The following is a 60,948-nucleotide window of genomic DNA, read 5'->3' as shown; positions in this document are numbered from 1 at the left end:
AATATGTTGCTGTAGATGAATGAAGACCTGAGTGCAGACCCCAGCTGTGGGACTTACCCCGGCCTTGGTCCAGGCTGAGACTGCCAGCAGGGCCAGGAGACCCAGGATGCACTTCATCGCTGCCATGGTACCGAACAACTTTGAGGCTGAAACAGAAAACAGGTCAGACTGAAACATGCAGCAGCATCAGTGCAGTGTCAGCAGCTTGTGCAGCAGACAGTAACATTCACTCACCTTTACCTCTGGACTTCAGGTAGGAAAGCAGCAAGTGTGATGCTCTGTGGAGGCACCGGTCGTCCTCTTTTATAGCAGAACATGCTGAGGATCACCTCTGTAATCCTGCAGCAAACTCTGATGTTTATTTCCTCATTCAGATCTTTGGGCTCGTCACTGACGTCCACCCTTAACACACACAGTATACGACCAAAGTAATCCATGTACACGAGGGAGGTGTTGAAGTATTGGTGTTAATACTGTGGAAACGCTGCCAAATCAGCCCCAGTCTGTCTGTCCTGTGCATTTGACCTGAATGATCCTCAGCTTAGTGAGAAAACAACAGTTCTCCTGTACAGGGTGGAGCAGGGCTGGGTCAGGAATCAGGTTCTTAACACTACTACTACTACTACTACTACTGCTCGTATTACAACAGCTACTGCTGCCACTCGTAGTTATCCCAGTTACTACTGTGTCACACTCCTGTTGTTTCTGCTCTGTAATCCTAACATTTTATATAAGAAACATTTCAGGAGATCAGATAATACAAATATAATATATAACTGGTGATAACGTCAGTACATTTTGTTGACCTTAGTTTTTAATTTTTAATTATCTTACAATTTACAGTATAGTTTAACCCTTGTTTGCTTTGAACTGTTCTTCGATGACAGTTTAAAACCAGATGAGCGGCTGGAATTTGAGCTACTTGAAGCTGTTGTAAATTTGTATCTGAGGTAAATGTAGATTTTGTTATAATTTTGCCTGTGACTCATCAATAATTCCCTAAAGGTTTAATGTGGGAAAGTTGCTGAATATGAGCTGCATGTTTTGAATAATAACAACCAATTTAGTGGTTGACATATTTGATATCAGTTTGGAAATACCAAACATGATGTTGAAGCCAAAGCCTATTTATAACCCTGCCCCTTTGTAATCACCTACACATTTGTCGTTCTAATCCTCTTTATTTGCCAGATAATAAACCGAAGTTAAGAGATATAGTTATTCTTAAGCAGTAGTCAAATAAAACCACTTTGTTGCCTGTAGATACAAAGTCAAGTTAAACTACATTCTTGTACTAATTTAACACAGTATTTTAAAAGCTCTTCTTAAACCCAGTGAGTTTTACAAGTTTTTAATTGAATATTTCTTTCAAATAATTGTTCCTAAAGTTATGATTCAGCAAATATTAAAATAAATGTTTCAAGTTTAATAGCTGGACACAAGATGTAATTACACGTTATTTTCAAGTGGTTCACTGCTTGAATCTGTACATGAATTAAACCTTTTGTATTCCTGCAGAAACTTTATTTATCAGACACACATGGAAGAATCTGGACCAGACGTGTATGTTCACGTTATCAACAGCACTTAGATTTGATCAGAGACTCACTGTGAGTGAGGCCCAGAGGAATCACTGTCCTAGTGCAGTACTGCTACTTTTCACCTCACAGTAAAATAATGTGTGTTTGCGGACAGATATTTGTCTTTGTGTGAGATACTGCTTTATTGTGGAACCAGCTTCTCTGGATTCAATCGGTTCACGTCTGGATATGACCTTTCGAACAAAAGTGATCAAAGCACAGTCTTGTGGGCGTGGCTTATTTGAACATCATAGCCATTAGAATGAAACCAATGGTGATCAACATTCTACAGCTCAGTTTAATTCACCTCACGCACACGTTCATACGTCCCTCTGGGTTCACAATATTTGGGTTTCAGAGTGGAGAACTGCTTTATACAGACAACTAGTGAATTTCTGAGCCAAGACGATCTTGGGACCACAGTCTACTACTTCACTTCTCTGTGGGACCCCGTGTTTTCACAGCCATGTTTGGAAGACAGGTGCCAACACCTCCTGAGGAGGAGGTGTGGAGTCTCAACGCTTGGCAGCATGAAGACGACCTGCAAAATCAAGTCAACATCTTGGTGCAGGAGATAGAAAAATTGAAGAGCGAAAAAACAGCGGCTTGTTATGAGGTAAAGAGAGAGAAGGACAATGCCCACAGGCTGGAAGCGGCTCTGGAGGCCAAGGACAGGGAGTTCAGTGCTGAACGTCACAGGCTAAATGAGACCATCAAGCTGCACGAGACAAACGTCTCCGACCTCAAACATCGTCTCCAGCTCGAGGAGGAAAAGGGCAAAGTGAGAGAGCGCGAGTACAAAGAAGGACTTGACAGCATTGGTAGACAGCTTATGGAAGGGCTGAATAACTGGGACATCTGGAAGGAATATCAAGCCAAGATAAAGGAGCTGGCCAAGCTGTTGGACCGGAGCGAAACTAGAAACCAGAAACTCTCTAGGCAGCTGAAGACCAAAGACGCTGAGAACAACAAGAACAAGGAAAACTGGCAGAAGACCTGTACCAGTCTGCTGGAGGAGAGAAGGAAGCTCTTAGAGAACGAGTGGACCTGTGCAAAGACAATGAATCAGATGGAAGAGGAGATGAAGACACTCCAAAAGGACAATGACAGGTTGGTTGAGGAAATGAACAAAGTGGACAAAGACAAGAACACACTGGCTGAAGAAAAGACAAACCTGGAGAAGGAGAACGCTCATCTGAAAGAGGAAAAGACAAATCTCGAGCAGGAAAATGCTCAACTCCAAAAGGAAAAGACCGACCTGCTGAAAGTGAAAAACAAACTGGAGGTGGAAAACAAAAACCTGGTGGACCACGAGAAAAACCTCCAGGAGGAAATGGCCGAACTGGCAGAGGACAAGAAGAAACGTGGGGAGTATATCACAGAACTGGAGGCTCTCTGCATGAAGATGCTGAAGAAGAGAGAAGGCCTTTTATTCCACCGTCATAATGAGGTGGACACTGTGGCTGCAGCGCTAGAAAAAGAGAGGAGTAAAAGAGAAAAGGAGATAAAACTGAAAGAGAAACAAGAGAAGGAAGTCCAGAGGAAGAACCAAAGGGAGAGGACGGGGTTCTGGCATCGGAGGCATGCAAAGGACAAATGTGACGCCGAAGAGGCCGTTCTAATGTTTTCGCCCTTTCAGTAATCTTAAATGAAGTGGCCCAAACATTAGAACCAGCTCTTCTTATAATGTACTCCAGTACGACTTCACTACCCACTTTTCACCTAAACACATCGTAGAGTTACCACCTTTCTGACAGTTTCAAATAAAACCTGAGAAATTATAACCTTTTTAAATGTAGAAATTATGACAGAGCTGCTGTCTCGGATTGCCTTAAATGCAAAGGTGGTCATAATGTTATAGGGGATATAATTTAGGTTCCTACAAATTCCACTGCACATAAAGACAAACACCAAGCTATGATGTCAGATGATCATTCTTTTTACTTCCATAGTAGCATTTAGTGGGGAGGCATCGATCAGTTAGAGGGTTTAAAACCATTTATAAAACTCAGTGTTTCCAGCTGCACAGTAGCTTCAGTTCATGTGAAACAAAACAAGTTTAAATGTGAGTCCACTCTCACTGTCCTAGCCCAGTCAAAGCTTACACAGAAACCCCTAATGAACAGCTGTGTCAGCGTAAACTGACAGGGGACAATTACATCTTCTGAGCGACCAATCCCACAGTTGCTGGTTCGACCCCTGGCTCCTCCTCAGGTCACATGTCAAAGTGTCCTAGAGCAAGACACTGGACCCCAACTCTCAGTGAGTGTTGACCAGCTCCCCCATCAGTGTGAGAGTGTGTGTGAAAGGGTGAATGAGAAGCAGTGTAAAGAGCTTTGAGTGTCAATAGGTAAAAAAGTGAAATATAAGTGCAGAACATTTATTATTTGAAAAAAACATGAAGGGGTCTGAAGACTTTCTGTAGTGACTGTAATTCAGTGCATAATTAGTGAAGGTGCTGCAGGTGAGACAGCGAGCAGGGGGGTGGCAGCATTATCTGCTCAGGTTTGCAGGTGAGCTGCAGATTCCTGTGGAAAAGAAAAGACAACAGGGACATCTAGTGAATGAAAAGTAGATTACAGGAAGCCAGGAATCAGATCTGTGACACTCACCTGACCCACGGGAGCAACTTGATTAGAGCTTTTAGATGGAAACTTGAAGAAACAGCTTTGGATATATTGACACACCACATTATTATTCTCCCTATTTAACTGGAACCTGAGAAAATGGAAACTTGCTCAAGAACAAGTCAGAAACAATTACTGAATCTAGTAGCAGGCCCATCGTCGTCGAGCAGTTTTTAGTAAACTAACAGGAAAGAATCATCTTTATAGCACTTTCAATCTTTTATTCAAGTAAACGTGCTCAGCAGATTTTCCACATTTTACTTAAAGTTTTTATTTAGCAATTAATAAAAACTAAAGGTCAAAGGTCAATGTTTGTACAGGTGGAGCTGATTTTAGCCACTTTATGTGCTGACAGGTAGTTAACCTGTAAGGACACTTCAGTATTTGTTAGTTCATCATATTTTCATAAAAACATTTTATTTGGACATTAAGGGAGATGTTCATATAGTTATATACTAATTTGTTACAATTTACCTCTTGAAACAAAAATTGGTGCATCTGAAGTAGAAGCTTCCAGTAGCTCAAGGGTGGAGCAGCTCATCTGGTCCTAAACTGTCCGTGAAGACAGCAGGTTGATGAAAAGGACCAAAGTGTTGGACAGATTGTTTTGTAATTTCTTTTGCCAAACTGAGGCACAAATACAGGTGTAGAAAAAAACTGAACTGTGAATTAACAGTGTTGTTTTTTTTTATATTGTCTGATCTCCTGAAATGTTTCTTATATAAAATGTTAGGATTACAGAGCAGAAACAACAGGAGTGTGACACAGTAGTGACTGGGATAACTACTAGTAGCAGTAGTAGGAGGAGGAGGAGGAACCTGATTCCTGACCCAGCCCTGCTCCACCCTGTACAGGAGAACTGTTGTTTTCTCACTAAGCTGAGGATCATTCAGGTCAAATGCACAGAACAGACAGACTGGGGCTGATTTGGCAGCGTTTCCACAGTATTAACACCAATACTTCAACACCTCCCTCGTGTACATGGATTACTTTGGTCGTATACTGTGTGTGTTAAGGGTGGACGTCAGTGACGAGCCCAAAGATCTGAATGAGGAAATAAACATCAGAGTTTGCTGCAGGATTACAGAGGTGATCCTCAGCATGTTCTGCTATAAAAGAGGACGACCGGTGCCTCCACAGAGCATCACACTTGCTGCTTTCCTACCTGAAGTCCAGAGGTAAAGGTGAGTGAATGTTACTGTCTGCTGCACAAGCTGCTGACACTGCACTGATGCTGCTGCATGTTTCAGTCTGACCTGTTTTCTGTTTCAGCCTCAAAGTTGTTCGGTACCATGGCAGCGATGAAGTGCATCCTGGGTCTCCTGGCCCTGCTGGCAGTCTCAGCCTGGACCGAGGCCGGGGTAAGTCCCACAGCTGGGGTCTGCACTCAGGTCTTCATTCATCTACAGCAACATATTAACATATCTTCCTCATGACATGGATTTTACCAAAGTCATTTCAGAGTCATTCACATGCACTTAAACGTTTAAAGCATTGACTACTGCTTTTTGACATTTTCAGTATCTGCCTTATAAAACGTCTCCATCAGCTTAACGAGACATTTTCTCCTCCCTGGTTGTTGGACACCAACAGAAACTCTGTCACTTGTCTGTGTGCAGGTTGTGAAGAGACAAAGCGGAGACAATGCTGAAGAAGATGAGCCCGTGCTGAGCGTCTCAGAGCAGCTGGAGAGAGCCAACAGAAATCTGAGTGAGGAACGTTCATGCATCACAGTGATTCCGATTTAAAAAGAAGTCAGAATTGTCTTCATAGATTCTGTGTATTCATACAGGCTGAAGGTTAAACATTACTGTTACAACAAAAAGATGATGATTTGACAGCAGTTGCTGGAAACCATTTAGTTGCTGTGAGCTTCACTGATAATTTGCATCCAGGACCAGTGTTTCTGTCCCGATTGACTTGGTTTCCTCTGCTGTTTCCACATTGTCTCTGCAGACCCTATGGAAGAGGGCGTCCAGTTAAAAGGGGACATCGCTCTGTCCAACCACAGGAACGCCGACCCCTGTGTCCAGAATGGATGCAAGTGGCCTAAATCCTCTGATGGCAACGTTTACATCCCCTATGTCATTGCTAACAGCTACTGTAAGAACCTCCATCCATTCCCCTGTGGACTGTGTCTGATACTGTTTACAGTGTGTCTGTCTTTACAGCCAACTGTGCTCTGGAAAATGTCTGAGACACAAACATGCTTCATTTTGTCCATTTCTTTACAATATTGTTTCAAACAAACCTCAGACTAATGAGCCACTGACACCATAAAAACAGTCTGAAAATAGTCCAAGAAATGAAGCCTCCTATTAAAACACACTGTACACTGCCCAGATAGTAGTAATAGGAACATGAAACTATCTATTAGTGCTGTTTTAGAAGATTGAGATCTTCAGTGGGACCTCATGGTGGAGCTTTAGATGGAGTGACACAGTGAGGAGTTCATAACACTTTATTTTAGTATCATCATATGGATTTAAGAAGAAAATGTAGAAAAATGTTCCTCTCAGTGTTTTTTACCTTTGTGTGTTTCCATCTTCAGCCTCTCAGCAGCTCGGTGTCATCACAAGTGCCATCAAGTCCTTCTCCACCTCCACCTGCATTCGCTTCATCCCCCGCACCACTGAGACAGCCTACGTCAACATACAGTCATACAATGGGTGTGTATCAGTGACGGCACATTATGGAGGTCATTCTACGGCTTTTCCACTGCAGGACGACTCGTAACTCAAGCGTCCTCCTTGGTTCTGCTTTTGTTTCCACTGTGAAATTTCGGCGCCTTTCAGAAAGTGGAACTAAATCAATTTCCAGGATATTGTGGGGGTTGTTATTTGTCTCAAGCATTAGCAGAAGAAACACACACACACACACACAACTGAGATAAAATCAAGCAGCTTTGCTGTGTGAGTTCAGGTTGTAGGAAGCATCAAGTTAAGTGTCAGGTTGTGCAGTCGCAGAGAGCAGCTTCTGTTGTGTCTTCCTGAAAGAAGATCTTCCTGTGTTCTCCAACATGTCTGCAGCTGCTACTCCTACGTGGGTCGCCAGGGCAACGCTCAGACCGTGTCTCTGAACAGGAACGGCTGCATTTACGTGGGAACAGTCCAACACGAGTTGATCCACGTCCTGGGCTTCAACCACGAGCAGTGCCGCTCCGACAGGGACCAGCACATCCAGGTCCTGCTGCAGAACGTCATCTCTGGTAGGATGCAGAGATCTGGGCACAGACACTGTTAATGTTTGAAACAACTGAGAACTGGGAGGAAATGTGGACGTTCAGTTTGAGGAGCAGTTTCTTTAGCTTTGTCTTATCAATGTCCACAAACAGGTATGGAATACAACTTTAACAAGATCAACACCCTGAACCAGGGAACTCCTTATGACTACAGCTCTGTCATGCACTACGGCAGGTCAGTACCACCCTGAAGTCCAGCAACGTGTTAAATCTTCCATCTTATCTGCTTATTGTCTGTGTGATCTTCAGGCTCTGTCAGAGATTATTTTGTTTGCATTAGACATTAAAACAGAGCTGGTGATTTTCTTCATGTTTGCTATTCTCAGCAAATTCTTTATCTCCAGTTATGAATTCTTTACCCTGTTTATTGCATTCTGACTCAAAGCCTGGTCCTTAATGAAGCCTCAAATCTTTAGAAGCAGCTCACAAATAGTATAAATTTGAAGAAAAGCTCAGGAAGTTTCTTGGTTGGAGGAGGTAAAGTAAAGTACAGAATAAGCACTGACTCTGTCTCCTCCCTGCAGACTGGCGTTCTCCAAGGACAACGTCAGCCCCACCATGGTGGCTGTTCCCAACCCCAAAGCTGTTTTTGGCACAGCCCAGCAGATGAGCCAGAACGACATCAACCGCATCAACCTGCTGTACTGCTCATAATTTACTGCTATTTGAGGAATTTAGGACCATTTTAATTCAGAAACATAAGTCCATTTCTGAGCAGAGTAAGACTGAGAGTAGAATTTAAATCAATCTAATCTGATATAATTTCTGACTCTGTCACCTCTTGTTCATCAACTAATAAACAGGTAATAGAAATGTTGGTTTGTCGTCTCTTTTCTAACCTGTTAAAGTAAGAGGAGGTTTTTTCTCGCAGCTGAATCCAATGAAGATAAAGTTAATCTCCACTGTTTTGAGAGCGTTGAGCTCCAGGTTGTTCATGCTGCACAATGACACCAGACGGTGTCACCTGTAGACAGACACCCACACGTAGTGTCATCTGCAAACATCAGGATCAGTTTGACAGACTAGTGACCAGATGTGCAGCTGTTGGTACACAGGGAGAATAACAGGAGAAAGGACACAGCCTTGGGGGGATCCAGTGCTAATGGTCATTGAGTCAGACTTGCTTCCTCAGCCTCACGAACTGCCGTCTGTCTGGAAGTCCTGAATCCACCTGTACATTGAGTCAGGCCCCTTCAGCTGTGAGATGCAGGGGGTCCAGAAGGGGATCTGTAATGTCCTTGAGGCACAAAAGACTTCATGACCACAGAAGTCAATGAGAGAGGTGCTTCTGATCAATGGCTGGTGGGGGCCATCAGGTTTGTCCCAGCTCCTTTTCACAGAAATAATATTTAAATGATTCTTCTTAAGCTTTCACTTGGTTTACGTCTCCATGCACAGTGTAATTGACTGGGTGTGAGCACAAACTATTAATGTTAGTAGTGTCCCTAAACAGGGAAAGAAGGTTTTGCTAGAACCTTTGCATTAAACAGGCAGAGATCACTTTCTGCAAGAAACATTTATCAGAAAGTGATATCAGGAAGGGGATTTATAGGATCCAGTAAGGAGCAGGACAAACGGAGCAGGAGGGCAGCAACAGGTTTATTAAGGATAAGTGTAACAGGTGGAGCCAATGGGGAGGAGAAACAGGGCCATCTAGAGACGGGGTCGGTGGCAGTAAAGGCAGAATATTTCTAAGGATAATAGAATGATTCCTCGTCTACGGCAGAGCCAGAGTGAGCGGGATGAATGTCAGCAGGAAACCAGAGACAGCTGGAAACACCACAAATGACAAAGTGCCACCAAACTGGAAGTAAAAATTTGAAATAGTAAAGTAGAAAACAAACAAAGTAACAACTAAAATGGCAGCAGAATCCATCAGACCTCCTGAACCAGCTGCCAGGTAGGATACAAAAAGCCAAGTACTGTCCAAGGTGAACACAGCAAACCTCGAGAGGAGGAACAAATGGAGCAGGTGAATGGGGCATATATGAAGGGAGGCAACAGGTGAACCGAGTGAAGCTGATTCAGAGACACAGACGAGAGACAAAGGAGACAGGAGGAAATCAAAGCGGGGAGGACACAGCCAGAGTCAGTGGTTATTCTGAATTGTGATGATCATACACAAACTACAGAGCTGCTAAAAACGCTACATCACATTATTTTGTCCTGAATTCAAAATATCAATATTTAAACTTTCATTACCACAAAAAGGAGCTGATGGATTTTCTATTGACCTGCTGTGGTCATAAAAAGTTCCCTGGTTCACAGTGTTGATCTCATCAAATGAGTGTCACAAATAAGTAGGATAAGTCCTCATTGTGCAGCATGGCCTCTTTCAGTGCTACTAAATGTTTGTTCCTCGTATTTTACAGACGGATGATTGGTTTGATATTTAAAGTCTGTATCTGTAAAACAGTCAGCCGACAATATTAAGAATATTTTGGTGAAGATTCATCCAGGTTTGTTATCCAAAGATTGAATCGTGTTAACTGAACTTCTAGTTGAAACTATTGATAATTCATGGTTGATAAAAGCATAATGTAATTTGAGAAATAAAGTCAATTAGTGAAGCAGCACATGAAGACTCATTACATATCTGTCTAGTGACTGACCTTCTGTAAAGGGCCTTGAGATGACTTTGTTGTGGACTGGTGCTATAAACATAAAGTTGAATTGAATGGAACTGAAGACTTTCTGTTGACTTCAACAATAGCATTTAGTGAGGAGGCATAGATCAGGTAAACTCTGAAACCATTTCTAAAGCTCTGTGCAGCACAGTGGCCTCTTTTAATGTGAAATGAAACAACTTTGGAACCATCAGCTCCCTTTCCAGACTAAATGAGTAACTGAATAGGAAAAGGCCCCGGACAGGGAGGCGACCAAGAACCAACAGAGCTTCCAAAAGTTATGCACAACAACCTTAACTGTTTTGCAAATGATGCAGAAGAATTAGAAAATGGTCAACAACATGAAACTATGTCCAAACCATTCCAAAAACATCCTGAATTAGACTAAACCAAATTATTAAATTAAAATAAAATTACCAGAATTACGGAGCTTGTGATGTCATAATCCATCCATCACTCACAGATGTACTATTTACAGTTTTCAGCGTTTTGGCTCCTCACTTCTAACTGCTCTGCTGAAGGTTTCTTTTCGTTTGCTCGTTCCTGACAGCAGAGGATCCACAGCATCACAGTTTGTTTCTTTCTTGTTCCACATTATGGGGAGTTAAGGTTTTCTGCAGCCTTACGTGGTCATTTTAGGGCTGTTGCTTATGCTAATGAGCAAATCACTGTGCAAATTCTCATGAATGTGCAGCAAGAAAAAATGTCACTTTTTAACACTCACACATGATCAGACGCAGTCTATTTGGACCTGTCCCAGATGTCTTTAAAGTATCTGCAAACTATGATTTACTTTATTTTTGTTTCCTCTCAGATGCTGAATAAATCTCCAGGTGGAGACATCTGGCCGAGACAGCGAGTCCACTGCACAAAGCCTGGAGATTCACCTGTGTCCTACCACAGATCAACGGAGATTTCTCAAAGCCTCGTCATAAAACAATATGAGCTCCATATTTTGTCCGTGTTAGATATTAATAACAATGACTAATGTGTTTATGCAGCTGTTAAACTGGACCTGTGTCCCCCAACATTAAAAGCAGTTTGACTGTTATGTGCAGAATAATTGCCGAGTTCAGTTCTGATGGCTGATACATTTGTTTGAGATGTGTCTGATTGTTTTCTAGAATCAGGGTCAGTTGAGGTGTCAGGTGACGAGCAGGTACATTTACAGGACTGTCAGCCACTTTAGGGATGAAAGGTAGAGTGGTACTGGGCGATGAATTGTAGGGTTATATATGTGTTTAGATAATATATTACTATGTATAAATCAGGGGAACTTTGCTTTCAAGTGATGAGATGATCTTTATTATGTAAAGATTTTATGTCATATATGTCATATTTAACATAATAAACGATTATCTGCAGAGTTTGAATTAATCCGAATATGCTTACACAATTTTTAACACACAAGGTCTGAAAGGTTAAAGAACATTCAGCCTGACTAGTTTGAGCAGTACAGCAGGTTGATGCGGTTGAAGCCGTCCTGGCTCATCTGCTTGGCTCCACCAAAAACGTGGTTAGGGTTGATGTTCTTGGAGAAAGGCGAGCTGCAGGGAGGAGACAGCCAGAGTCAGTGAGTGTTCTGAATCATGATGATCATGTGGTGATTGTACGTAGAATACAGGGCTGCTAAAAACACCATCTCACGGAGCTGATGGATTTTATACTGACTTGCCAAGCTGCATTAGACCCTTGTAGGCATGAATTCCCTGATTCAGAGTGTTGATATTAGCAAAGTTGTATTCCTCACCTGCAGAAGAAGAAGAACCACAACATTATTTGAATCACAATGTTCAAAGTGTTAATAATAAGGAAGTTCATTACTCATTATGCAACTTTAACTCTTTCTTTTAGAAATTTGATTCTGCTCCATTTAGGGATCATGTCAAACAAGGATCTTTAACAAGGCATCAGATTTTACAGCCTGGTGATAGATTTGGGATATAAAGGCTGGATCTGTAAAACGAGCAGCCGACACTGAGAAAATGTTCATAATTGGAAAGTTTCTTATTTGTGGTGCAGCCAAAATGTGAATGTGGAGAATAAACATTTATCATGATGCAACAGGCTGTAACCTACCAGGGAGGATGCTCTACAGATGGTCCCTGTCGGAGCGGCGATGCTCGTGGTTGAAGCCCAGGACCTGGAGCAACTCGTGTTGGACTGTTCCAAAGTAAATGCAGCCAGTTGTGTTCAGAGACAGGGTCTGAGAGTTGCCCTGGCGACCCACGAAAGAGTAGCAGCTGTATGTTGGAGAACACAGGACGTCCCTCATCAGACTGACAAGGCTTTGTTCTACAGCATCCTTCCACTGCAGGAACTGAGCCCTAACCTGGAGCTTTCTGTACCCTGAACTTGCAGAGTAAAGCTGCTCACTTCTGGTTTGCTTTTCCACTGTGGTTTCCAACTCTGTGGTTAGTTGCTCTTTACACTGAGGTGAGTGAGTGTGTGTTTTATATTGTGCTTGTTGTGCTAATAATTAAGACGAAACAACTCTTTGGGTTGGTGTTACAGCCCCACAAACCCTCCACCAACTACTTCCTGGAACTTCATTTAGTTCTAGCTCCTGAGTGGTGATGAAATCTAGCTCCCAGATCTTGTCTGTGTTACATACCCATCCAGAGACTGTATGTCGATGTAGGCTGTCTCAGTGGTGCGGGGGATGAAGCGAATGCAGGTGGCGGTGGAGATGGAGTTCATGGCACTTGTGATGACACCGAGCTGCTCAGAGGCTGAAGATGGAAACACACAGAAGAAAAACACCAAATGTAAAATCAAACCATGAGCAACATTATTCAAAAATAAAATGAGATGCTTTAAAGGGCAACAAGATGACATGATCTGAACTGAAGGTTCCTCCAACTGCATTTATTTACATGAACCACCCAAACTAGAACCAAAAGAAGCACGTTTTAAATCAGTGAAGCCTTTAAGAAGAAGCCTGTTTAGAAAGTCAGAAAAGAGAAAAACGACAAAATCCATGAGGTATCTGTCTGAATGTGGTGAATTCAACTTTATTAACTCATTATAAAGTGCAAAGCTTCAGAGTTCTGGCTTCTTTCTACTCTTTGTTTTTTCTTTTCTCTCTGGTTGTTTTTCCTAAACATGTAAAATGTAAATATGCTTTAATTCTCTCTTACTTCAAGAAGAATTCAGTTGGTCATACATTATTAATAAAAGATTAAAAAAAAACAATTACTGGAACTACATTTTTCCCAATGAAGACAATACTGTTAAAACACGCTGATGATAAAAGCCTGATTGATGTTACATTAGTGTGTCTCAGTACTTTCTGACAGAATATGTCTCACAGTGAATTATTAGCTGTGAAGTTTGACATAAACCAAACAGTCCACAGGGGAATGGATGGAGGTTCTTACAGTAGCTGTTAGCAATGACATAGGGGATGTAAACGTTGCCATCAGAGGATTTAGGCCACTTGCATCCATTTTGGACACAGGGGTCGGCGTTCCTGTGGTTGGACAGAGCCATGTCCCCTTTTAACTGGACGCCCTCTTCCATAGGGTCTGCAGAGACAATGTGGAAACAGCAGAGGAAACCAAGTCAATCGGGACAGAAACACTGGTCCTGGATGCAAATTGTTGCTGAAGAAAATGGTCATTTTCCAAACATACATACTTTTTTTACATAATTAAGGGGAAGTTTTGACCAAAAATATGTCAGGTTCAAACAACATACTGTTACAATAACAAAACAGGGAGATTTGTTAAGACTAAGATTTTACATTCAGGTTAGAAAAAAAATCAGTATTAAAGCCTTAATATATGAAGTTCATTAGCCTTTATTTTAAGAAATAACCCTAATTCAATATAATAACCATAATAAATGTTCCTCACTCAGATTTCTGTTGGCTCTCTCCAGCTGCTCTGAGACGCTCAGCACGGGCTCATCTTCTTCAGCATTGTCTCCGCTTTGTCTCTTCACAACCTGCACACAGACAAGTGACAGAGTTTCTGTTGGTGTCCAACAACCAGGGAGGAGAAAATGTCTCGTTAAGCTGATGGAGACGTTTTATAAGGCAGATACAGAAAATGTTAAAAAGCAGTAGTCAATGCTTTAAACGTTTAAGTGCATGTGAATGACTCTGAAATGACTTTGGTAAAATCCATGTCATGAGGAAGATATGTTAATATGTTGCTGTAGATGAATGAAGACCTGAGTGCCGACCCCAGCTGTGGGACTTACCCCGGCCTCGGTCCAGGCTGAGACTGCCAGCAGGGCCAGGAGACCCAGGATGCACTTCATCGCTGCCATGGTACAGAACAACTTTGAGGCTGAAACAGAAAACAGGTCAATGCAGTTCAAGCCCAGTTTCTTCTGCAGGACCTGGAGGTGAGTGAAGGTGTTTTATACCAAGCTTGTTCTGCTGACACGAGACAAGTCTGACCTTTGGCAGGGTGGACCCACCCAGCCACCCTGGTTCAGGTCCTGACCCCGGATAAAACTGGGAGGGTTGTAGCAGGAAGGTCTTCCGTCATGAAAACAAATCCATGTGTGTAACACGTTCTGCTTTACGTCTCCTGGAAGCGACGAGCCAAAAGCTGTTGTTGTTTTAAACCATCCTGTTATGTTTGTTTCTGAGGAACAGCCTTGATGTTCCCCGGTCAATTTGACCTGGGTCACCGTTAATTATACAAAAGTGTCAGAAACCAAAAAGTCCCAAAAAACATTGTTTATATGTCATCATTAACTACATTACTAAACATTTCAATCAACATTTAGTTCAATGATGTTCTTTACTAATCATGTTCAAACTTTTTTTTAATGTACAATGAAAAGACCTACATATAAATTACAGTAGTTTTATATGTAATTGATTTTTAAAATTTTTATTTTAGATTTTGGTTTTTTTTGTTTATGGAGTGATGCTGATAAATTAAAATGAGACACTTCTCTTCAGGGTCAAATTAACCCGTTTTAAAGTTAACAATCTAAAAAAAATACTTAAAAGTATTTTTTCATTTTGAAACTTCTCCTGTTTGGCTTATTTAGTATCATCAACATATAAAATAAAAATGGTTCAGTTCACATATTTGTAACCCCCCTACATGTTCATATTACAAAGGTAGTGTTTGGGTCAATTTGACCTGGCGACAAAATAGAAGCTAAAGAGTCAGAAATATCAAATACTATTTGTTTCTTTGCAACTATGAGACATAATACACCCCTGTCTCACACTCACACACACTCTCACACAAACCAACAAGTATTTTGTTTAGATTCTTAAACTTTAAAACGGGTCAATTTGACCCTGAACATCACCGGAGGGTTAAATGTAGGACAGGAACATCTTCTTCCCTTTCAGTGGTCCCACAGCAACTGTTCTTCCTCCATCTAACCACATCCTCTGCATCTTCTTTTGTCGCATCAACTAACTTCATGTCCGGTCTCACTGAAGGAACATAACACATGGAAAACTGCTTCACACATGAAAAAAAGTCCATATTTATCACCTGTGACTTTTTAATGACCTTTGAGTTTCTGCACTTGATTAAAATCACTTGGGAAAATCTTTGGCATAAAATATGAAACCTACAGGAAGATGCACTTATTAAAACAACATAAAACATTGTTTATTGCAGGCAGCAATGATTAGCGCTGCCACCTCACTTCATAATGAATTAATCGGTTGTATTCAGCAGCTCTTGTCTTTTCCCTTTTTTGAATAATGACGATCTATTATGATCCAGTGTGATAATAAAAGGTTTCCAGTAACAAATTTAACTGATGGACAACATGGTTTTAATCTACGCCTCCTAAACTGGAGCCAGGTCTGGCAGACAGACACGGGACTGAGGATGCTCACATTTGGTGCTGGAACCCAACCAAGTGTGCTGAGGCTTTTACTTGGTTGAGAGGTGTCAGTTTCACCTCGTTCCTGCTCCTGTTGTGACGTTGGGATCATGTTGGACCAGTTCACTAATCATTGAACTTCCCCCAAGTTCATCTCTTTGTATTGACCTAAAAGACAGAAACATGAAAACGTCCTCCAGTTTAACCACAGTTCTTTCACCTGCTTCTTATGGGCATTTTAGCTCTTGATGATTTTACAAAGGGAGGCTAATATTTGATGAATATTTTCAATGAGCTTGAACAGTCCATGAACAAGGTTCACATTAGCCTCACAGCAATGGCTGTGGATATATTTATTCTGTTTGCTGTTATATGTTATATGCTGTTTACTCATTGTTCACTGCCTGCAGCTAACGTCACTGAACATCGGCTAAAGTTAGCGAACTCTAACTCTCAACTCAAATCTCGTTAGCTATTAACTTTACTGAGTTATCAGTCCCACGATCACATGACGGCATTGACTGCAAACAGCTGGTGAATTTGGCAGGAACAGGGGAAAAACAAGATGCAGTGTGACGCGAGGAGTTCAGAGAAAATTCTTGTGACGGTTGATGCTGGGAGAGAGTTCGAGGACACGCTGCTGTCGCTCAGGCGTCGTTCTGGCTCCTCACATCTGCATTTCTCTGCAGAGTAAAGGTGACTGCCCCCCTCCTGTGTGATATCAGTTGTGATAATAAATGCTTATTTGAACTGTATTGATTTGTCCGTGATCATATCTTTGCCACCACACTACACACCTTATAAAAAATGTCCTTGTGAGGACAAACTGGACTTGGTGGGTCCGCTTCCCCTTTCGTCCTCTTACAGTAACATTACCGAGCTCCTGAGCTGCAACCACAGTCGGATCGACAGTTACGGTTGGTGGGACACAGACAACAATCCGGTTACAGAAAGTTAAACATTGAAACCAAATCCACTTGTCTTTGCTTCCTGTGGAGACACCTAAGGCCACTAAGTAAGTTTTATTCATGTAGCACTTTTCACAGATAAAATCACAAAGTGCTTTACAAGGTGCAGTGATATAGAATAAAATAACACAGAAACAGAATAAAATAGTTTAAACCTAAAAGCTCAGTCATCTAAAAGCCTGTCTGAACAAAAGTGTCTTAAGCTGCTTTTTGAAACAATCCACACGTTCAGCCACACGCAGGGACAGGAGCAGGGTTTTCCACAGTCTGAGGGCTACAGCCTGAAGAGACAGGTCCCTAAAGGTTTAGACCAGGTTTAGGGAACAATCAGCCACTTCAGAAATGATGCTGTTAATAGCAACATGGAAAGTTAAATCACTAAGGTAAGAAGGAGGACAGACCCAGAAAACCCTAGTTCTGTCTAGGGTTAGATGTTACATCAAGCAAAACCAAAACTGTTTAGCGGCCTGAGTCCACAGCCATCATTATGTCACCTGAGACCTTCAGTAGAGCAGGATCAGTGGAATGCATTTTGTGAAAAGCTGAAATTTGAAAACAGTTTATTCTGCTCCATTAAACTAGTTAACTGTCCTGCTACCACGGTTTAAAGTTTGGTATGGACCCTAGGCTTTCTGAGCTGGGGTTAACAGTAGCCCTGAAGTCTTGCACTTTCCTCATAAAAAAGTTCAAAAACATCATCTTCTGTGTACACAGACACTTGAGGAAGGTGAAGGTGAAACAAGGTTTTGAATAGTGTCAAACAAGACTTTTTTCTTGATTAATGAAACCAGATGAGAGAACTATGGTGATCTCTCCGGCTTTATCATTCACCTCCACAATCCTGCTTGTAAGATGCAGTCTGTGCACTTCTAACTTTCTGGTTTTCCACAGATGTTCTATTTTACGACAGTCTCTCTTGAAACTGCACCAAACACGTTATCGCCGTGAAGGTTGAAATCCCAGAGAATAAAACACTCTTGAATGTAATAGTTGTGGTTTTCTTGTAGTTGGTAGTTTTCCATGCAGTTTCCTGGATGTTCTATCTACACCTGGTCTCACTAAAGCTTAGCCTCCCTGCTGTTTGACTGTGGATTTTTTTTTCTGAATAGATCCCAACATGTAGGTTTTAGGCAACATAATGTTTGCTTCAGTGGCTCAGTTGGTAGAGTGGCCACCTACCGTCCATAGGGTCGGAGAATCACACCCTGCTCTTCTCGACCACATGTCGGGTTCTTTCAGGAAGGGCATCTGGCATAAAAAACAATTTTAAGTTGTGTCAGTACCTGAAGTTTATTCTCACGTCGTCATCGTCTCTAGTGATGGTCTTTAACAAACACCAACACAGAATCTCAGTGAATTCCACTGCCAATGTACATACACTCACACAAGAAGCTGATTAGAATTTTCTTTAGTCTTAGAGATGCATGATGTTCACTAGGCTGAACATGTATAATATACAAAGCAAATTAGACTGAGTTTTAGTGTCATTAGAGTGAAATGCTGATTGGCACAATGCAAAGAAGCAGTAACGTGCAGCATAATACAGCATGTGGGAATAAGAAGTTATGGAGTATTAACAGTAATGATATGAACGTTGACGCTGATGTAAAGTTTAACATTATAAACACACTTTTTACTACTATGATACAATTTGCATTTTGATTGACTATTAAAAGCAGGACACACGTTAACTAACCACATGTCAAAAAAATGTAGCCAAATGTATGAGACCTGCTGAGTAGATCTAGTCTTTACACACTTCCCTGAGGAACGTTAGGTGGTTGTTACCTACATGACTATTTTCCATAACAACTTAGGCTCCATAACATTAACTGATGTCCAGAATAGATGTTGGTGAACCTCTACATTGCCATTATCAAATCCATTCTCACATCCCCCATCACAGTCTGGTTTTCTGCAGCCCAGGAACCAGGGACCAGGGACCAGGGATCAGGGACCAGGATGAGTGCAACACGTCATCCACTCTGCTGAGAAGGTGATTGGCTGCAGCCAGGATGTCAGCCGACCCCTCTGATCCCGGATATAGACTCTTTGAGTCGCTCCCCTCAAGCCAAGAGGCTCCGGTCCATCAGGACCAAGACCTCACGCCACAAGCACAGTTTTTTCCCCACTGCAGCAAGAATAATGCCCCAATTCCCACAGATAAGTTTACTTTCTAAACGGGATGAACTTTATCTCATTGGATTGAACTGTGAGAAAAAACCTCCTCTTACTTTAACAGATTAGAAAAAAGACGACAAACCAACATTTCTATTACCTGTTTATTAGTTGATGAACAAGAGGTGACAGAGTCAGAAATTATATCAGATTAGATTGATTTAAATTCTACTCTCTGTCTTACTCTGCTCAGAAATGGACTTATGTTTCTGAATTAAAATGGTCCTAAATTCCTCAAATAGCAGTAAATTATGAGCAGTACAGCAGGTTGATGCGGTTGATGTCGTTCTGGCTCATCTGCTGGGCTGTGCCAAAAACAGCTTTGGGGTTGGGAACAGCCACCATGGTGGGGCTGACGTTGTCCTTGGAGAACGCCAGTCTGCAGGGAGGAGACAGAGTCAGTGCTTATTCTGTACTTTACTTTACCTCCTCCAACCAAGAAACTTCCTGAGCTTTTCTTCAAATTTATACTATTTGTGAGCTGCTTCTAAAGATTTGAGGCTTCATTAAGGACCAGGCTTTGAGTCAGAATGCAATAAACAGGGTAAAGAATTCATAACTGGAGATAAAGAATTTGCTGAGAATAGCAAACATGAAGAAAATCACCAGCTCTGTTCTAATGTCTAATGCAAACAAAATAATCCCTGACAGAGCCTGAAGATCACACAGACAATAAGCAGATAAGATGGAAGATTTAACACGTTGCTGGACTTCAGAGTGGTACTGACCTGCCGTAGTGCATGACAGAGCTGTAGTCATAAGGAGTTCCCTGGTTCAGGGTGTTGATCTTGTTAAAGTTGTATTCCATACCTGTTTGTGGACATTGATAAGACAAAGCTAAAGAAACTGCTCCTCAAACTGAACGTCCACATTTCCTCCCAGTTCTCAGTGGTTTCAAACATGAAGAGTGTCTGTGCCCAGATCTCTGCAGCCTACCAGAGATGACGTTCTGCAGCAGGACCTGGATGTGCTGGTCCCTGTCGGAGCGGCACTGCTCGTGGTTGAAGCCCAGGACGTGGATCAACTCGTGTTGGACTGTTCCCACGTAAATGCAGCCGTTCCTGTTCAGAGACACGGTCTGAGCGTTGCCCTGGCGACCCACGTAGGAGTAGCAGCTGCAGACATGTTGGAGAACACAGGAAGATCTTCTTTCAGGAAGACACAACAGAAGCTGCTCTCTGCGACTGCACAACCTGACACCTAAAGCTTCCTACAATCTGAACTCACACAGCAAAGCTGCTTGATTTTTACACTGAGGTTTTATCTCAGGTGTGTGTGTGTGTGTGTGTGTGTGTGTGTGCTTCTTCTGCTAATGCTCAAGACAAATATCAGTCACAGGAGACAACAGTGGAAACAAAAGCAGAACCAAGGAGGACGCTTGAGTTACGAGTCGTCCTGCAGTGGAAAAGCCGTAGAATGACCTCCATAATGTGCCGTCACTGATACACACCCATTGTATGACTGTATGTCGACGTAGGCTGTCTCAGTGGTGCGGGGGATGAAGCGAATGCAGGTGGAGGTGGAGAAGGACTTGATGGCACTTGTGATGACGCCGAGCTGCTGAGAGGCTGAAGATGGAAACACACAAAGGTAAAAAACACTGAGAGGAACATTTTTCTACATTTTCTTCTTAAATCCATATGATGATACTAAAATAAAGTGTTATGAACTCCTCACTGTGTCACTCCATCTAAAGCTCCACCATGAGGTCCCACTGAAGATCTCAATCTTCTAAAACAGCACTAATAGATAGTTTCATGTTCCTATTACTACTATCTGGGCAGTGTACAGTGTGTTTTAATAGGAGGCTTCATTTCTTGGACTATTTTCAGACTGTTTTTATGGTGTCAGTGGCTCATTAGTCTGAGGTTTGTTTGAAACAATATTGTAAAGAAATGGACAAAATGAAGCATGTTTGTGTCTCAGACATTTTCCAGAGCACAGTTGGCTGTAAAGACAGACACACTGTAAACAGTATCAGACACAGTCCACAGGGGAATGGATGGAGGTTCTTACAGTAGCTGTTAGCAATGACATAGGGGATGTAAACGTTGCCATCAGAGGATTTAGGCCACTTGCATCCATTCTGGACACAGGGGTCGGCGTTCCTGTGGTTGGACAGAGCGATGTCCCCTTTTAACTGGACGCCCTCTTCCATAGGGTCTGCAGAGACAATGTGGAAACAGCAGAGGAAACCAAGTCAATCGGGACAGAAACACTGGTCCTGGATGCAAATTATCAGTGAAGCTCACAGCAACTAAATGGTTTCCAGCAACTGCTGTCAAATCATCATCTTTTTGTCGTAAGAGTAATGTTTAACCTTCAGCCTGTATGAATACACAGAATCTATGAAGACAATTCTGACTTCTTTTTAAATCCGAATCACTGTGATGCATGAATGTTCCTCACTCAGATTTCTGTTGGCTCTCTCCAGCTGCTCTGAGACGCTCAGCACGGGCTCATCTTCTTCAGCATTGTCTCCGCTTTGTCTCTTCACAACCTGCACACAGACAAGTGACAGAGTTTCTGTTGGTGTCCAACAACCAGGGAGGAGAAAATGTCTCGTTAAGCTGATGGAGACGTTTTATAAGGCAGATACTGAAAATGTCAAAAAGCAGTAGTCAATGCTTTAAACGTTTAAGTGCATGTGAATGACTCTGAAATAATTTTTGGGAATTAACGTTGATACATTTGATACATCTGAACTGAAACATTATAAATCTTATGTAATGGTCTCAAATTAAACTTGATGAAAGGCAGAAGCAGAACAGGAAACAGTGATGTTCAAAGTGCACGTGAACCAGGTTTTAAACTCACTTTCAGAGACTTTTCCGTCATGAAAAGAGTTTATTCTTGAAAAACTTGATATTTGTATTTTCGTGGCCCACATCAGTTTTAGGGATAATTACAAATCTATAGAAAGTGGCTCAGTATGAAAAGTGATGAGGAAGATCATGTCTATAACTCAGTTGAAAGTTTTGCTCCTTTTCTAAATGTGTTTGTAGACAAACCTTCATGTTAAATTCAGTTTAATATGTTGCTGTAGATGAATGAAGACCTGAGTGCAGACCCCAGCTATGGGACTTACCCCGGCCTCGGTCCAGGCTGAGACTGCCAGCAGGGCCAGGAGACCCAGGATGCACTTCATCGCTGCCATGGTACAGAACAACTTTGAGGCTGAAACAGAAAACAGGTCAGACTGAAACATGCAGCAGCATCAGTGCAGTGTCAGCAGCTTCTGCAGCAGACAGTAACATTCACTCACCTTTACCTCTGGACTTCAGGTAGGAAAGCAGCAAGTGTGATGCTCTGTGGAGGCACCGGTCGTCCTCTTTTATAGCAGAACATGCTGAGGATCACCTCTGTAATCCTGCAGCAAACTCTGATGTTTATTTCCTCATTCAGATCTTTGGGCTCGTCACTGACGTCCACCCTTAACACACACAGTATACGACCAAAGTAATCCATGTACACGAGGGAGGTGTTGAAGTATTGGTGTTAATACTGTGGAAACGCTGCCAAATCAGCCCCAGTCTGTCTGTTCTGTGCATTTGACCTGAATGATCCTCAGCTTAGTGAGAAAACAACAGTTCTCCTGTACAGGGTGGAGCAGGGCTGGGTCAGGAATCAGGTTCCTCCTCCTCCTCCTACTACTGCTACTAGTAGTTATCCCAGTCACTACTGTGTCACACTCCTGTTGTTTCTGCTCTGTAATCCTAACATTTTATATAAGAAACATTTGAGGAGATCAGACAATATAAAAAAATGTACAACTAGTTAAACTAGACAAAAGTACATAATGTAGTTAATTCACACTAAAAAAAATTCTACGCCTGTCTAAGTCAAGATCAACGGCTTTCGGTTTGTCCCTTCATTGGTCGCCACAGCGGAACATGTTCCGCACATTGATTTGGCATGTGTTTTTACGCCAGATGCCCTTCCTGCCACCACCCTCCAATTTTTTCTTCTGGGCTCGGGACCGGCACCAAGGTTGCCCTTGGTGGCTGGGTGGGGCCATACCTGGTAGGGTGCGATTTGAACCTGCTGCCTTCTGCATTCCAAGGCTATGCTCTAACACTGATCTACTAGACCCCCCCTAAGTAAAAACTTTAAGTAAAATTTGGAAAATCTGCTGAGCACGTTTACTTGAATAAAAGATTGAAAGTGCTATAAAGATGATTCTTTCCTGTTAGTTTACTAAAAACTGCTCGACGACGATGGGCCTGCTACTAGATTCAGTAATTGTTTCTGTCTTGCTCTTGAGCAAGTTTCCATTTTCTCAGGTTCCAGTTAAATAAGGGAGAATAATAATGTGGTGTGTCAATATATCCAAAGCTGTTTCTTCGAGTTTCCGTCTAAAAGCTCTAATCAAGTTGCTCCCGTGGGTCAGGTGAGTGTCACAGATCTGATTCCTGGCTTCCTGTAATCTACTGTTCGTTCATTAGATTTCCCTGTTGTCTTTTCTTTTCCACAGGAATATGCAGCTCACCTGCAAACCTGAGCAGATAATGCTGCCACCCCCCTGCTCGCTGTCTCACCTGCAGCACCTTCACTAATTATGCACTGAATTACAGTCACTACAGAAAGTCTTCAGACCCCTTCATGTTTTTTTCAAATGATAAATGTTCTGCACTTATATTTCATTTTTTTACCTATTGGCACTCAAAGCTCTTTACACTGCTTCTCATTCACCCTTTCACACACACTCTCACACTGATGGGGGAGCTGCTATGCAGCTGGTCAACACTCACTGAGAACAACTAAGTTGGTGTTCAGTGTTTTGCTCAAGTTGAATAGTGACATCAAATGGTAACTGTGGCGTCCATATAAGACACCAAAGGACATACAGTAGAAAGTGTCACTATTTGACACTATGGGCAGCGTCTTTTTCATGATGCTGTGGGAACTTGTTGCACTGTCCTTCAGTTATACAGTCAAAAGCTCGAGGAGTCAAAAATGTGCCAAAAGAGACAGGATCTGAAAACCTTTGGCAGCAACAGTAACTTTGTGCTTAATTAGTGAAGCTGCTGCAGGTGGGCAAGAGGGAAGGGAGAGCCAGGTAAGAGGGGAAAGAAAAGAAGACAGGAATGTGTCCCAAAAGAAACTGTATCCCAATGAAAGCAGCCATTTCCTCTAAATTAATAAGTAATTGTTTTATTAAAAAGGTTAACACAAACTAAAATCAAAGACTCTTTGAATCAGAGTAAAAACTGTGCTTCTAATTCAATTCTTTATTTATATTTATACTTTATTTATATACCTCCAATTCACAACAAAGTCATCTCAGGGCACTTTACAGAATAAAGTCAAGACTATAAAGATGTACAGAGAGAACACCCTGGAACAAGTCATAGGCAACAGTGGAGAGGAAAAACTCCCTTTAAGGGAAGAATCCTCCAGCAGAACCAGGCTCAGGGTGGACGGCCATCTGCCTTGACCGGTTGGGGTGAGTGGAAAGAGAAGAGAGAAAAGAAAAGAGCAACAAAAAGCAACAACAAAAGATCGGGGAGGTTGATTGGACCAGTAGCTGCACACTGGAAAACACACAGCTTCAAAGCCGGGGACACCTGCAGAAAAGGACAGAGAGAGGGGGGCAGAGAAGGACAAAGACAACTACGGGAGAAAACACACGGAGTTAATGACATACAGTGGTGACAATTGCAGGGTGAAGGGAGAGGAGAGAGGGTCAAGAGGAGGAAAGGAGCTCAGTGCATCGGGGGGTGGGTCCACCAGCAGTCTAAGCCTATAGCAGCATAACTATAACTAACTATATGCTTTATTAAAGAGGAAGGTTTTAAGCCTAGACTTAAAAGTAGAGAGTGTGTCTGCTTCCCGAATCTGAACTGGGAGCTGGTTCCACAGGAGAGGAGCTTGATAGCTAAAGGCTCTACCTCCTATTCTACCTTTAGAATCGGTGGATGGAGTTAGAATGAAACAAAAAATCTCCTTTCACAAAACAAGAAATATAAGTCACCTGCATTAGATCATTTAGATGGAAACCTCCTGAAAACCAGTTGTGGATTTGCATCATGCATTTGTCACAAGGAGGTAGTGTTATAGAAACAGTTACAGAATCCAGTAGTAGGCTGATCATTGTCAACCAGTTCTCAGTAAACCAACAGGAAAGGTTCAGCTTTTGAGCAGGTTTCAGATTATCTTTCTATTTTAATTGTCAACATCAACATGCACTAAAGAAAGGACATTCCCATTGTGCAGCCTTAAGACTATGCTGGATCATTGGGAAAGGAAACGTTTGTTGGAGCCAAAATACCAGATTTTAGTGCAGGATCAGGATTAGCTTCTAATTAAGCGAACTATTCTGCTGAGTCACAAATAAAACGTGTCCTTTAGCAGCAATTGTTCCATCAGGAGAAAACTTGAATGTGGAACAGCTGTTGAAGGGAGGCTGCTCTACTCATAGTTTACCTCTTTTCACTAAGAAAACTGATGCATCATTGGGAGAAGACTCAACATCATGTTTGGTATTTCCAAACTGATATCAAATATGTCAACGACTAGATTGGTTGTTATTATTCAAAACATGCAGCTCATATTCAGCAAGTTTCCCACATTAAACCTTTAGGGAATTATTGATGAGTCACAGGCAAAATTATAACAAAATCTACATTTACCTCAGATACAAATTTACAACAGCTTCAAGTAGCTCAAATTCCAGCCGCTCATCTGGTTTTAAACTGTCATCGAAGAACAGTTCAAAGCAAACAAGTGTTAAACTATACTGTAAATTGTAAGATAATTAAAAATTAAAAACTAAGGTCAACAAAATGTACTGACGTTATCACCAGTTATATATTATATTTATATTATCTGATCTCCTGAAATGTTTCTTATATAAAATGTTAGGATTACAGAGCAGAAACAACACAAGTGTGACACAGTAGTAACTGGGATAACTACGAGTGGCAGCAGTAGCTGTTGTAATATGAGTAGTAGTAGTAGTAGTAGTAGTAGTGTTAAGAACCTGATTCCTGACCCAGCCCTGCTCCACCCTGTACAGGAGAACTGTTGTTTTCTCACTAAGCTGAGGATCATTCAGGTCAAATGCACAGAACAGACAGACTGGGGCTGATTTGGCAGCGTTTCCACAGTATTAACACCAATACTTCAACACCTCCCTCGTGTACATGGATTACTTTGGTCGTATACTGTGTGTGTTAAGGGTGGACGTCAGTGACGAGCCCAAAGATCTGAATGAGGAAATAAACATCAGAGTTTGCTGCAGGATTACAGAGGTGATCCTCAGCATGTTCTGCTATAAAAGAGGACGACCGGTGCCTCCACAGAGCATCACACTTGCTGCTTTCCTACCTGAAGTCCAGAGGTAAAGGTGAGTGAATGTTACTGTCTGCTGCACAAGCTGCTGACACTGCACTGATGCTGCTGCATGTTTCAGTCTGACCTGTTTTCTGTTTCAGCCTCAAAGTTGTTCTGTACCATGGCAGCGATGAAGTGCATCCTGGGTCTCCTGGCCCTGCTGGCAGTCTCAGCCTGGACCGAGGCCGGGGTAAGTCCCATAGCTGGGGTCTGCACTCAGGTCTTCATTCATCTTTCATTCAAAACTTAACTGTATCACATGATCATCTACATCAGTTTTCATACTGAGCCACTTTCTATAGATTTGTAATATTCCCCAAAACTGATGTCATCCATAAAAATACAAATATCAAGTTTTTCAAGAATGAACTCTTTTCATGACGGAAAAGTCTCTGAAAGTGAGTTTAAAACCTGGTTCACGTGCACTTTGAACATCACTGTTTCCTGTTCTGCTTCTGCCTTTCATCAAGTTTAATTTGAGACTATTACATTAAAGCATTGACTACTGCTTTTTGACATTTTCAGTATCTGCCTTATAAAACGTCTCCATCAGCTTAGCGAGACATTTTCTCCTCCATGGTTGTTGGACACCAACAGAAACTCTGTCCTTGTCTGTGTGCAGGTTGTGAAGAGACAAAGCGGAGACAATACTGAAGAAGATGAGCCCCTGCTGAGTGTCTCAGAGCAGCTGGAGAGAGCCAACAGAAATCTGAGTGAGGAACATTTATTATGGTTATTATATTGAATTAGGGTTATTTCTTAAAATAAAAGCTAATGAACTTCATATATTAAGGCTTTAATACTGATTCTTTTTCTAACCTGAATGTAAAATCTTACTGTTATGATAACAAAAGAGGGAGATTTGATTTGTTAAGACTATGTTGTTTGAATTTGACGCATTTTTTGTCAAAACTTCCTCTTAATTATGTAAAAAAAGTTTGTATGTTTGGAAAATTACCACTTTCCTCACTAACAATTTGCATCCAGGACCAGTGTTTCTGTCCCGATTGACTTGGTTTCCTCTGCTGTTTCCACATTGTCTCTGCAGACCCTATGGAAGAGGGCGTCCAGTTAAAAGGGGACATCGCTCTGTCCAACCACAGGAACGCCGACCCCTGTGTCCAGAATGGATGCAAGTGGCCTAAATCCTCTGATGGCAACGTTTACATCCCCTATGTCATTGCTAACAGCTACTGTAAGAACCTCCATCCATTCCCCTGTGGACTGTGTCTGATACTGTTTACAGTGTGTCTGTCTTTACAGCCAACTGTGCTCTGGAAAATGTCTGAGACACAAACATGCTTCATTTTGTCCATTTCTTTACAATATTGTTTCAAACAAACCTCAGACTAATGAGCCACTGACACCATAAAAACAGTCTGAAAATAGTCCAAGAAATGAAGCCTCCTATTAAAACACACTGTACACTGCCCAGATAGTAGTAATAGGAACATGAAACTATCTATTAGTGCTGTTTTAGAAGATTGAGATCTTCAGTGGGACCTCATGGTGGAGCTTTAGATGGAGTGACACAGTGAGGAGTTCATAACACTTTATTTTAGTATCATCATATGGATTTAAGAAGAAAATGTAGAAAAATGTTCCTCTCAGTGTTTTTTACCTTTGTGTGTTTCCATCTTCAGCCTCTCAGCAGCTCGGCGTCATCACAAGTGCCATCAAGTCCTTCTCCACCTCCACCTGCATTCGCTTCATCCCCCGCACCACTGAGACAGCCTACGTCGACATACAGTCATACAATGGGTGTGTATCAGTGACGGCACATTATGGAGGTCATTCTACGGCTTTTCCACTGCAGGACGACTCGTAACTCAAGCGTCCTCCTTGGTTCTGCTTTTGTTTCCACTGTTGTCTCCTGTGACTGATATTTGTCTTGAGCATTAGCAGAAGAAGCACACACACACACACACACCTGAGATAAAACCTCAGTGTAAAAATCAAGCAGCTTTGCTGTGTGAGTTCAGATTGTAGGAAGCTTTAGGTGTCAGGTTGTGCAGTCGCAGAGAGCAGCTTCTGTTGTGTCTTCCTGAAAGAAGATCTTCCTGTGTTCTCCAACATGTCTGCAGCTGCTACTCCTACGTGGGTCGCCAGGGCAACGCTCAGACCGTGTCTCTGAACAGGAACGGCTGCATTTACGTGGGAACAGTCCAACACGAGTTGATCCACGTCCTGGGCTTCAACCACGAGCAGTGCCGCTCCGACAGGGACCAGCACATCCAGGTCCTGCTGCAGAACGTCATCTCTGGTAGGCTGCAGAGATCTGGGCACAGACACTCTTCATGTTTGAAACCACTGAGAACTGGGAGGAAATGTGGACGTTCAGTTTGAGGAGCAGTTTCTTTAGCTTTGTCTTATCAATGTCCACAAACAGGTATGGAATACAACTTTAACAAGATCAACACCCTGAACCAGGGAACTCCTTATGACTACAGCTCTGTCATGCACTACGGCAGGTCAGTACCACTCTGAAGTCCAGCAACGTGTTAAATCTTCCATCTTATCTGCTTATTGTCTGTGTGATCTTCAGGCTCTGTCAGGGATTATTTTGTTTGCATTAGACATTAGAACAGAGCTGGTGATTTTCTTCATGTTTGCTATTCTCAGCAAATTCTTTATCTCCAGTTATGAATTCTTTACCCTGTTTATTGCATTCTGACTCAAAGCCTGGTCCTTAATGAAGCCTCAAATCTTTAGAAGCAGCTCACAAATAGTATAAATTTGAAGAAAAGCTCAGGAAGTTTCTTGGTTGGAGGAGGTAAAGTAAAGTACAGAATAAGCACTGACTCTGTCTCCTCCCTGCAGACTGGCGTTCTCCAAGGACAACGTCAGCCCCACCATGGTGGCTGTTCCCAACCCCAAAGCTGTTTTTGGCACAGCCCAGCAGATGAGCCAGAACGACATCAACCGCATCAACCTGCTGTACTGCTCATAATTTACTGCTATTTGAGGAATTTAGGACCATTTTAATTCAGAAACATAAGTCCATTTCTGAGCAGAGTAAGACAGAGAGTAGAATTTAAATCAATCTAATCTGATATAATTTCTGACTCTGTCACCTCTTGTTCATCAACTAATAAACAGGTAATAGAAATGTTGGTTTGTCGTCTTTTTTCTAATCTGTTAAAGTAAGAGGAGGTTTTTTCTCACAGTTCAATCCAATGAGATAAAGTTCATCCCGTTTAGAAAGTAAACTTATCTGTGGGAATTGGGGCATTGTTCTTGCTGCAGTGGGGAAAAAACTGTGCTTGTGGCGTGAGGTCTTGGTCCTGATGGACCGGAGCCTCTTGGCTTGAGGGGAGCGACTCAAAGAGTCTATATCCGGGATCAGAGGGGTCGGCTGACATCCTGGCTGCAGCCAATCACCTTCTCAGCAGAGTGGATGACGTGTTGCACTCATCCTGGTCCCTGGTCCCTGGTCCCTGGTTCCTGGGCTGCAGAAAACCAGACTGTGATGGGGGATGTGAGAATGGATTTGATAATGGCAATGTAGAGGTTCACCAACATCTATTCTGGACATCAGTTAATGTTATGGAGCCTAAGTTGTTATGGAAAATAGTCATGTAGGTAACAACCACCTAACGTTCCTCAGGGAAGTGTGTAAAGACTAGATCTACTCAGCAGGTCTCATACATTTGGCTACATTTTTTTGACATGTGGTTAGTTAACGTGTGTCCTGCTTTTAATAGTCAATCAAAATGCAAATTGTATCATAGTAGTAAAAAGTGTGTTTATAATGTTAAACTTTACATCAGCGTCAACGTTCATATCATTACTGTTAATACTCCATAACTTCTTATTCCCACATGCTGTATTATGCTGCACGTTACTGCTTCTTTGCATTGTGCCAATCAGCATTTCACTCTAATGACACTAAAACTCAGTCTAATTTGCTTTGTATATTATACATGTTCAGCCTAGTGAACATCATGCATCTCTAAGACTAAAGAAAATTCTAATCAGCTTCTTGTGTGAGTGTATGTACATTGGCAGTGGAATTCACTGAGATTCTGTGTTGGTGTTTGTTAAAGACCATCACTAGAGACGATGACGACGTGAGAATAAACTTCAGGTACTGACACAACTTAAAATTGTTTTTTATGCCAGATGCCCTTCCTGAAAGAACCCGACATGTGGTCGAGAAGAGCAGGGTGTGATTCTCCGACCCTATGGACGGTAGGTGGCCACTCTACCAACTGAGCCACTGAAGCAAACATTATGTTGCCTAAAACCTACATGTTGGGATCTATTCAGAAAAAAAAATCCACAGTCAAACAGCAGGGAGGCTAAGCTTTAGTGAGACCAGGTGTAGATAGAACATCCAGGAAACTGCATGGAAAACTACCAACTACAAGAAAACCACAACTATTACATTCAAGAGTGTTTTATTCTCTGGGATTTCAACCTTCACGGCGATAACGTGTTTGGTGCAGTTTCAAGAGAGACTGTCGTAAAATAGAACATCTGTGGAAAACCAGAAAGTTAGAAGTGCACAGACTGCATCTTACAAGCAGGATTGTGGAGGTGAATGATAAAGCCGGAGAGATCACCATAGTTCTCTCATCTGGTTTCATTAATCAAGAAAAAAGTCTTGTTTGACACTATTCAAAACCTTGTTTCACCTTCACCTTCCTCAAGTGTCTGTGTACACAGAAGATGATGTTTTTGAACTTTTTTATGAGGAAAGTGCAAGACTTCAGGGCTACTGTTAACCCCAGCTCAGAAAGCCTAGGGTCCATACCAAACTTTAAACCGTGGTAGCAGGACAGTTAACTAGTTTAATGGAGCAGAATAAACTGTTTTCAAATTTCAGCTTTTCACAAAATGCATTCCACTGATCCTGCTCTACTGAAGGTCTCAGGTGACATAATGATGGCTGTGGACTCAGGCCGCTAAACAGTTTTGGTTTTGCTTGATGTAACATCTAACCCTAGACAGAACTAGGGTTTTCTGGGTCTGTCCTCCTTCTTACCTTAGTGATTTAACTTTCCATGTTGCTATTAACAGCATCATTTCTGAAGTGGCTGATTGTTCCCTAAACCTGGTCTAAACCTTTAGGGACCTGTCTCTTCAGGCTGTAGCCCTCAGACTGTGGAAAACCCTGCTCCTGTCCCTGCGTGTGGCTGAACGTGTGGATTGTTTCAAAAAGCAGCTTAAGACACTTTTGTTCAGACAGGCTTTTAGATGACTGAGCTTTTAGGTTTAAACTATTTTATTCTGTTTCTGTGTTATTTTATTCTATATCACTGCACCTTGTAAAGCACTTTGTGATTTTATCTGTGAAAAGTGCTACATGAATAAAACTTACTTAGTGGCCTTAGGTGTCTCCACAGGAAGCAAAGACAAGTGGATTTGGTTTCAATGTTTAACTTTCTGTAACCGGATTGTTGTCTGTGTCCCACCAACCGTAACTGTCGATCCGACTGTGGTTGCAGCTCAGGAGCTCGGTAATGTTACTGTAAGAGGACGAAAGGGGAAGCGGACCCACCAAGTCCAGTTTGTCCTCACAAGGACATTTTTTATAAGGTGTGTAGTGTGGTGGCAAAGATATGATCACGGACAAATCAATACAGTTCAAATAAGCATTTATTATCACAACTGATATCACACAGGAGGGGGGCAGTCACCTTTACTCTGCAGAGAAATGCAGATGTGAGGAGCCAGAACGACGCCTGAGCGACAGCAGCGTGTCCTCGAACTCTCTCCCAGCATCAACCGTCACAAGAATTTTCTCTGAACTCCTCACGTCACACTGCATCTTGTTTTTCCCCTGTTCCTGCCAAATTCACCAGCTGTTTGCAGTCAATGCCGTCATGTGATCGTGGGACTGATAACTCAGTAAAGTTAATAGCTAACGAGATTTGAGTTGAGAGTTAGAGTTCGCTAACTTTAGCCGATGTTCAGTGACGTTAGCTGCAGGCAGTGAACAATGAGTAAACAGCATATAACATATAACAGCAAACAGAATAAATATATCCACAGCCATTGCTGTGAGGCTAATGTGAACCTTGTTCATGGACTGTTCAAGCTCATTGAAAATATTCATCAAATATTAGCCTCCCTTTGTAAAATCATCAAGAGCTAAAATGCCCATAAGAAGCAGGTGAAAGAACTGTGGTTAAACTGGAGGACGTTTTCATGTTTCTGTCTTTTAGGTCAATACAAAGAGATGAACTTGGGGGAAGTTCAATGATTAGTGAACTGGTCCAACATGATCCCAACGTCACAACAGGAGCAGGAACGAGGTGAAGCTGACACCTCTCAACCAAGTAAAAGCCTCAGCACACTTGGTTGGGTTCCAGCACCAAATGTGAGCATCCTCAGTCCCGTGTCTGTCTGCCAGACCTGGCTCCAGTTTAGGAGGCGTAGATTAAAACCATGTTGTCCATCAGTTAAATTTGTTACTGGAAACCTTTTATTATCACACTGGATCATAATAGATCGTCATTATTCAAAAAAGGGAAAAGACAAGAGCTGCTGAATACAACCGATTAATTCATTATGAAGTGAGGTGGCAGCGCTAATCATTGCTGCCTGCAATAAACAATGTTTTATGTTGTTTTAATAAGTGCATCTTCCTGTAGGTTTCATATTTTATGCCAAAGATTTTCCCAAGTGATTTTAATCAAGTGCAGAAACTCAAAGGTCATTAAAAAGTCACAGGTGATAAATATGGACTTTTTTTCATGTGTGAAGCAGTTTTCCATGTGTTATGTTCCTTCAGTGAGACCGGACATGAAGTTAGTTGATGCGACAAAAGAAGATGCAGAGGATGTGGTTAGATGGAGGAAGAACAGTTGCTGTGGGACCACTGAAAGGGAAGAAGATGTTCCTGTCCTACATTTAACCCTCCGGTGATGTTCAGGGTCAAATTGACCCGTTTTAAAGTTTAAGAATCTAAACAAAATACTTGTTGGTTTGTGTGAGAGTGTGTGTGAGTGTGAGACAGGGGTGTATTATGTCTCATAGTTGCAAAGAAACAAATAGTATTTGATATTTCTGACTCTTTAGCTTCTATTTTGTCGCCAGGTCAAATTGACCCAAACACTACCTTTGTAATATGAACATGTAGGGGGGTTACAAATATGTGAACTGAACCATTTTTATTTTATATGTTGATGATACTAAATAAGCCAAACAGGAGAAGTTTCAAAATGAAAAAATACTTTTAAGTATTTTTTTTAGATTGTTAACTTTAAAACGGGTTAATTTGACCCTGAAGAGAAGTGTCTCATTTTAATTTATCAGCATCACTCCATAAACAAAAAAAACCAAAATCTAAAATAAAAATTTTAAAAATCAATTACATATAAAACTACTGTAATTTATATGTAGGTCTTTTCATTGTACATTAAAAAAAGTTTGAACATGATTAGTAAAGAACATCATTGAACTAAATGTTGATTGAAATGTTTAGTAATGTTAGTTAATGATGACATATAAACAATGTTTTTTGGGACTTTTTGGTTTCTGACACTTTTGTATAATTAACGGTGACCCAGGTCAAATTGACCCGGGAACATCAAGGCTGTTCCTCAGAAACAAACATAACAGGATGGTTTAAAACAACAACAGCTTTTGGCTCGTCGCTTCCAGGAGACGTAAAGCAGAACGTGTTACGCACATGGATTTGTTTTCATGACGGAAGACCTTCCTGCTACAACCCTCCCAGTTTTATCCGGGGTCAGGACCTGAACCAGGGCGGCTGGGTGGGTCCACCCAGCCAAAGGTCAGACTTGTCTCGTGTTAGCAGAACAAGCTTGGTATAAAACACATTCACTCACCTCCAGGTCCTGCAGAAGAAACTGGGCTTGAACTGCATTGACCTGTTTTCTGTTTCAGCCTCAAAGTTGTTCTGTACCATGGCAGCGATGAAGTGCATCCTGGGTCTCCTGGCCCTGCTGGCAGTCTCAGCCTGGACCGAGGCCGGGGTAAGTCCCACAGCTGGGGTCTGCACTCAGGTCTTCATTCATCTACAGCAAGATATTAAACTGAATTTAACATGAAGGTTTGTCTACAAACACATTTAGAAAAGGAGCAAAACTTTCAACTGAGTTATAGACATGATCTTCCTCATCACTTTTCATTCCGAGCCACTTTCTATAGATTTGTAATTTTCCCCAAAACTGATGTGGTCCATGAAAATACAAATATCCAGTTTTTTAAAGAATAAACTCTTCTTTTAGACGGAGAAGTCTCTGAAAGTGAGTTTAAAACCTGTTTCACGTGCACTTTGAACATCACTGTTTCCTGTTCTGCTTCTGCCTTTCATCAAGTTTAATTTGAGACCATTACATAAGATTTATAATGTTTCAGTTCAGATGTAAATGTATCAACGTTAATTCCCAAAGATTATTTCAGAGTCATTCACATGCACTTAAACGTTTAAAGCATTGACTACTGCTTTTTGACATTTTCTGTATCTGCCTTATAAAACGTCTCCATCAGCTTAACGAGACATTTTCTCCTCCCTGGTTGTTGGACACCAACAGAAACTCTGTCACTTGTCTGTGTGCAGGTTGTGAAGAGACAAAGCGGAGACAATGCTGAAGAAGATGAGCCCGTGCTGAGCGTCTCAGAGCAGCTGGAGAGAGCCAACAGAAATCTGAGTGAGGAACATTTATTATGGTTATTATATTGAATTAGGGTTATTTCTTAAAATAAAGGCTAATGAACTTCATATATTAAGGCTTTAATACTGATTTTTTTTCTAACCTGAATGTAAAATCTTAGTCTTAACAAATCTCCCTGTTTGGTTATTGTAACAGTATGTTGTTTGAACCTGACATATTTTTGGTCAAAACTTCCCCTTAATTATGTAAAAAAAGTATGTATGTTTGGAAAATGACCATTTTCTTCAGCAACAATTTGCATCCAGGACCAGTGTTTCTGTCCCAATTGACTTGGTTTCCTCTGCTGTTTCCACATTGTCTCTGCAGACCCTATGGAAGAGGGCGTCCAGTTAAAAGGGGACATCGCTCTGTCCAACCACAGGAACGCCGACCCCTGTGTCCAGAATGGATGCAAGTGGCCTAAATCCTCTGATGGCAACGTTTACATCCCCTATGTCATTGCTAACAGCTACTGTAAGAACCTCCATCCATTCCCCTGTGGACTGTGTCTGATACTGTTTGGTTTATGTCAAACTTCACAGCTAATAATTCACTGTGAGACATATTCTGTCAGAAAGTACTGAGACACACTAATGTAACATCAATCAGGCTTTTATCATCAGCGTGTTTTAACAGTATTGTCTTTTATTAATAATGTATAACCAACTTAATTCTTCTTGAAGTAAAACAGAATTAAAGCATCTTCACATTTTACATGTTTAGGAAAACAAAACAGAGAGAAAAAACAATGAGTAGAAAGAAGCCAGAACTCTGAAGCTTTGCACTTTATAATGAGTTAATAAATTCATAAAGTTGAATTCATCACATTCAGAAAGATACCTCATGGATTTTGTCGTTTTTCTCTTTTCTGACTTTCTGATAGAGGTGACTTACACTAGAATTTCTTTCTAAACAGGCTTCGTCTTAAATGACGGCTTCGCTGATTTAGTATGAAGTTTGTAATTATGTTCAACCTGCTTCTTTAGAGCTCATCCAGATGACATCATCTAAACTCCTAATGATCAAAAACTGAAATGTACATTTACACCATAAGCTAAAGCCATAGAAAGGAAGGTGAAAATTGGTGAAGCATCTCATTTTAGGATTGAATAACGTTGCTCATGGTTTGAATTTACATTTGGTGCTTTTCTTCTGTGTGTTTCCATCTTCAGCCTCTGAGCAGCTCGGTGTCATCACAAGTGCCATGAACTCCATCTCCACCGCCACCTGCATTCGCTTCATCCCCCGCACCACTGAGACAGCCTACATCGACATACAGTCTCTGGATGGGTATGTAACACAGACAAGATCTGGGAGCTAGATTTCATCACCACTCAGGAGCTAGAACTAAATGAAGTTCCAGGAAGTAGTTGGTGGAGGGTTTGTGGGGCTGTAACACCAACCCAAAGAGTTGTCTCATCTTAAGTATTAGCACAACAAGCACGATATAAGAACAAACTGTAGAACAAAGCCTTGTCAGTCTGATGAGGGACGTCCTGTGTTCTCCAACATACAGCTGCTACTCTTTCGTGGGTCGCCAGGGCAACTCTCAGACCCTGTCTCTGAACACAACTGGCTGCATTTACTTTGGAACAGTCCAACACGAGTTGCTCCAGGTCCTGGGCTTCAACCACGAGCATCGCCGCTCCGACAGGGACCAGCTGCAGAGCATCCTCCCTGGTAGGTTACAGCCTGTTGCATCATGATAAATGTTTATTCTCCACATTCACATTTTGGCTGCACCACAAATAAGAAACTTTCCAATTATGAACATTTTCTCAGTGTCGGCTGCTCGTTTTACAGATCCAGCCTTTAAATCCCAAATCTATCACCAGGCTGTAAAATGTGATGCCTTGTTAAAGATCCTTGTTTGACATGATCCCTAAATGGAGCAGAATCAAATTTCTAAAAGAAAGAGTTAAAGTTGCATAATGAGTAATGAACTTCCTTATTATTAACACTTTGAACATTGTGATTCAAATAATGTTGTGGTTCTTCTTCTTCTGCAGGTGAGGAATACAACTTTGCTAATATCAACACTCTGAACCACGGAATTCCTCATGACTACAAGTCTCTCGTGCAGTTTTACAAGTCAGTATAAAATCCATCAGCTCCGTGAGATGGTGTTTTTAGCAGCCCTGTATTCTACGTACAATCACCACATGATCATCACGATTCAGAACACTCACTGACTCTGGCTGTCTCCTCCCTGCAGTTTGGCTTTCTTCAGGAACATCAACCCTAATGCTGTTATTGGTGGAGCCAAGCAGATGAGCCAGGACGACTTCAACCGCATCAACCTGCTGTACTGCTCAAACTAGTCAGGCTGAACGTTCTTTGACCTTTCAGACATCTGTTAAGACCATTATTGTGTGTTAACAGTTGAATAAGCAAATTCGGATTAATTCAAACTCTGCAGATAATAGTTTATTATGTTTAATATGACATATGACATAAAATCTTTACATAATAAAGTTCATCTCAGCACTTGAAAGCAAAGTTCCCCTGATTTATACTTAGCAATATATTACAATTCATCGCCCAGTACCACTCTACCTTTCATCCCTAAAGTGGCTGACAGTCCTGTAAATGTACCTGCTCCACGTCACCTGACTGGACCCCACCACCTGTGCAAGTAAACAAGGGGGGGAATATGTACTGACAACATTGAAATGTACCTATGGCTCTGTGTACACATCTCTAAATGCAGCATTATTACTAGAATTTTCACGTTCTGCTGAGACGGTCTAATGATTCACCTGTCTCCATTCTCCTTGACTGAACAGCACAAACCAAACAGCAGAACACAGGTCCAGTTTAACAGCTACGTAAACACGTTAGTCATTGCTAATAATATCTAACACGGACAAAATATGGAGCTCATATTGTTTTATGACGAGGCTTTGAGAAATCTCCTTTGATCTGTGGTAGGACACAGGCCAATCTCCAGGCTTTGTGCAGTGGACTCGCTGTCTCGGCCAGATGTCTCCACCTGGAGATTTATTCAGCATCTGAGAGGAAACAAAAATAAAGTAAATCATAGTTTGCAGATACTTTAAAGACATCTGGGACAGGTCCAAATAGACTCCGTCTGATCATGTGTGAGTGTTAAAAAGTGACACTCTGTCCTACTGCACATAATGTGGAACAAGAAAGAAACAAACTGTGATGCTGTGGATCCTCTGCTGTCAGGAACGAGCAAACGAAAAGAAACCTTCAGCAGAGCAGTTAGAAGTGAGGAGCCAAAACGCTGAAAACTGTAAATAGTACATCTGTGAGTGATGGATGGATTATGACATCACAGGCTCCGTAATTTTGGTAATTTTATTTTATTGTTATTCATTTGGTTAAGTCTAATTCAGGATGTTTTGGGAATGGTTTGGAAATAGTTTCATGTTGTTTTCAATTTTTTAATTGTTCTGCATCATTTGCAAAACAGTTAAGGTTGTTGTGCATAACTTTTGGAAGCTCTGTTGGTTCTTGGTCGCCTCCCTGTCCGGGGCCTTTTCTTATTCAGTAACTCATTTAGACTGGAAAGGGAGCTGATGGTTCCAAAGTTCCATTTCACAATAAAAGAGGCCACTGTGCTGCACAGAGCTTTAGAAATGGTTTCAGAGTTTACCTGATCTATGCCTCCTCACTAAATGCTATTGTTGAAGTCCACAGAAAGTCTTCAATTCCATTCAATTCAACTTTATGTTTACAGCACCAGTCCACAACAAAGTCATCTCAAGGGAGAAAACACACAGAGTTAATGACATACAGTGGTGACAAATAAATGTGGGATGAAAGGAGAGCAGAGAGGGACAAGAGGAGGAAAAGAGCTCAGTGCCTTTCTCGTCCTCTGAACTTTTCGAAAAGTTTCCAACTCCCCAATACATCCAAAATGTCCCTCTCGTTGTTTTAATTTTACATTTGTCTTTATTTATTCATTATTTAAGTTCTTTATGATTCGATGATACAGCAGAATTACCACTGACAAAGAAATTTAAAGTCTTCATGTGCTGCTGCACTAATTGACTTTATTTCTCAAATTACATTATGCTTTTATCAACCATGAATTATCAATAGTTTCAACTAGAAGTTCAGTTAACACGATTCAATCTTTGGATAACAAACCTGGATGAATCTTCACCAAAATATTCTTAATATTGTCGGCTGACTGTTTTACAGATACAGACTTTAAATATCAAACCAATCATCCATCTGTAAAATATGAGGAACAAACCTTTTGTAGCACTGAAAGAGGCCATGCTGCACAATGAGGACTTTTTGTATCCCGTCTGGCAGCTGGTTCAGGAGGACTCCTACTTTCACCAAGCAAGATTCCGCTTCGGACCATTTTAGTTGTTATTCTGTTTGTTTGCTACTTTACTATTTCGAATTTTTACTTCCAGTTTGGTGGCAGTTTGTCATTTGTGGTGTTTCCAGCCGTCTCTGGTTTCCTGCTGACATTCATCCCGCTCACTCTGGCTCTGCCGTAGACGAGGAATCATTCTATTATCCTTAGAAATATTCTGCCTTTACTGCCACCGACCCCGTCTCTAGATGGCCCTGTTTCTCCTCCCCATTGGCTCCACCTGTTACACTTATCCTTAATAAACCTGTTGCTGCCCTCCTGCTCCGTTTGTCCTGCTCCTTACTGGGTCCTATAAATCCCCTTCCTGATATCAATTTCTGATGTTTCTTGCAGAAAGTGATCTCTGATACACTGTGCATGGAGACGTAAACCAAGTGAAAGCTTAAGAAGAATCATTTAAATATTATTTCTGTGAAAAGGAGCTGGGACAAACCTGATGGCCCCCACCAGCCATTGATCAGAAGCACCTCTCTCCATCAAAGAGGGTAATGTGAATAGACCCCTGGAAAGCTGCAGGGGTTCAGAATGGCAGTCGCCATTGTGTCTCCGTCCTTAGACTTTTTTTAACGTCTCACTTGAGACCTGCCATGTTCCAGCCTGCTTCAAGACCTCAGCCATCGTACAAGCCCCCAAAAAGGATCACAGGACTTAATGATTACAGATCCGTTGCCTTGACTTCTGTGGTCATGAAGTCTTTTGTGCACCGAGTCTCGTCCCACCTCAAGAACATTACAGACCCCCTTCTGGACCCCCTGCAGTTCGCCTACAGAGCCAACAGGTCTGTAGCTCTCACAGCTGAATGTGCCTGACTCCATGTACAGGTGGATTCAGGACTTCCAGACAGACAGCAGTTCGTGAGGCTGGGGAAGCAAGTCTGACTCAACGATCATTAGCACTGGATCCCCCCAAGGCTGTGTCCTTTCTCCTCTGTTATTCTCCCTGTGTACCAACAGCTGCACATCTGGTCACTAGTCTGTCAAACTCCTGATGTTTGCAGATGACACCACGTGTGGGTGTCTGACTACATGTGACACCGTCTGGTGTCATTGTGCAGCATGAACAACCTGGAGCTCAACGCTCTCAAAACAGTGGAGATGAACTTGAAAAAACCTCCTCTTACTTACAGATTAGAAAAAAGACGACAAACCAACATTTCAATTACCTGTTTATTAGTTGATGAACAAGAGGTGGCAGAGTCAGGAATTATATCAGATTAGATTAATTTAAATTCTACTTTCTCTCTTACTCTGCTCAAAAATGGACTTATGTTTCTGAATTAAAATGGTCCTTAATTCCTCAAATAGCAGTAAATTATGAGCAGTACAGCAGGTTGATGTCGTTCTGGCTCATCTGCTGGAGATAAAGAATTTGTTGAGAATAGCAAACATGAAAAAAATCACCAGCTCTGTTCTAATGTCTAATGGAAACAAAATAATCCGTGACAGAGCCTTCGTCAAATAGTGACACTTTCTACTGTATGTCCTTTGGTGTCTTATATGGACGCCACAGTTACCCTTTGATGTCTCTATTCAACACCATATAAATAATTGTGCCCACTTGACCTCTCGCCTTCAAATGCTCTGTTACAGATGTTTCCACCTAACCGTGATGTTTCCACAAGAGCACTTTGTTGCCCCTAGATACAAAGTCAAGTTAAATTACATTCTTGTATTAATTTAGCACAGTATTGTTATGTTTCAAGTTTAATAGCTGGACACAAGATGTAATTAAACATTATTTTCAAGTGGTTCACTGCTTGAATCTGTACATGAATTAAACTTTTTGTATTCCTGCAGAATCTTTATTTATCAGACACACGTGGAAAAAATCTGGACCAGACGTGTATGTTCACGTTATCAACAGCACTTAGATTTGATCAGAGACTCACTGTGAGTGAGGCCCAGAGGAATCACTGTCCTAGTGCAGTACTGCTACTTTTCACCTCACAGTAAAATAATGTGTGTATGCAGACAGATATTTGTCTTTGTGTGAGATACTGCTTTATTGTGGAAACAGCTTCTCTGGATTCAATCGGTTCACGTCTGGATATGACCTTTCGAACAAAAGTGATCAAAGCACAGTCTTGTGGGCGTGGCTTATTTGAACATCATAGCCATTAGAATGAAACCAATGGTGATCAACATTCTACAGCTCAGTTTAATTCACCTCACGCACACGTTCATACGTCCCTCTGGGTTCACAATATTTGGGTTTCAGAGTGGAGAACTGCTTTATACAGACAACTAGTGAATTTCTGAGCCAAGACGATCTTGGGACCACAGTCTACTACTTCACTTCTCTGTGGGACCCCGTGTTTTCACAGCCATGTTTGGAAGACAGGTGCCAACACACAGGGGGAGACAAGCTGCTTCCCGGGGACATCCTCACTATCATGGACCAGCACCTCATCCTGAGGAGGAGGTGTGGAGTCTCAACGCTCACCAGCACGATGACGACCTGCAAAATCAAGTCAACATCTTGGTGCAGGAGATAGAAAAATTGAAGAGCGAAAAAACAGCGGCTTGTTATGAGGTAAAGAGAGAGAAGGACAATGCCCACAGGCTGGAAGCGGCTCTGGAGGCCAAGGACAGGGAGTTCAGTGCTGAACGTCACAGGCTAAATGAGACCATCAAGCTGCACGAGACAAACGTCTCCGACCTCAAACATCGTCTCCAGCTCGAGGAGGAAAAGGGCAAAGTGAGAGAGCGCGAGTACAAAGAAGGACTTGACAGCATTGGTAGACAGCTTATGGAAGGGCTGAATAACTGGGACATCTGGAAGGAATATCAAGCCAAGATAAAGGAGCTGGCCAAGCTGTTGGACCGGAGCGAAACTAGAAACCAGAAACTCTCTAGGCAGCTGAAGACCAAAGACGCTGAGAACAACAAGAACAAGGAAAACTGGCAGAGGATATGCACCCGTCTGCGGGAGGAGATGAGGAAGGTCTCAGAGAACGAGTGGAGCTGTGCGAAGACAATGAATGAGATGGAAGAGGAGATGAAGACACTCCAAAAGGACAATGACAGGTTGGTTGAGGAAACGAACAAAGTGGACAAAGACAAGAACACACTGGCTGAAGGAAAGACAAACCTGGAGAAGGAGAACGCTCATCTGAAAGAGGAAAAGACAAATCTCGAGCAGGAAAATGCTCAACTTCGACCTGCTGAAGGAGGGAAACAAACTGGAGGTGGAAAACAAAAAGCTGGTGGACCACAAGAAGAAGCTCCAGGAGGAAATGGCTCGAGGCCTTTTATTCCACTGTCATAATGAGGTGGACACTGTGGCTGCAGCACTGGAATAAGAGAGGAGTAAAAGAGAAAAGGAGACAAAACTGAGAGAAACGACAAGAACAAATGTCGACACTAATGAGGTGGAGGAGGTGGATAGACGAGAGCAGTAGCTGCCCCCTCCTTAAAATTAAAAGTCTTAAAATTGCCCACAGTAGTTTTCACTTTTTAAATTGTATATAAAACATCTGTAAAATTACAGATGTTTTCTCTAAACTAACAAACCAGCTTTTATTTAAAGTATTATGCCAATAATTACAAATTACATTGATTTCACATTTCTGTACAGAAAATTTATTAATTATTTTTTCTAAGAATCGGGTCTAATTGGTGTAAAATTACAATAGGTATCTTTAACGAGGACACTCAAGTAGGGATCAAGTAAAGATTTTCTTTGTAATTTTAAGCTGAATACATTATATTTAACCATTATATATATATATATATATATATACAATCTGCAATCACTGCTTTCTTGGTGTTTCTTTCTTCACAAACACATGATCGTCCATAGTTTTATGAAAATCTGCTAAGAACCAAATTCAATCTTAATCTGAATTCTCCACAATGTCACCAAGTGGCCTCAAGTTTTCCCAACACTGGTTTGCTGCTGCCAGCAGATGTTATTTAGCTTTGCATAGATACGATGGGATTCAGCAGCGTGTTTTCAAGGTAACATTCATGTTATCTCAGCTGCAGCAAGATATCTGAGGGTTAAAAGCAGGAGGCTGCAACCAGGCAGTAACACTGTTCACCTCCTGGCTACGAACATGGCTTTGCTGAAGGGTGCGCTCAGTCTCCTGGTGGTCCTGGTGGCCTCTGGCTGCTCCTGGGCAGAAGACAAGGTGAGGATGGGTCAACAGTGTCATTTTGGAAATAACACGATGCAATATTAAAATAAAAACTGGGGATAATTTGGTGTTTTCATTGTTGAAGCACCTTTAGTCTGCAATTAATGAGGGAAGTTCTTGGCTTTAAATGTTTATTTAACCTAACTAGAAAACAAAATGTGCAACTTAATAACATACACTGTCTTTAATTGATTTGAAATCTTTTAAAAATTGCCTAATATACATGTAGCCTCCAGACTTTGGTGCAGATATATAGTTACAGTAGACAGTGATGGTTACCGTGTCCCCGGTGCAGGAACTGTCTGTCTCTGAGCTGCTGTGGGAGGCCAACAAGGATGTCGGTAAGACGGTTTACATATTCTCAGCTTTATTTTCCTAAAACTAAGCCCTGCTTGGCTTTGAAATATCATAAATCGCTAGCGTCATTGAAAAGTTGGTAACAATAAGTAGACTGAGTTTGAGACTTCACGCGCCCTTGTACCTCCACCTTCAGGACCACGCATGAAACGTGCGCGTGCAAAGGTCCTAATGTAGTGAGTTTGTGACGTTGTCCTCCGACAGTGCACACGGAGGACGAGCCCTTCGTCGTGGACGACATCGCTTATACCAATGAGAATGAGAGGAACGCGGATCAGTGCACGTCCCGTAGCTGCATGTGGCCCAAGTCCAGTGACGGGAGGGTCTACGTGCCCTTCACCATCGCCTCACATTACTGTAAGTGACTGGATAATGTAACAAGCAACCACCTGCTGTGACAGGTTTACTTTTTTAAAAAAAAAAATAAAAACCTCCGTTCGTCTTCTCAGCGTCTCGCGAGCGCTCCATCATCGAGCGGGGGCTGCAGTCCTTTCACGACGTCTCCTGCATTCGCTTCGTCCAGAGAAGCAACCAGAGAGACTACCTGTCCATCCAGTCCATCAATGGGTAAGTGTGTGCGTGTGAACATGATCAGTGTCTGTGCATTATGCAAAATTATGGATATCGATTAGTATCTTGTATCAAAGAACAAACACAGTTTTAATCTCTTAAATTTCAGTGTCACATGTTTTTTAAATGGAAAGATTCATGGGGCATAATTTTATAGCCCACAAAGATTTAAAGCATCTTTAAAACTTGTAGGTGTCTGTCGAAAACCATGGAGCGACAGATTATTAAGTTCATGTTAATTTAATAAACGTAATGTTCAGTCATTGTGATCACCAGTGGACATTATGACAGCGTTGCTCCATATCACTAGAGATGTTTTTGCATTCGGATTTGAGTGTTTCAGACTGAAAACTTGGTCAAAGTAACTCAGCCATAAACGTTTCTTGCCTCGTTTGATTGTCTGGATGCAGCTGCTACTCTTACGTCGGCCGCATTGGTAACGGCCAGCAGGTGTCTCTGGACCGTCAGGGCTGCCTCTACCACAGCACCGTCCAGCACGAGCTGCTCCACGCCCTGGGCTTCAACCATGAGCAGTGTCGCTCCGACAGGGACAATCACATCAAAGTCCTGTGGGAGAACATCCAGCCTGGTCAGTCCCATGCACCCAAGCATGTCTTACTAAACATGTGCGAATGAACAGGGGACGTTTTTACGACCCAAACTTTAATCTGGAGGAGTTTGATTGTACACACACTGGTAGCCGTGTCAGCAGGCTTTGGGTCAGATCAGCAGAGTTCGCTCTATCTTCTGTTGTAAAGGGCAAATCTGCATGCAGGCCTGATGCATCCAATATCAATGCTCCAGTACAAGTAGCACATAGAAGTTTCCCGTGTATCTGATCTGTCCTAATCCTGATTCCCTGGCCCGAGTCCCGTGTTGCTGTCTTTTTGACCTTTGCTGTGTGGCTTTCAGGTTGGGAGTATGCCTTCGACAAGATCAACACTCTGAACCTGAACACGCCCTACGACTACAACTCTGTCATGCAGTACCACAAGTTGAGGCCACTACCATCTCTTTCTAACAGACATTATTGATTTTACTGTTGTTTGATCACGTAACACTGGCCTCATTTTTACCACATGTTACTAGTTTATAAACCCTTTTTTTTTTTTTTCATTTATACAAGCTAAATGTCAAAGTGCTGAATTGATTCTGTACAATCGAGCTACCCATACTCTCTGTACTCCGTATAATTCCAGATATGCCTTTTCTGGCAACAATAAGCCCACCATGCAGCCTATCCCCAACCCAAATGTTGAATTTGGCACGAGCACCCAGATGAGCAGCAACGATATAACCAGACTGAACAGGCTCTACAAGTGTTAAACAGTAAGGGAAACTACACCCACACGCACTCTGCAGTACAGTGTACTACAATCACGTGTTTTAGCAAATATTGAAATTGGACTGATGTGACTGTCGTCTTTATCCTGTTTCTGCTTTTTCTGCAGGTGATGCAAACAACACGATGCCAAGTCAGACGTCAGACCAGCTGTGAAAAACAACGATTTCTCGCTCTATGACTGTGTTATAAACATGAAATAAACATTTAAATGCGTGTGAATTGAAGCCAGTCGTCTTCTTTGTGCGCTGCGCAACGTTTCTGAGCTCAAGACATATTTGCAAAGCTGCAGATATTAAAAAAAAACAATGCAATAACTACTTCTTTCCTTTTCTGGCTCTTTTTTTTTTTTTTTATGTCACATTCACTGATTATTCGGACTCACCGCCTTTGATGGCTTTATTTCCAGCCGCATGCAGTTGTTCTTAGCTAAACAAAAATCTGACAGCTTGTGGCCAAAATGTACGACTGCCTCTCTAAGTTACTATTGGTAGTTAATAAATTTGACACATTTGACCTTAAAAACAAAGGGAACACGTATTGATGTGCTCTTCTGCTGCAGGCTGCTACAACTACTATAACACACACTATTTTCAACTGAACTGTGGACAGTTGAATTGCTTTGTGGGTAATGGAGGTGCCACTTTCTGACAAGGACGAATAGTTTGTGGACTAAAAATCATATTCTGCTGCGCCGATTCTTATATATTTTAAATAATGATTTTTAAATTATTATAAGTGGATGTTTCCTGTTAGTAATGTTGGAACTGAGGGTAAAAACTGAGATAAACGTCAGTAAACATCTGATTACGACACAGTACGAGTTGGAATCACATTTGGAAAATCATGATTATCATCCCATGGATCATTATTTTTGGGTTCTTCTGACTCTGTGGTTCGGAGCCAGTAGCAAAACTCTTCCATTCAATTCAGGCAGGTTTGTAAAGTCACACTGCACAGAACAGGTGCAGGATAAAGTCAGGATCGTGCAAACACAACAAGGGATCTGAAGAGCAACGACTACAAAGACAAGATACCACACAGGGCACTGAAGGATGCAGTTCGCAGGAGCACAGGAGTAACTGCTGAAGCAAAAATAGACCTTTGCACAGGGGAACAATGGGACAGACTTTTAAACTGGCAACTAGTTACTGTTGTAGATGTCGCAGAGCTGCTAGTGTAACAACAGACGTGCAACAACTCGATTTTCTTACGGCTTTTTATCAGAAAATGTTTTGTATATTATATAGGCACATTAAATGAGGTTGAGGTCCTCAACAGTCCACCTGCATCTGAAAGACAAGCTCCTTTGAAGGCAGCAATGTCCATCCTCTGGCCACAGAAGGCAGGTGATTTATAAGAGGAGTAAAGGAGGTCGTCTGCACCAAACTGGGGCAAACATCACTTAACACAGCTGGACTGTGACAACAATTTGTTCCCACTTCAACTGTCTCCCGAACAACATGCTCCCCACCTTAAGCTAGAAGCCTTTCAGAAGAGAACATGTTCGAGAACCTCAAACAAGTCCAGCTGCCTCTTAGTTGGACCTTTGTTATATCAGTTGCATTTACTTTTGACGGAACATGCACTAAATTCTTACACTAAAGCCCTGGAAATTTGTTCTTCAGTGAGTTAGATAATAAAATATAAATCTATCAATCAGTTTGCACTTTTAGTAGGAAGAGTGAAATGTACAAGTGAGGAAACCAATGTTTACGCACTCTGCTCCTGCAGGGTGCAGCATGTTATTTGAGGCCAAGATAACACAGGACATTTTATGGGAAAATGCCATGTGGCATCAAAGTCAAACATTCTTATCAGGTGCTAAATTCTATTTTCACTTGTCACTGTCCTAAATATCCTTTAAAGGGTCATTTTGCATTGTACCCGATGCTTTATAACGCGACGTCTTTACTCACCCACCGCTTTTCTCCCCTCACACACAGCAGTAAGTGTCTAATCTCATCAGTAATGCTGTTTAATTAACACATTCGATCAGTAGTTGAAGGACAAGTTAATTAACTGGTGGTTTGAATCTTGCTGCAGAGTATTTGTTGATATTACCGAAATGAGGTGTATTCTGGGACTCGTGGTCCTGGTGGCTGTCTCAGCGTGGGCGGAGGAGAAGGTGAGTTAGGATCCACATTGTTTTAACCATGACAGTGAGTAGCGAGATCTTTTAGGTAAAAGTACCAAAACGTTTCATTACAGCTAAATGTCCCGCAGTCAACACCAAGTATTATCGGCAATTTGTACTATCGAGGTACTTTGTTTGACTTATTTCTTCCTTGTGGAGACAAAAGTGACAAGTTAATTAGTTAGTTAGTTAAAAATCTGTTTGTTATTTGTTTGTTTGTATGCTATGTATTTATTAGTTAGTTAGTTATATGTGACAAGCCAAAAACATTTGTAAACCACAAATATTTGTTGGTGCCTGGTGATTTTGAGACGTCATTTTCTGTAAACATTAAAAAAACAAAGTTTTTTAGCAGTAAATTCCTTCGCTGCTACTTTTTAAAGCTGTCACTCAGAAAGTATTTTTCTGTCTCTCTCTTGTTTGTTTTGTTTTGTTTTTTTTGGTTTCCATGGGTTTTTCTGGAAAACTCTTCATTCTGTAAGTTTACTATTTACAATCAAATAGTTTGATATTTGATACTAATGCAAATGAACACCAACATCATTGTAAAGTAAAAACATGTATCACACTGCGTCTTTTTCATAGGTCTGGAAGGTCTTGACTGTTTCAGAGCTGATTGAAAGAGCCAACAGAGATGCTGGTAAGAACTTTCACAGCCCCTTCAGATCCAAGATGGCAGCTTTGATCTGATCCCCTGATCTTTATATAGATTTATGAATATTTACTTATGGTTAGTTCCGCTCATCATTCCACCGCTCACCCTAAATACTAAAGCATTATTATTATTATGCTTCGCCTTTTGCTACAATCGTGCCATTTAGACAGGGACGTTTTACACTGATAAAGTGAATAATCTTCATATTTATATTGTGTGTGCTGCAGTGCGTTCTCCTGATGAGCCCTATGTCGAGGATGATGTCGCCTTTGATTCCGAGGCCGAGAGAAACGCTGACCCCTGCACCTCTCGCGGCTGCATGTGGCCCAAGTCTGCCGATGGAAAAGTCTACGTACCCTACATCCTGTCCCGCGTGTTCTGTGAGTACCAAAACTGTCGTTTGACACTTTTTTGTACATTTGGGGTCGTGGACTGTTCCAAATAAATCATGCATGGGAAACACATATGATGTCCTTGTAAAGTATGTGTTCCTGCTGCATACAGTGTCCTCAAACCCAGGGGTCTCCGACACGTCACTCGCCAGCTGCCCACTTCCCAAGTAATTCGCCAGAGGGTTAATGAAGCCTACATAAATTGGAAAACTTCAGCGGTCACTGGGCAAATCAATTTACCTCCATATCCAATTAAATTCATACGTGCCCCGCCCCCTTTTTACACAAAAGGATTATTTGACAATTGGTGCTGTCAAGCTTGATTTTGCCAACGCAGTGTCTTTGTCACAAGTATTCAGACCAGAAAAGCGGCAAGCGACAGTTCTAGCGACTCTTTCCGGTGCCCAGACCAGTAGGAGAATCCAACACAAAGAAATGCGCACAGACACAAAACTGCTCAAATCCTTTCAGAAATATTTGTTGTTATGTTTTAATGCCAAAGGTGACTTGTAGATGCCGACATTTTTTACAGCGTATTAATTAGTTTGGGTTGAACTAAGCTATGAGCATAAATGTTAGAAAACAAGTGAAAGTAGCTCTCATGGGGGAAAAGGTTCGAGCCCCCTGCTCTGACCTTTGGCACCATGTGTTATAGATGTTGTGCACGTCACTCTTGTGTCTTTCTCCAGCCCCTCGCGAGGTGGCGGTCATCGAGCGTGGTCTCCAGTCCTTCAACGGGGTCTCTTGCATCCGTTTTGTCAAGCGCACCAACCAGAGGGACTTCCTGAACATCCGGTCCCTAAACGGGTAAACGTGCATTGGAGGAGGTTTAGAAACCGCTTTGCATCTCATCCCATGGGTTCTAGTTCTGATTAGTTTCCATTAGAGCACGTTTTACTTGAGATGCTTTCCAATTCCTAAAATGAACCCGAAAATTATTGTGTTGTCAGTATATGGACCTACATCTGTCCTCACAGGTGCTACTCCTACATTGGCCGTCGTAACAACGGCCAAGACCTGTCCCTGCAGCGTTCGGGCTGCGTTTACCACCACACCGTCCAGCACGAGGTGCTCCACGCTCTGGGCTTCCACCACGAGCAGAAACGCTCCGACCGTGACCAGTACATCCGCATCGTGCTGGAGAACGTCACCCCTGGTGCGTCTGTCATGATGTGTTTCCCCAGCACAGGAGGACGCGTCTTAATCTGACACACGTTACTTCGATTGCTTTCTATGGCTGTTGTTTAGGTGTAAATGTACATGAATGCTTCTAAACGTCCCTCTGACTTCACAATAATAAAATATTTCTCTTGTTCTAGCTGAAAAATCCCTCCAGTCGACATCACCTGGAGGAGGTTTTCATTATTAGTTTGGATGATGTCATCTGGGGGAGCTCTGGAGAAGCAGGTAGACCGTGATTAACAAGATGACATTATCTGAACTGAAGGCTCCTCCAAGTGATGTCATGTGGAGGCTTTCGCAGCTAGAAGTAGAACGATATTTTCGTAAAGGCAATGGCAAGTTTAATGGCATTTTTGTATGAGTACTACCAGAACTAGAGCCCAAGATGCAAAATCAGCGAAAGGCGTCTTTTAATGAAACATTTTGGACTTTGGGATAAACAAAGTCTAAAATGCTATAAAGTTAAAACGTGTAAGTTAGCTTAGCACAGAGCCTGGGGAAAAAGACAGGCTCAGACCAACAACATCCATCTATTAGCACTTTTAAAACTCTCAAATTCAAACATTAAATCTCCTGTTTAATCTCTTTACACACCTGTCTTCTCACAAATCTTTAGGAATGGAGCACAACTTTGACAAAGTCAGTACTTTGAACCAAGGAACCACCTACGACTACACCTCCGTTATGCACTACAGCAAGTGAGTAGCTGATCTTTTACATCTCCTCCAAATCCTTTACAGACCTTCTGCCACTTGTCTGGTCTTCACCCACTGCTAAATACTGTGTAGCGCTTTTATCCAAAGCAATGTTGCTTCTCATTCACACATACACTCACACACACACTAATGGCAGTGTTTGCCATGCACCCACCTGACCCACCACTGACCCTGCACCGCCCTCTGCATCCACTGCATCCCGTCTCACTTTTTGCCTTCAGACTTTCCCTGTCAGTGCTGCCATGACACCTTCTCCCCGTACAACTTCCTGCTACTAGTTATCTGTTAGCTGCATGTCTTTCTATACCTGTGCCTCCAGGTATGCATTCTCCAAGAACAACCAGCCCACCTTGGTGGGTATCCCTGACCCCAGTGTTGAGTTTGGCAAGGCCACGGAGATGAGCCAGAAGGACATCATCAGGCTCAACAGGCTGTACAAATGCTGATCAGTGTTAGGTAAAAGTCATAAAAAATATATTCAACTACATTTATTTGTGCATCTCGTTTAACTGTACTTAATAACTGCATATACACACACATTAAAATGTGCTAAAACTAATGTTCTTCTTTTTAAACAGCTGACTTAAAATATACGAGACAGACTCATCACCATCTTCATCGATATTATCATCTGTTCTTTATGTTTTGAGAATTGGTTTAGTTTGAAATAGTAAATGTTTCAATTGTCCTCAATAAATTGGCATTTAAAAGTGTGCAGTGCTGAGTTTGTTGATTTGTAATCTGAGTTTCTGAATCTTCTGCCTGATCAATAATATCAATATTAGTGTTATAATATTTAATGCTAATAATGTAAAGTAAAGAAAATAAGAAGATTTCCTTCTGCCACATATGCGTGTTAAACATGACATTATAATGCAATTTTTTAACTTAAAACTTTGAGCGTTAGATGTTTTTTTAGAAATAACTTTTTTGGGGGCAGCATTTTAATCAAAATGAGTATCAATAATAGTTACTAATGTCAATATTAGAGCCATCATTATCTGAATATTTGTATTTCTTATTAAATATTTGTAATATTTATATTTGTTGTATGGATGGATACGTGAACCTCTGCTCCCTCAAACCTACTTCTCTTATTGTCCACTAGATGGCAACAAATACTCACTGTACACACACATACATTGCTGATCTCCCCTTGGGGTCCTGGGCCTGCGCTCCTGCGTGGGTCTGTTTAGCTCAGTTTCTTGTTGAAAGTGGAAAGGCAAACCAACAAAGAAACTGATTAAGAAAAAGAGAAAATATGATATAAAAATGATGCAAAGCAACAAAAAGTCAGTCTAGGGGTCCTGTATAGAAGTCTGAGGGCCATTGCCTTATTTGTGCCCAGGGGCTCATTATGTCATAACTGTCCTGAAACCTATGTCAGCACTGACTCTGACAGTGTCAGAAGAAGACCACCCATTTGAATTGTTTACTGTTCAAAACCGTCACGGGACTTAAAGAGCGACGTTACCGACCTGGATCTCCCACATTCTTCTGGCGTTGGTGCTGTGACTGAATGACAGTCCAAAGTCAAGAGCAGAGTTGAGCTTGTCCTGAGGCGTAAAAACACCTGCCAGCAGTTTTGCTGCAGATTATTTGCACAAAGAACAATCTAAACATGTCAGAGTGTATCACTGAAGGGCAGATAATAACATGTAGTGTGGGTAGTTACACATTTCAGCGACTGTCATCATTTAACACCAGACACAGGAGCATTTGTTTGTGTTATGTGGTACTGTGACCAGTAAGTGTATATTCTTACATGTGTTTGATTAAAGCGGAAGTAGAACTGAAACTAATACTGTCATATTTTTATTTTTGTTTTATTGCTATGACTACAACTGCAGTTCAACCAGTCTGTGTATGCATGGGTCATGCAACACTACAGATTAACATAAACCGGATCCTGAAGTGAAACAAATGCTGTAGAACTGCACCATTAACTGGAGAAATGATTTTAATTTTTTAATTTTCTACTTTATACAAGGTGCAAGACACAGAGTTCTGACAATCAACTGCCAAAATCAAAATCAAAGCCTTATTGTCTCTAATATCGTTCACTTCCTTATAATATTATTTGATTTGAACATTTTCATAATCGTGGATGGATTATGAGAAAATGGGCTGGTGTTCATATTATTTTCAAAGTACAGTCACAATAATGGCTTTTACAGATCTGGTCGCAGTATTTAAAGTAGTAGCTTCCGTAGAAGTGGCAACACAACGTGATGCATTAATTGTGGTAACAGTAGTATTACGATAATAGCATTTAAAATGTAATTACTGTCACTAACAAATACAACGTGGAAGAACAATGGTAGCTACTATTGTAGTTGTAGTAGTAGTAGTATAGACAAAGGTACCTGCAGTTGAATCATTAGTAGTACAATAATATTATGATAGTGATACAGGTAGGAGCAGTAGTAGCAACAGTTTATCAGGTTTTTTTTTGTATTATTATTAATATAATGACTGTTAACAGTTCTTGGCACCTCATTTAAAAAAGGTAGTGATGTTAAATCAGGGCACGTTATTGTCTGGGAAGAAGAACATGCTGGAGGGGATGACGGCTCTGTGCAGAGCTCCATGGGTGACTCATCTTGGCATCTGAAGACGAGCGGGTTCAGAACAAGGGTGTCTCTCATCTTGACACTGGGTGTCAAAGATCGGGGTCGTGACCTCGACTGCATGCTAATCTGACTACATGGAACGGTGAAGCCTGGTGCTGTGAGGGGCCAGCTCTGGTCCAAAGTGCACGGATGAAGTTTTCCGCAGCTGCTGTCAAACATGCCAGAGTTTCTTTCAAATCGTTTTCTCGTATACGTGTAAGCATTTCTCAAATGCTCCTCATCCTCGTTTCAAACAAACAAAATGCCATCGTGAGTGTTTGAGGGGCTGTTTCCTCGAGGAGCCCCGCTTGTTTTCCAGCTCATCCACTGCCGATTACTTGCATTAGGTGTGTTCAGTCAATTACAAGTAGGAAGAGCACTGGGTAGGGCAGGGATATGGCTGGCGAACAAGCAGGGCTGCATCCAGGGAGGAGCACAGCTTCTCCGCCCCAGGTGTCTCAGAGCAGGACGGAAACAAACAGATTCCTCAGTGAAATGTGCTTTGTGACGGGTACGTGCAACTAATTCTTGAAATACCTCAATAACAAGTGTGTACTCATACTGTATTGTCAGACAAGTGTAGTTCAGTCAGATAAACAAGTAGAGACCAAATGTTTGTGTTAGAACCGTTTCTTAGAAATATGACAAGCGTGAAATAGAAATAGTGCAAAGAAAATGATGGAAAAAACGACATAATGAGCAAAAGTCTTTTAATGTACTTAAACTCAAGTAAAAGTATTAGCACCAACACGTACTTAAAGTGCTAAATTGGTGCCAGAATGGTGGCAGCACATGACCTACTTAGCACCAAACAGCCAGATAGCAACAAAATGTCTCTAAATCAAGCAAATTGTCACTGCGTAAACACAGGATATTCAGACGAGCAACTGTTGTCATAGTGTTGCGTGTGTGTGTGTGTGTGTGTGTGTGTGTGTGTCCCATATAGCTTTTCTGCAAAAACATAATGTAATTAACCTCCTTTTCTAAACTGCTGAATGCAGAATGCCTCCTTTTATGTGTATCTGCACGTTTCATATTGAGTGGCTTTCAAAGTAGCGCCGGCTACACAAAAACATGCTTGTACATGCACATCCTAAATGCAAAAGGTGTGTGTGGAGAACATTTATGGCACATGGGCGTGAAGAAAAAAGCCTCTAAACTGTGTGCACGTGGAGCACATTCAAGTAAAGAATCTTCCAGTGGAGCTGGATTTTGAGGATATTGGCAAGTTTTTGTGCAAACTCTTTAAATCAGAAACGTTTAACATGGTCGGCGTCATTCAGAGACAAAGTGTAGAAAACGGGGAGTGTGGCCTTTCACTATTTAGTAGAAGCACCTGCTCCGTCCACCCCACAGTCCTGGGATAGTGGATAGACAGAGAAACAGTGTGAGGGAGTGATATAAGCTGACAGGGATGGAGAGAAGAGCTCAGATCAGCAGGAATGGTGACTGAACAGAGCTCTGCTTCAGCTACTAGCAGCCCTTCAGGGACAATCAGACAGAGCTGCGGTCCAGATCCGGGCTCTCCTCCTCTTCCTTCCCTCCATTTTCTCTTTCTGTCTCTGTCAGTGGAGTCACTATCTAGACTCTGCATGTCTTCCCACTTGAAGCTGCAGCCAGGATCTGGGATCCGGGGCTCGCTGTTTCACTCGTTTTGTTTCTTTTCCTCTCTGCCAGCTACACGAGCCACATTCTGAGCCTCAGCACACAGGACCTAGTGATGGCCAACTGGCCGCCCAGCTGCCCTCTCAGTCCATCGTGCCCTCGTACTCAAAAAGGGAGTCATTGTGCCTGCTGTGTGTCCCAACAATGAGCGAGTTAATATGAGCCAAGAATTCCCACAGCCTTGAGGCAGGGGGGGGGGTCTGTTTGCAAGACCCTGGCTCCAGCCTCATCCATCAGTTTTTGTCCGGATGCACTCTTTTCTCTTTGTGTTCCTCTGAGCTTTAGCCACAGCTAAAGTCATCGTCTGTGATGAAATATACATCTACCTTGGGGGCACGTGTGGATCAGAAGATAATGAGGATGTCCACCAGAAGGAAACAATCGGTCAGTCTTTAATGCCCAATTTCTCACGTCCATCTGCCAGAGTTTCTTTGGGCAAGACACTGAACCCGGTGTTGTCCCCAATGGGTCAGTCAAGCACCTTGCGTTGCAGCTGCCGTCATTGGTGTGTGTGTTGATGTGAATGTGTAAGTGACACAACATATGAGCAACCAATCCGGCAGAAAAGGCCAATGTGAGTGCCAACCATTTCTCGTTTCCTTAGGGACTGGAATTCATTGCAATGTTAAAGCTACTGTATGTAATTTTTCTGCAAACATTCTTTTAGTAGAGATTTGCTTCATGCCATAACTTATTGCCATACTTTATTGTGGCGGGTTGATGCCTCCTATGAGACAAACTCACAGAACTGCACTGGCATCATAAGATACTTACTTATGATAACAATTAACCTGATGTATACTATAGGAGCCGCATATTGAATTTAAAGACTGTTTCCATTAATGGTGATGAAAATTACTCACCAGGTGCATAAGCTAAATCTGTTTGCTAGCTTTTAAGGATCGCTTTAAAGAGCAGCTCAGCCAATTACAGGAAACATGATTAGCCACATTTGGCACTGATTCAGTATTTGGGTAGAACTAATGATCAGGAATAGAAGCTCCCTTCAGCTGCTGGTAAATGCAAGGTGCTGGGTTCAGTGGGGCAAAGACGTTCATCATTTACTTTAGTAAAAGTAGCAATACCTCCGTGTAGCTCTGTGCGGCTGTGTTACATGCAAAATAGGTGGCTGTAACTCAGTCGGCAAGGCAATTGTCCACAGACCACAGGGTCAGAGGTTTGGCATGTCAAAGTGTCCTCGGGCAAGACACTGAAACCCGAGGTTGTGGAGGGTGTGATTTGGATAAAAGCATTTAATATTAAAACTATTAGGTCAAAAAATACTGTATATTAAAGATGTAAGATTCAAAGAACTTTATTGATCCCATAGGGAAATTGCATTGCCTTCTTACGGATGCTCTCTCCAAGAAAAGAAGAAAAGGGAGCAAAAGCACCTCAACCAAACCAAGGAGAAACCACATAGACAAACAAACAAATACAACTAAACCCGAAACAAGATTTGTATTTAGTTTTTGGTCCTTTCAGCTCATCCTGTGAGTTCAGGGTCATTTTTGTCCGCATGTTGAGTTGGCACAGCCCTTTCTACAGTATATGTATGTACAGTATATTTAAAATAATGATGCATTTATATGTTCACGTTGCAGCTGGTAAAGATGGAGCTTTTTGTAACAACCTTATATACTGTTTTGAGGATCATATGTTTTTGATCGTTTCAAATACTTTACGTACTGCTGTGCAGCCTTTGAATTTTAAACTGGGTATCAGTAAAGTATTACTATAATGCATTTTGCATTAGTAGCCTGATTGTGAAAAGCACTAAAGTTATCAAATAAATGTAGCAACGTAAAAGTATAATCCCAATTCCAAAAAAGTTGGGAAGATGTGAAAATTCCAAACCTCAAATCTTGATGGCAAAAAATTGGAACATTGGCAACAAAAGGCTGGAAAAGTAATTGTCGCAAATCAAAAACAAGTTGAGGAGCATTTGACAACTAATTAGGTTAATTGACAGCAGGTCAGTAACAGCTCCCAACCTTTTTGGAATTAGAGTTGCACAATATGTGAGAAGTCACAATAAAAAAGTCAGAAAAAGACGTTGAAATATTTCAAAACTGTACTTACTGTACGTACGGACCTTCAGTAAATGTACTTTCCATCACTGGAGGCTTCACGGGGTGGATAAAAACCAGGTCACTATATTGTGACTCGGACAAAGTAAACATGCTGACAAAATGTGAGAAAAAGTGTCTAATGATGGAAATATGTGATGTGGGCTGAGTAGTAAAGGAAAAAATGACATTGTTTTCCAAAGTTTTCACCAAATCTTGCGTGAGGTCCCAAAACAAGACTTCTGTACTTTGTCTGTGGATCTCAACCCTTACACCCCTTATTCCCCACTGCAGACAATGATGAAACCTGTGGAGTTATATGCGTTGCAGTTTGAAGTGGCCTTTCTTTCCATGTTTTAATATCTATTCAGTGTCATGAGTCTCTTTTTAAAACTGCAATTTTGCACAAAGGTTTGAGAGTCACAGTGAGAAATCAATGGAGAAACTGCAGTCAGAGACGACTGCATTCAGTGAAACGGCATCTAACTTTTCCCATCACTGCTGCGCTGTTTTTCTCCTTGAATGTCTGAGGAGATTGTGTTGAACAAAACAGTAAACTATAAGAGATAATATCTCCCCTGAAGGTCACAGCCAACTTCACGTGAGTAAAGGAGCCTTCTGTGATCACTGGCTAATGACGAGCTGCCGTTCAAAGGGCCGAGGGATTATCTCCACACGGGAGCTACGGCTTCGTCGATCTGTCTCTGATTTACACACAAGTCTGGGATTTGATAGATGACGAGACAGTGGGAGAAAAACAAGATCTGTGAAGGAAATCGGGAAGTCACATCTGAGATTTCCCCTGCGGATAAGCAAAAACCAAGTGACAGCCCCCTGCAGACAGGATTTAAGTGTGTCAACGAAAAAAGGTGAGCTGTGAAGAGTTTTGTGTATTTGTGTATCTGCTTTATGTCATTTCACGTCTATATTACTACAAACAGCTTTTGTTGGTTGAAATTTCAGATAGAAGACGTCAGACAAACAGCTTTTTCCTCATTCTGACAACTGTGTTTCCAATTCTGTCCAGTTGTGAAACATCTTCCTGAGTGTAAGGGTTTCACAGACAAAAAGTAATTTGTTTAGGATTTTTTTAAAAATCATTTATTTCGTAAGAAATATAAACCCCACTTTTCCTCTCACATGCACAGCAAACAAAATTACACATCCCTCAAGTCAACACACAGCCAAGTCCCCTTTGCGACCAGTGGATCTCGATCGTGCAATGTTTGACCTAAATAGAGACATAATAACCTCAATCTGGACGACCAGGCTGGATCAGCGTCAGTTAATCCTAAATGCCACATCTGGGAGCCGAGAGGACCCCTATCCGCGCTCTGCTCTTCTGGATAAACAGACTCGGAGCCGAGAGATTTTAACTCTGAGCATCGACTCCTGTGAGATTAACACCCGGCATTTAGGTTTTAGTTTATAGATGCTCCAGCGGTGTCAGCGGATGTTACAAAGAGACATCTTGTTGATGGTTGTTTGAGCATCGTTTGCCTGTGAAGGCCAACACTAGAGCAGGATAATGAAAAAAGGACGAACAACACTGCACAACATGTATTTGTGTAAATGTGCTGCAACAATGGGAGCTTTCACACACCACAGCTACAAGAGTGGGATGAGTGGCATCAACCCTTCTAGACAAACATCTCAAGTGCATGGGTGTTTTCTTCTTCTCCACTTAGAAATGAGAGATAAGCCAGTGAAACAGGAATCAACTAGACCACAGCAGATCACTGATACTTTGTCAAAGTGCAGATGAGGAAAAGCTGGGAGCCTCTTGAACAAACATGCTCACCCTGATAGGACTTTTACTGACACTGGGACGTTACACTGCTGCTCGTAGGTGCAACTTTGAGCCACTTGAGAACTGTTCTGCTACTCAGTGCTTCTACTTCGCTACATTTCAACAGGAAATGACTGCACTTTTAACTAGAGCACTGTTACAGCTATTTTAACACTTTTGCACATATGATAAGATATTAGAAAATATAATGCACTCTTAAAGATTTGACTACATCACAGTTAGTAGCTGTGATAGTTGGCCCCACCAGCAGCACAATCCTGCAAACAGCAAAATTATACTGACATAATATTTCATATACACTATGTAATTGGCAAAAAGTCGTGCAGGCTGAACACTTTTATTTTGAAGTAGAATGTGCTAATGCTTACTGCACTTATTGTCATTTTTTTTGAGTAAATCTTTAAAGGAGTATTCTAATGTGGAGCTGCTGTAAGTGAAGTTCTGTCCAGTATAATTGTTAATGCAGTAGTTTAGATTATAAATGCAATTTATTACCAACAAATTACTTTTAAAGCTACATCTGTTTAGTTTGTGATTTACAAAATAAAAGCTGTGAAATTAGGGGATTTATCTTTCAGGATGCTGACATGCGTGAATAAAAAAAAAAATCCATATCTTAAACCGATTTATTTATTTTGTGCTTTTATTGGCGCACCGGGCCTTGGAGGTCGCCGGACGGCACTTTGGAGGCAGCACACTGGCTGATTTCACCGCCACAAAGGCCAACAAATGCTGTTGTCAGTCATCCTGCCAGGACGCACCTCCTCTCCAGTTGGGAGCGCACCGGGGCTTCGCATCTGGATCTACGCGTCGCTCGGTCCACGCCTACAAGACCGCCTGCTTCCCCCCGCTGCAGGCAGCTGCGCACACTCGCCTGTGGTCTTTTTCCACAGCGGAGACCTGTCGTCCTCCACTCTCTTTCTCTTTCTCTTCCCTTGTGCGGCTCCGTTAAGTTGGGTCAAATCTCGTCTCTCTTTCCCTTCGATGGCCGTGCGTAGCGTGATTTGCGTTCAGCAGCGCGATAGTTAATGAGTGCCGGATGCGCGCTCACTCCAGCAGACCGCTACAGTACGAAGATGGCGTCGGAGGGAGCCAGCGGAGAGCAGCCTCCTCCGGTACAAACAGTGGCGACCGCCGTGCTGGGAAGTGTCGACACGGTAAGACACCCGGGGGCGGGGTTCCGTGAAAGCTGTATACGCGCGTGTGCTTGTGAGAGAGTGTGTGTTTTGCCGGTGAGGCTTTGAGGTCGACGCGGTGAAAAGCGGGAGAAATGCGGTGCGCATCTATTTCGCGTCGGCTCGTGAAGCAACAGCGGTGGAGCCTCGCGACAGTGTCTGGTCAAAAACAGTTTTTTTTTTTTCAAATTATTTTTGAAGGTATCGGGGGGTGAATAATCACGAATTACCTATTTTGGGCACCAGCACAGGCCGAATTGCGTGTTTTCGTAGATTTCTGCGGGCCCCTTTGTTCGCCTGTGTCGGCTACTTTAAACATTTACCCGCAGTTGTAACCTCATTCTGCGCACGAGACGAGGCTGTTGCGTGTCTGACTGCACAGGCTGCGTCTCATAGACATGACGGCAAGTGGGACAGTCTGACTCCAGAAGATCGACCTCAGCTGCTAAGGCAGAAAACATCCGATTTTAAAGACGCTTGCGTGGCCCGTGGAGCTGATCGGGGCATCATTACATTTGTTTTCAGTCAGTCCAATATTAGTCCTCGCAGGCTTCCATAGATTGTAGCAGCTCACCTTACACAGCTGGGGGTCTTTCAACAGGTTCTCTCAAGATAAAGCAGGTCTTTAAGACTGGTTACCTGTATGATGGCATACACCTACAGTACATGTGATTTCTGATGTGTGCACTCTCTCAGGTTTCAACATATGTGTCAGGGCAGTGGCTAGCCCCCCCCCCACCTTGGAAGTCCGGGTCCGCCAGGGACCGGGTA

General features: G+C 42.0%; 9 protein-coding genes across 12 annotated transcripts in view; 7 read left to right on the top strand and 2 right to left on the bottom strand.

Annotated features, from left to right (window-relative positions):
- The first annotated feature begins 589 nt into the window (after positions 1-589).
- LOC137108819 (early endosome antigen 1-like) lies at positions 590-5,071 on the top strand. The gene has a single exon (XM_067493884.1). The coding sequence runs from the start codon at positions 2,047-2,049 to the stop codon at positions 3,220-3,222; it is 1,176 nt and encodes a 391-aa protein (XP_067349985.1). The 5' UTR covers positions 590-2,046; the 3' UTR covers positions 3,223-5,071.
- A 432-nt stretch (positions 5,072-5,503) lies between these two features.
- Positions 5,504-8,243, top strand: LOC137108866 (low choriolytic enzyme-like). The gene is made up of 7 exons (XM_067493954.1): positions 5,504-5,568; positions 5,827-5,917; positions 6,164-6,310; positions 6,759-6,876; positions 7,237-7,415; positions 7,542-7,623; positions 7,973-8,243. Exons 1-7 carry the CDS (start codon positions 5,509-5,511, stop codon positions 8,100-8,102), a joined length of 807 nt encoding a protein of 268 aa, XP_067350055.1. The 5' UTR covers positions 5,504-5,508; the 3' UTR covers positions 8,103-8,243.
- Positions 8,244-11,516: 3,273 nt separating this feature from the next.
- LOC137108865 (high choriolytic enzyme 1-like) lies at positions 11,517-14,411 on the bottom strand. Its single transcript, XM_067493953.1, has 6 exons — positions 14,282-14,411; positions 13,933-14,023; positions 13,456-13,602; positions 12,690-12,807; positions 12,172-12,318; positions 11,517-11,622 (listed from the first exon to the last, which is right to left on the bottom strand). Exons 1-6 carry the CDS (start codon positions 14,348-14,350, stop codon positions 11,517-11,519), a joined length of 678 nt encoding a protein of 225 aa, XP_067350054.1. The 5' UTR covers positions 14,351-14,411.
- A 4,732-nt stretch (positions 14,412-19,143) lies between these two features.
- On the bottom strand, positions 19,144-22,225 carry LOC137108836 (high choriolytic enzyme 1-like). The gene is made up of 7 exons (XM_067493917.1): positions 22,124-22,225; positions 21,445-21,535; positions 21,052-21,198; positions 20,486-20,603; positions 19,972-20,150; positions 19,764-19,845; positions 19,144-19,414 (listed from the first exon to the last, which is right to left on the bottom strand). The coding sequence occupies exons 1-7, from the start codon at positions 22,190-22,192 to the stop codon at positions 19,285-19,287; spliced, it is 816 nt and encodes a 271-aa protein (XP_067350018.1). The 5' UTR covers positions 22,193-22,225; the 3' UTR covers positions 19,144-19,284.
- Positions 22,226-26,365: 4,140 nt separating this feature from the next.
- On the top strand, positions 26,366-29,461 carry LOC137108835 (low choriolytic enzyme-like). The gene is made up of 7 exons (XM_067493916.1): positions 26,366-26,560; positions 26,993-27,083; positions 27,419-27,565; positions 28,014-28,131; positions 28,455-28,633; positions 28,760-28,841; positions 29,191-29,461. The coding sequence occupies exons 1-7, from the start codon at positions 26,441-26,443 to the stop codon at positions 29,318-29,320; spliced, it is 867 nt and encodes a 288-aa protein (XP_067350017.1). The 5' UTR covers positions 26,366-26,440; the 3' UTR covers positions 29,321-29,461.
- Positions 29,462-34,186: 4,725 nt separating this feature from the next.
- On the top strand, positions 34,187-37,477 carry LOC137108787 (high choriolytic enzyme 1-like). Its single transcript, XM_067493822.1, has 7 exons — positions 34,187-34,316; positions 34,904-34,994; positions 35,325-35,471; positions 36,170-36,287; positions 36,514-36,677; positions 37,007-37,088; positions 37,213-37,477. Exons 1-7 carry the CDS (start codon positions 34,248-34,250, stop codon positions 37,316-37,318), a joined length of 777 nt encoding a protein of 258 aa, XP_067349923.1. The 5' UTR covers positions 34,187-34,247; the 3' UTR covers positions 37,319-37,477.
- A 5,874-nt stretch (positions 37,478-43,351) lies between these two features.
- LOC137108786 (high choriolytic enzyme 1-like) lies at positions 43,352-45,991 on the top strand. Its single transcript, XM_067493820.1, has 8 exons — positions 43,352-43,489; positions 43,791-43,836; positions 44,057-44,209; positions 44,302-44,419; positions 44,833-45,011; positions 45,335-45,416; positions 45,622-45,751; positions 45,874-45,991. The coding sequence occupies exons 1-7, from the start codon at positions 43,415-43,417 to the stop codon at positions 45,746-45,748; spliced, it is 780 nt and encodes a 259-aa protein (XP_067349921.1). The 5' UTR covers positions 43,352-43,414; the 3' UTR covers positions 45,749-45,751; positions 45,874-45,991.
- A 1,648-nt stretch (positions 45,992-47,639) lies between these two features.
- On the top strand, positions 47,640-51,559 carry LOC137108788 (high choriolytic enzyme 1-like). 2 transcript variants are annotated; one of them, XM_067493824.1, is made up of 9 exons: positions 47,640-47,712; positions 47,811-47,892; positions 48,496-48,541; positions 48,784-48,936; positions 49,638-49,755; positions 49,926-50,104; positions 50,747-50,828; positions 51,166-51,302; positions 51,425-51,559. In XM_067493824.1, the coding sequence occupies exons 2-8, from the start codon at positions 47,833-47,835 to the stop codon at positions 51,290-51,292; spliced, it is 765 nt and encodes a 254-aa protein (XP_067349925.1). In that variant the 5' UTR covers positions 47,640-47,712; positions 47,811-47,832; the 3' UTR covers positions 51,293-51,302; positions 51,425-51,559. The 2 variants fall into 2 exon arrangements, with proteins under 2 accessions (XP_067349925.1, XP_067349924.1); XM_067493823.1 differs by having other exon boundaries at positions 47,654-47,712; positions 48,487-48,541.
- An 8,123-nt stretch (positions 51,560-59,682) lies between these two features.
- The window catches only part of cttnbp2 (cortactin binding protein 2), a 69,140-nt gene continuing 67,874 nt past the window's right edge, over positions 59,683-60,948 (top strand). The window contains exon 1 of one of the 3 annotated variants that reach the window (XR_010912192.1): positions 59,683-60,159. Coding sequence is in view for 1 of the 3 variants with exons in the window: in XM_067492936.1 (XP_067349037.1) it covers positions 60,031-60,159 (129 nt within the window). In the remaining 2 variants the exon portion in view is untranslated. Of the gene's footprint in view, positions 60,160-60,317; positions 60,340-60,948 lie in introns of those variants that run through there. The other 2 variants (XM_067492936.1, XM_067492937.1) reach the window with 2 other exon arrangements.

Source organism: Channa argus, chromosome 23 (assembly GCF_033026475.1).
Source record: "Channa argus isolate prfri chromosome 23, Channa argus male v1.0, whole genome shotgun sequence".
In the NCBI taxonomy this organism is placed as follows: Eukaryota; Metazoa; Chordata; class Actinopteri; order Anabantiformes; family Channidae; genus Channa; species Channa argus.
This window is presented reverse-complemented; position numbering and strand designations above follow the sequence as displayed.

What these genes read in the sequence shown, in the direction of transcription:
- LOC137108819 (XM_067493884.1), top strand. Translation starts at nt 2,047, where the DNA reads ATGTTTGGAAGACAGGTGCCAACACCTCCTGAGGAGGAGGTGTGGAGT.
- LOC137108866 (XM_067493954.1), top strand. Translation starts at nt 5,509, where the DNA reads ATGAAGTGCATCCTGGGTCTCCTGGCCCTGCTGGCAGTCTCAGCCTGG. An exon ending in CAGCCTGGACCGAGGCCGGG is followed by an intron (nt 5,569 to 5,826) that starts GTAAGTCCCACA and finishes GTCTGTGTGCAG; the next exon opens with GTTGTGAAGAGACAAAGCGG. An exon ending in TGTCATTGCTAACAGCTACT is followed by an intron (nt 6,311 to 6,758) that starts GTAAGAACCTCC and finishes TTCCATCTTCAG; the next exon opens with CCTCTCAGCAGCTCGGTGTC.
- LOC137108865 (XM_067493953.1), bottom strand. Translation starts at nt 14,350, where the DNA reads ATGGCAGCGATGAAGTGCATCCTGGGTCTCCTGGCCCTGCTGGCAGTC. An exon ending in GAGAGCCAACAGAAATCTGA is followed by an intron (nt 13,603 to 13,932) that starts GTGAGGAACATT and finishes TTGTCTCTGCAG; the next exon opens with ACCCTATGGAAGAGGGCGTC. An exon ending in CGCTCCGACAGGGACCATCT is followed by an intron (nt 11,623 to 12,171) that starts GTAGAGCATCCT and finishes TCCTCCCTGCAG; the next exon opens with CTCGCCTTTCTCCAAGAACA.
- LOC137108836 (XM_067493917.1), bottom strand. Translation starts at nt 22,192, where the DNA reads ATGGCAGCGATGAAGTGCATCCTGGGTCTCCTGGCCCTGCTGGCAGTC. An exon ending in GAGAGCCAACAGAAATCTGA is followed by an intron (nt 21,199 to 21,444) that starts GTGAGGAACATT and finishes TTGTCTCTGCAG; the next exon opens with ACCCTATGGAAGAGGGCGTC. An exon ending in TGTCATTGCTAACAGCTACT is followed by an intron (nt 20,604 to 21,051) that starts GTAAGAACCTCC and finishes TTCCATCTTCAG; the next exon opens with CCTCTCAGCAGCTCGGCGTC.
- LOC137108835 (XM_067493916.1), top strand. Translation starts at nt 26,441, where the DNA reads ATGTTTCAGTCTGACCTGTTTTCTGTTTCAGCCTCAAAGTTGTTCTGT. An exon ending in CAGCCTGGACCGAGGCCGGG is followed by an intron (nt 26,561 to 26,992) that starts GTAAGTCCCATA and finishes GTCTGTGTGCAG; the next exon opens with GTTGTGAAGAGACAAAGCGG. An exon ending in GCTGCAGAACGTCATCTCTG is followed by an intron (nt 28,634 to 28,759) that starts GTAGGCTGCAGA and finishes GTCCACAAACAG; the next exon opens with GTATGGAATACAACTTTAAC.
- LOC137108787 (XM_067493822.1), top strand. Translation starts at nt 34,248, where the DNA reads ATGGCAGCGATGAAGTGCATCCTGGGTCTCCTGGCCCTGCTGGCAGTC. An exon ending in GAGAGCCAACAGAAATCTGA is followed by an intron (nt 34,995 to 35,324) that starts GTGAGGAACATT and finishes TTGTCTCTGCAG; the next exon opens with ACCCTATGGAAGAGGGCGTC. An exon ending in GACATACAGTCTCTGGATGG is followed by an intron (nt 36,288 to 36,513) that starts GTATGTAACACA and finishes TCCAACATACAG; the next exon opens with CTGCTACTCTTTCGTGGGTC.
- LOC137108786 (XM_067493820.1), top strand. Translation starts at nt 43,415, where the DNA reads ATGGCTTTGCTGAAGGGTGCGCTCAGTCTCCTGGTGGTCCTGGTGGCC. An exon ending in GGAGGCCAACAAGGATGTCG is followed by an intron (nt 43,837 to 44,056) that starts GTAAGACGGTTT and finishes GTCCTCCGACAG; the next exon opens with TGCACACGGAGGACGAGCCC. An exon ending in GTGGGAGAACATCCAGCCTG is followed by an intron (nt 45,012 to 45,334) that starts GTCAGTCCCATG and finishes TGTGGCTTTCAG; the next exon opens with GTTGGGAGTATGCCTTCGAC.
- LOC137108788 (XM_067493823.1), top strand. Translation starts at nt 47,833, where the DNA reads ATGAGGTGTATTCTGGGACTCGTGGTCCTGGTGGCTGTCTCAGCGTGG. An exon ending in CATCCTGTCCCGCGTGTTCT is followed by an intron (nt 48,937 to 49,637) that starts GTGAGTACCAAA and finishes GTCTTTCTCCAG; the next exon opens with CCCCTCGCGAGGTGGCGGTC. An exon ending in GCTGGAGAACGTCACCCCTG is followed by an intron (nt 50,105 to 50,746) that starts GTGCGTCTGTCA and finishes ACAAATCTTTAG; the next exon opens with GAATGGAGCACAACTTTGAC.